Source organism: Aythya ferina, assembly GCF_964211825.1.
Source record: "Aythya ferina genome assembly, chromosome: 1".
Lineage (NCBI taxonomy): Eukaryota > Metazoa > Chordata > Aves > Anseriformes > Anatidae > Aythya > Aythya ferina.
In genome coordinates this window covers 67,764,781-67,836,869 of record NC_140296.1, presented here as the reverse complement: position 1 = coordinate 67,836,869, position 72,089 = coordinate 67,764,781, and the positions used below count along the sequence as shown (strand labels likewise).

The window sequence follows — 72,089 nt, the reverse complement described above, 5'->3', positions numbered from 1 at the left end:
GAAGGTTGATAAACCTACCTGCTTCCTCAGCCTACTCATTCCTCCCCCTCCTTCATCCTCCTCAGCTTTCCTTCAGGAGAAACTTGATGCTGCTGTCACAGTGAGCTAGGACTCATCCTGGTCAGGGGACTTCAGCACCTTTAAACGTACAGTCTGGTCCAGTATAAGCTGGTTCCCAAAAACAAAGGAATTTAAACATTCTAAGGAGTGAGCAAAATTTTCTTCAAACATAGAGAGAGTCAATGAGATGTGGCATTGAAACAGTTGCATTAAGCATTTTTTTTATTTTTATTTTTTTAACTGTGAGGTGAAAGGCACTGTAGAAGTGCAAAGTGCTACTGTCACAGCTGTTCTCTGAGTTGGTAGGGGCACCTGACTCTTTCCTTCAAGGCAAAACACATAGCTAGGATTTTTTTGCTCCTGTGAAGACTGTTGCCATATCTTATTTTACATGTAGACCAGATCTGACGTTGTTTCTTTTTTAAATGTTTCTATAAATTGGTGATTTAATCAGATGACACTTTAATAACTAGCCATAACTTTGCCTACTCTATATTATTATTTCCATAAAAATGAAAATTAAGGAAATTACTGAATTACATTTGAGGAATATTTTTTTTCTTTTCCACTGGCGACTTTTCAGCACTACTAATTCATAAATCACTTGAGTTATCTGGTAGTTTGTCTAATACTTGTGAAAGCATAAGCCTTCTAAGAGATACTTTGGTGGAGAATTCCTTTTTTTAAAATTATTTTTATTTTTTAACTGTTTATTTCTTGCCTCTTTATCTCATCAAATCATCAAATTAAAATTCCCAAACTGATCTTCTGTTCATTTATAGCACATCATCTCTGAGGACAGGATCTGAGGACTTTTGAGAACATGGATTTTTAATAAGCCTCCATCCACTACATCAACAAAAAAATATTTACAAAAATAAGACACATGCAAGTGAAGTCTGAGGCCTTGCAAACAACTGCTAGCTGCTATCACAGTCTGCACAGAGACATGCAATTCCTAGAAAACATTTGAACAACTGATGCTGTAGGGCAAATGGATTACAAAGGACAACGCTGCAGTCAAAGGGAAAGCGATCACAAATAGGTATCTGTATGTCGTGCATGTGCATCAGTATGTACATATGTATTTAGGGGATATAGAAACACATTTATGTAAGTACATGCATATTAACCTTGCATGCAATCCTGTCATTTTTAGGAATTCAGTATGAAAATATTATAAGATAAAGGTAACATATTGTCATCAGAAATTCTTTGACATGCATAAAATTAGCATTTAAGAGATTTTAGGGTAGAAGTAAAATTTTCTGTTGTTGAAACCTGGTTTATGTAGAATTGATTAATATTGCTCAACTGGATTTTATAAAAATGCTTCTTTTGATTGCAACAGAATGAGACATTTGATATGATTTAACTGTGAATTTCTGACGGGGTATTACTGTCTGAGATAGAGTTGCCTATTCTTGAGCAAGCAAACTACTATACGATGTTATGTTTTGTGCTACTGTGTAATGAAATGCTGTAATTGATATAGGTTTTTACCACACTGACTATCATACAGTACAATATAAAATAAAGTACCAGAAAAGAACAGCATTTTTCTAATTCTAGATGCTTATATAAGCATTTGGGATTGTTGCATTTTAGGGAAGTGACAATTATTCTCTCCATATTCACTTGATTCATGAATAGTGCAATTTCCAAGCATTTGTATGTGGTTAACAGTGCTCAGAGAAAAAGCACCATAACAAACAGTCAAGTGGCTATAAACCAGATCCCTCCATGCTGACAGACTAATTAATCTGATCATTCTTCAACACCAGTGTTTGTTATGTGAGCGATGGCACCGAGTGGCTAGGCAGCAGCTAGCAGCAGCCAGCTACAGTGGTCACCTATAAACCAGTTGCCTGAGGGCATCGTGCTTCTCTCACAAAAGCCAAAGGCTAAATCTTTACAGATCCCATTTTTATGTTAGTATTATTTAGAATATTGAGTACCACTGACTCAGTAGCTGTCAATTTCCTACAAAAAAAATACAAAATTATAAGTGGAAAATTTGTTCCTCAAAAGCCGAATAACCAAATTCCCAAGGACACCTGCAAGTGGTGTTGTCTGGCAGAGCCTGCCAACCCAAGAGGCATTCAGGAGCTGAGGGAGGGACCTGATCTCCTCCTGTCTCTTTTGGCAGACACAAAATGAGCTCTACAGAGCCTTGTGGCCTCCTGTGGCAACACCTAGCACAGTTACACATGCAAATAGTTAGATGTGAACCAGACTAGTTTGGCATTGAGCAATCACGATTGAAAGGTCCTGCTGTAGCTTGGTAAATGCTCAGCTTTTTTTAAGGATACCTGTGAGAAAAGTATATGTAAAACAATAAACAAAACAAACACACAAAAAAATGCAACCAAAAATGCTGCTAATGAAACAGCAAATATTGTAAACATCATTGAGGTGTTTTGTTTTTTTTTTTAAGTCATTTTAAAATTTCTCAATTCATGGGCAATCGTTCTCAAAACTTGTGCTCCAGGTCACTGCAGCAGGCTGGTGATTTCTTTGTCATTTTAACAAAGCATCAGGTACTAAGACAAAAGAAGCTTGTATTAAATTCCTATCATCCTGAGAACACAGCAAATTTCTAGCAATATGCTGCCAGGAATAATGTGAAAAACATAAAATCGAGTTATAATTTTTGCATTTATTTATTTATTTTTACAAAATTCTCATTAAATTTCTCATCACATTATGAGCAGCAATTGCTGCTATAGAAAAGCAACAACCTAGAGCATCAGATATTCTCTGGTGGATCTTTCAGACCCAAACCTGCTTAGCTTTTAAGATTAGACAAGATCAAGCCTACTTAGACAAGGAAGGCCATCTGTTTTCAAGGATCCAGCTGCTATCCCTTCAAACACAACTCGCTGTGGACTCCTATAATTTATTAATCCCAGGATAAACCTGTAAGTCTGAAATATCATTATTTGACTTCTTTATATCATTAGCTTGAACATTTTATCAACTGCTGTGCAGGTAACAGTCAAAAAGCTAAGGAGATTTGTCAACCCTCATAATTAATATCTCCCGTCTTTTAAGTTACCAGGACTCCAGTTTAACACAGACTTAAGCTTATGCCTGACTTTCTGCATGTGGACAGTTCTGGTGAGCATATTAAAGATTTGCACGTGTTTGTGGTTACTTGCATACCTGGGACCCATGTTTGAGATTTTCTTGCCTGTCCAAATTTCTTTCTGAAATTGGTCCATACATGCATATGCATAAGTGCATGAGTTCACTATTTTGTTATTTCTAAATTTGCTCTTTCTTCTTCAGAAAGGGGGAAGCTAAAAAACCCACTTGACCCATGAGAAAATGGTATTTTTTATGAAACAAAGCAAGTCATGAATTATCTCAGCCCCCAAAATTTATGTGATTGATTTAAAAGTGAAAATGTCTTTTTCTCAGTCAGACAACTCTGAATTGGCTAAATGACTGGATGGATGTTAATAAAACTTCCCTTTTGTCTGCAAAATGATCGTGTCTGGTCCCAGGTGGAGCATGATAAATCAATGCAAAAGCTACTTTTCTCAGAAAGTTAAAAGTGAATGAAAATAAGGGTTTAGAATGTAAGTGCCATGTTAGTTGCATTTCAGAGTGTAACTACCATGATGGCATAATCTTCCTGCTAAAAGCATATTTAACAAGATGAGATAAATATAGCTTTTTATATATGCACAAGTGTATACCTGGCAAATTCTAAGCTCTGCAATCCTTACAGTGCACTTTCCAGGGAGAGTATGAGGTAGCCTCTCATTGAGGTTAATTATATCTTTACCAAGACCATCACAAGAAGTGGCACAGAGCTATTCAACCTTGCTGCCTGAGCAGTGATCATGCTGTGCCACCCTCTGTGCCTAAAAAGCAGCAGGAGGAAAGGATAGGTTGGATGTTCCCATTTTCAGGCTTTTTGTTTCTGGGACTTCCCAGATGGTTTTTGTTTTGTTTTGTTTGAAGAAGTGGAAAGGAAGCATTTAAAACATCTTTTGTCTTAAATAACTTCTGTTTAATTCCTTCATTCTCCCTGACCTGTTTGTAGGTGAAGAACTCAGGTAGATGCTTTCACTGTCACACTCTTTCCTATCTTTCTCTTCTAGCTCACACCCCTCTCCCACACTATTTTGTTTTAATACAATCAGGATTTTCCAGCTCACTGAGGATCCTCAGGCTGAGGATGCCAGGACATTCTCTGTGTCTACAAATGTGGTGATATGGCTGTAGTAGTGGCAGGTAGCTCCACCTTTGCAGGAGGCTGAACAAAATGCTTTTAGAATTTCTTTTCCTTCCTTTCTCCTTTTTTTTTTTTTTTTTTTTTTTTTTCTCATTCTCTGTCTTTGACTGGAATATGGGATTTTACAAGAGTACACAATCATGGGAGCTAATGTTTTGGGTGAACTCAAAACACTGAAAAGCTGTCTTTAAACAGGTGAAAAACTATATTAATCACTAAGAATCCACCCTAACTAATCCTTTCCAACATCCTGATATCAAAATTATTTGATTTGTGGTTAGGTCCCATTGCTTCATATCCAGTGTGATACAAGGCAACATGGAGGACTTGCCATTGGTTATGTTGTTAATTTCTGTTTGCAGAAGGCAAGCAGCCTCCTCACTTTTATACATCATTTCCTGACAGCAAATGAAAGGTTCTGAAAGGTTTACAAACTCGGCAAGACTCAACAGAGGTACTTTCACTGTCAAAGCACAGTTTAAAAACCATTTTATATAATCCTTATTTTATAAAATAATCCATCCAGTAATTGTGGGCACTTGATGTTTTTTTGTTTGTTTGTTTGTTTGTTTAATTGGTAATAAAAATTACCTCTCCTTCTGAATATGTAGTGCCTCCAACTGTTTTGGCATCAAACTCATAGCTTGAAAAATAACTAGGAAAGCCTAGGACTTGAATGTACTAGATCAGGGTTGCACTGCCTTGTTCATATGCCATGAGAAGTTACTCACATTGTTACTGATGGTTACTCAGTGCCTGCATACAAAACCCTAGTGCTGACACTTCCTGGCTTTTCACTGCTTGATTTCACCGCCTTCCCATTCATTTAATACCACAACTTCCCTTTAAAACCATCTGAAAAGCAAACAATGTCAGATGGGGGAGGAAAGCTTGTCTCTGTAAGGAACATCTTCCAGAGATGACCTCCAGATCCTCAGCATAACAGATAGACTTTGCAGATACAAATGAGCCTTGCTATAAGGGGACTAACCACACTTTCCCATGTCCTTTTCTAAAAACTGCTGAATGATGCCACTGTGAGAAGATAGATCACAATCCATCAACAATTGCATCTAAACTTTTCCTCCAAATGGGTGCAGACTTCTAGAGATGATCTCCAATGGGTGCAAAACAAGATTTCTTTCTGTTGCCCAGGGCATCTTAATAATACCGTTATACTTATAAATCCAGTACCTTACACGTATACCTCAGTAGGTGTAGGTCGACATAGCTCCACTGGCTTGTCAAAGTGGTATTGATTTACTCCAAATAAGCATCTGACTTGGAAGTCAAAGGAGCAGATGTACAATCAAGCAATCTTGTTCCCTGCTAGGTGATTTTTGCTACCACTTAATAAAAGTGATAAAACATCACTAAGAAAGCGTATTTGTTTTATCTTTCAGTGATTATTTTACCTGGTAATTGCAAACATCCCGTGTTAAGTCTAACAAGAATTAACTTATGCTTTGGCAAATACTGGTGGTTCCCTTCATGTTCCTCCCTGATAAAGGTAGTCTGACTTTGATATTGCTTAAAGCAGTCATAGCCTTTGTTCTTCAGAAATGATAAAGCATTTCTAATTCTGAGTTTTATAATACTACAATACTGAGAGACAGATTTTATCTTAATAACATCTATATTATGATAAAGAACCAGCTACATGACAGGAAAACGAACATTTCAGTTCATCCACAATTCTCCATCACATCAAAAGACACTACATGTGAGAATGATATGCTAAAACTTCCCATTATGCAGTTTGGAAACACATATATTTATTCTAAAGGAATTGGTATTGTTAACAGTAACCTCAGTGGCTGATCTAGATAATGTTTCCCAGCCAAAATTGATATTTTAATTACAGTGTAATAAGATACTGATCTTATTTCTGTAAAATCTTCCAAGATATTTCTGTGAGCAAGATGCTCATTACAAAGAGCTGTTCCTGATACAATAATTGCAAATAATAACACAAACACTATCCCTCCCAGCTATGTTGTGACACCTGAAGTGCTGGTATTTAATGCAACCAGTGATGAAATAGGATAAACTCAACAAGAATTCTATTTTCAGAAAAAGGTAATAATTTCTGCAAAGGAACAGAGAATAGGGCTGAACCACTCCTGACTCCAAAGAGAGAATTAGTCATTTATCCTATATAGAAAAAAATAATAACCCAAGTCCGCTGTATATTCCAGGAATAGAATATCTGAAAATACAGAGTAAACCATATGCATGTGTGCTTCCACTTAATATGCACACTGGTAAATGCATGCTTATATTTTAAAAGCCCTCTCTCCCACATACACACGTTCATTCATATAGGTGAACTCTGTACTCATACGTATTTATGATGGGCCCAATTCTTCCTACCTTGGTCATATTGAGAGGCAGCTTACCCTGCAGTAGCTCCACTGAAATCAAGCAGAGATAATGCTCTTCAATCTGAGTATGGTGGCAGATTCCACCTATATATAGCATGTCTATATTTATCTCCATCTTAAGTGGTTAATTTAGCTCTGTATCACTGAATTAAATATAAATTATCTGCCAGCACAAAAACAGCTTGGGAGCAATTACCGTCCCCTATCTCCCCCCACCCCAAATACGCTAAATATCAATGTGTAATATGCAAATCCTAGGGTTTTTTTACACTAACCAAGTTGAATTCTTAATACCAGACAAGAAGAAAATCATAGCTTAACATACACCAGTAGATGTAATAAATAATGAACAGCACTAACAGCTTAACATCATAAGGAAACAGATGGAAAACTTCCCTCCAGAGATCATTGCATCTAGTATTAGAGAATGAGTTTCTGGACGTGCACAGGGTGAACAGTTCAAGTCTGAATTACAATGAGGTTTGTAACACTTTTTTATTATAAATGTAGGAATTTCATGTCTTCCTTTTAGAAACTACTGCTATTATAGCATTCATCTGTTTCACTGAAGACATGAAAAGCAAAAGACGAAATCTTAAGCTGCTAAAGCGTGCATAGCACAATCAAATCAAGATCTCGCTCTGGGAGTACCTTCACTGGGTTTGCAGAATACAGCAGGGTTACAATGCCATCATCTGTCCAGGAGAAGAAACAGAACCCAGCTTGGGAGCTAAATCTTTACTGGCAGTGTTCATCCACGCTACTGGAAAACCCTAGCGAGTCGATAGCTATCAGATTAGGAGGTGAATGACTATTATATGTTTAGAGAATTATAACGAATCAGACTCCAATCTGCTTCTCTGATACCATTCCCTTTTTCTCATCAAGCAGCTTTATTGCGTGTTCAAAGTGCCTTTACAAACTGTGAACGCACAAAACAGAGATTTCTCCGGAAAGTGAAGCACAGTTGTTTAGTTTGAATAAACCAAGCTGGAAAAGTGAAACAATTGTCACATTTTGCATACATTTATTTGCTTTAAAAAAAAAAATAATAAAATGTGGACATAGCCCAGCTATAGCAAGATGTCATGCTGCCCATCAAAAGCCCATTGCAGCAGAGCATGCCCAAGCCAGCTGAGCTCCTGTCTGCTCTGTCAGCTGTTCAATAACGTTGCCTCCAACATCAGACGGATGTGCAGACCACTTTTGCTATTATTGCTTAAGATATATAAGCATAACTGAAACTCGTATTGATTTTGAAGCCAAAACTTCTAGATGACTAAAACTCTGGGGCAACTGTAGGGTCAGCCAGAACACCTTTGGTAATAGGGTGAGGAGCGGAAGCTGATATTCTCCTGACAAACCCGCTAAGCTTATAAACGTCTAGCACTCATTACGTTATAGACAATGCTGGCCAATAATTTCAGGTTGCAGTTCCAAGACACAAATTACTTCCAAATGCAGGACTACGCAGAAATTAATGGAAGAGGTCCAATATCAGAATGTAAGAGACACCAAAGACTTATTTCAAAAATAAGACTACTCAATAATTTTATATTGCACAGTTTGATACTGAATCAAATAACTCTCCATTACAGCACCTTAATGCAGAGACGCACAGTTACAGCCCACTGCAAGCCAAGAGTTAGCGATGTACTCACAGAGACACTGAACATAAAAAGAGATAAAAAATGAAAGAAGTGGAACAACTTTGAAAAACAAACAACAAAAGAAATTCAAAAACTCCATCCCACTCTTTTGGGATGCTGAGACAGCTAAAAACCTCTCCCTTTGTCTGCACACCTGAATGCCATCTGAAGAGATGGCATTCAGGTGTTGGATGCAAGATCACAGGGCTATGGGCCAAGCCAGACACTTGCCTTTGACCTTAACTAGGTGAAAACTAACATGTTTTCTCTGCTCATCACCTAAGGTCCTAGAGGTACTTCAGGTCACCATCTTCACAGCATGCCAGGGTTTCTGGAGTATGTTACCTTCAGAACATGTGAAATTTCTTTCTGATTTTCCCTGGTATAGCCATCTCTTCCAAGCAAATCCCATGTGGTGTTGCTGCAACATCTAGGACAGTACCCAAATGATCTAACATGAGGAAAAAACTTGGGGAATATGGTGAGTTGTAGCATGCTGGTCTGATGCTCAAAGCAAAGATTCCCTTCTTCCTTGCTCCTCCCCTGCATTTGCCTCTATTTGATGCTCTCTTCCCCCTCTTCTTGCCTTTACACAACACTGCCTAACTATCCCTTCACAGCTTTGAATAAGAATAAAAAGAGAGAGGCATTTTTCTTTGCCCTCATCTTTATGGTTCCCTTATTTTTGTTTCTCCTGTGGATTCAGAGACCGGTTAAAATTTTTAAGTGCAGATTTGGGGACTTTGCACCAGATCCAGAAGAAAGTGATTCTCAGGAGCTTGTCCAGAAACCCTGCTTGGCACAAGAAGAAAAATTTTCCCCATTACATTTGAGGCTTTTCAAGGAAACCACATATTTTGTGTCTGAGGTTTGCTCTTGACCTTTCTCTTTTCCTTAGGCTATGACACATTACCCCACAATGGCTGGATTTATCATTTATTAACTTAAAACCCGTTAAAAGTAAAGTACTTCTTATACAGTTTTGGGAAACCCGGGAAGATGAGGAACAGGGATGACCAGAAAGAACACCAGGGAAATCTTTGAAGGCTGAAACAAAATACCACATCTGTTAGGGGAGGGAGCTTGATCTTAAGCAGAGCCTTGCTTCACCTGACTAAGAAAGTGGTGTTTAAGTCATTAACCAGGTGGATTTACACCCTCCAGCATACGTTGCTGCAGCCAAACACGTGCATGCTGTTAGGCTATGGCTACAGGGACTGGAAAACCAGGAAAAGGGCAGAAGCCAGAGGTTTGTGCTTACATGAGCAGTTTCTCTGTGTACAAGCACCGCCACTGGATCCTTCATTCTTTTGCAAAGAGATGCCAAGAAATGTGAAAGGCTGAAGAAAAAGAAAAGAGAACCCATCAGCAGTAACATAGAGGAGGAAAAAGTTCATGCTTTTTTTTTCTTTAAAGAAGGCCAAACTCAAAGAAATTAAGTGAGATGCAAAGATGCTAGACTTCGGTAGAAAGGCAGGAAGGGGAAGAGTTGGGGTCATGCGGCATCACTGATTCATCTCTCCTTGGGCATAGTTGGGTATCTGCTACACACGGCAGGGATTTAACGTTAGCAGAAGTAACCCTCGCCCTTCCTGCTTTTCCCCATTAAAACAAATAAGGTCATGTTCCCGTTGACCTTGTGCTTCACTTATTTAAATGCTGACAAATTAAGTACATGTGAAAACAGTTTTGTACTAGTTCAGGTCCGAGCCATGCTGAGCGGTTGGACAAGGGCTGACCTACTTAACGCGGAGAGATGGGTATTTATCCAAGTACAGGATCTTGACCCACTTTCATGCTGGAACAGCATGGGTACAATTTATTGAATATGTGCTCATGTTGGCTTTGTAGTCTCAGATCAATTGAAAGTGTTTAGCAGCTATTAAGTCACAAATATTCCGTGCTCCTATTAATAAAAATACCAGTGTGAACCACTTATGGAGTTCTTTATTTTCAAAGCTCTTTAATATTATTATCATTATTATTAAATATTTATATTACCATCAGGCCCAGAGGGAATAGTCAGGATTAACTCCCTGTAGCACAAGGTTCTCAACAAACACACAAGATATAAATATTAGTTAATATATGTAGTTATGAGGCATGTTGCTTCCAAGCTACCTTCAGCATGCTGGAGTGGTGGATTGCTCTACGGAAAAATGCATAAAATTTGGTACTTAATTTTTCCAAATTGTCCTCTGAAGGCAAATACCTTTTCCTCACTCATCCCCAATGACTACACAAGGAGCTGGGGAGTCTATGCAATGCCCGTATGAGACCAGACTGAGGGAGGTGTGCAGGCATGGGAAGAGGCAGCAGCTCTCCCTATCCCATCTCAGGTATATCTACATCCAAAAAAAAAAAACTGGTGATGTGTGAGCCACAGGTGGCTTCACCACTGGCTGGATGAGAGGTGGGAAGGGGGCAGCCAGGAGGGAGGTGGGGGGCACCTCTACCTCCAGCACCACGGGTCTCCTTCCATCCTCTCCAGCATCTCTGCCCTGTGCACCCCGAATGTCACTGCTCCCCCATCACACATTACAATCTGCTGCATTACTTCAGCAACCCACCCTCCGTATGCTGCCAAGAGCTCTGAAACCATATGTCACGACAGGTTTATTAGTCCAAATTTCCCCAGGGAGCATCGCCTGCCCATATGATGTCCCTCCGTGCCATGCTTTGCAAGCACAGCTCTGAGTCACAGGTAGCAGGACAACGTGTGAGAAAAAAAATAACCTTCTGCAGGCAAAAAGCTTCCCAATGAGCATGCAGCGTAAGTTGCTCATGTGCACCACTTATCCCACTATGTCTAGAGAATAAATTATGCTCACGAAATTTGCTCTCAATGGCCTCTTTCAGATAGTAGCAATGAGCAAGATAAAACCTGCCACTTTATGTCAAGTCACACTCGTCGAGTGCAGATTTAGCAATAGTAATACTTATCTTTTATGTAGCACTTTACATTTTCCAGTTGCTGCACAGAGATTAATTAATCAGTTGGACATACATAAGCCGAGCCTAAAGCACATGTTGAAGGACTGGCAGATGCTTGTGCTGCCACGACTGCACAAAGGCGACCGACCCTCTGACCAGAAAATGCAAGGTATGGTGAAAAGGATTGAGACACGGGCAAGGTATTGAAATTAAGTGGGACCACAGGGACTCAGAGGCCTCACTCATCTGAAGAAAATACATGTAAGCAAGCATCCCTCATTCTGTGGTACATCTTTTAGATTCCCTCCTGTGACTGGAACAGTCACTCCCTGGTAGGCTAGGAATTAAGAAACAGAGGTAGGTGGGTTTGCTTCCAGCTTTGCAGCACCCCATTGAGAGGCCCCTTTGCAACAGCTCAAGTATTCTCCTGCCCATGCTGTCTCAGCCTGTTTTGGGCTTTTTCACAAAGCTGGAGGAGGGGAAGGTGCTGTTTCTACAGGCGGTGTGAGACCAGGCCCCCTGCCCTGCTGCAGTGTCAGATGAGAGCCTCGCGGCCGGCCTGGCTGCCCCGCTGCTGTCACGGCTGCTGTTTGAACATTTCAGACATGCCTTCTGAACTAAGCCAAGCCTGGATAACTGGGAGCTGGAACGAGCTCAAACATGAGCCAGCAGATGAGGGATCACATTGTTGGCTGAATCTGTCATGGACAGTGAAGAAAAGCACTTGCAGTGGAGCGCTTCTGCCCTCCAGACAGGGTCGTGGTAGCGAGCAGCTTGAAGTTTCACAAACATGTAGAGTTTCATCCCCAGCTGCTTCCCAAGCCTTTGAGTGTTTCTGCAGCTCTTCTTCCCCCAGACCATGCTTGAAGCTGCACAGAGGCAGCCTGGTGGCTTGTGCTGATGACATGCGCTGTGATACAACTCAGCCTGTCAAAAACTTAAAAAAAAAAAAAAAAAAGGAACAACCAACCTATACAAGAAAACACTGACATTTTTATACTTAGGGACTTTCTTTCTTTTGTCATCCACCTTCCTGATATCTTCAGAAAGTGCAGAAAGGCATTAATATGAGCATGTGTGATTGCTCCCACGCGTGTGCCTGTCATACATTTGCTATGTGGAGGAAAGCCTTACACTGAGCATGTGTAAGACGCTCAGATGTGCTAAAACTGAAGCTCAACACAGGCCTTGAAAGCCTCAGTTGAATTAAGTGTCAAAAGAGTTTTAAAATTAATACAAGCGAGGTTCCTTTTATTTGTCTCTCGGTTTCTGAGTCCTTAAGTCATAATTTCAGGATATTTAAGCTCAGACGAAGGACTAGCAGTCCAACCATTATTTGAAGTGGAAGATGAGATTCTCCTGCAATCAAAAGACTCCAGCAACTGAGATTTCTTTAATAGTGTCAATTAGCTTGAAACTCGTAAAAAAAAGAGCTGGCAAAAACTCTCAATGTGACATTAAATTTTCCATTTGTTGACACTATGCATGTTTACATTTGTATCCACATGAGCTTTCTTGCATTTAATTACCGAGGCTCTTCTGTCACCTGCAGGCGTTTTCCCATCTTCTTGCATTTACTGCCACTGAAAGCTTGTCTACAATAGGGGCCACAGAGCTGCCTGCAGCTCTTAGTGGTGCCCAGCTTGTGAAAATTGGTGATTTTGCACTGAAATCAATGTCCAGGCACTTGAAACCATGCTGTTAGGAGATGGAGGATTAAAATGTGCATGTAGGCCTGTGCTGTGACGTTTTTCCAGAGCCAGAGCTCTAAAGCAAAGCCCCTTAGGTAATATCCATCCTGCAACTGTTGTTTCAAATATGAAGAAAATAAAATCCACCAAAAAACAAAGGGTCGCTTTAAAAAACCTGCGAATCCCCTATGTCTGGCCAAAACAAATGTTCCTCCTCTCTTTTCTCCCTCATGTAGAATGCCCCCCGCCCCCCCCAAGGCTGTCAGTTAAATTTGGTAAAGTCCTTATTATCACACTTCACTACATCTCAGTATGAATGAGGAGAGCTGTGCAAACACTGCAGCTATCTTTTCTTTATTACAGCTGCAGCCACTCCCCAGAGACGTTATTAATGTCCACGGCTCTCGCACAGAGCCGGCGTACGCTGGCATCTGATTGCTATTCAGATCAGCAGCCCCGCGCAGCCTGTGTGTGAACCAACACATCAGTAGGTACATAAAGGGCTCTTGCTGCGGGCTGAACAAGTTCCTGGGGCCGCCGCTGTCAAAAGATAATGGCAGCATGATTGCCAAAATTTTGTGGAAATTGTGCTAAGCCAAAGCAAAACAAAACCCAAGGTAGGGGATGCATTTTTCCTGTGCAATTTATTATTTATCGCTGCTCAGCAAACGCCTTTGTTCTCGAGTGCAGTAGTTACTCTCCATTTATAGCCCACCTGGGTGTGTAATTTGAAAAGAAGATATATTGCTTTTTGGGGAACTTAGGGGTAAGCCTCATTCCCTGTGCCAGGCCACCCTTATGGCGAGGGGCAGCTGGGTGAGGAATTAAGGTGAAGAGCCTTGGGGTGAAGCCTTGGGGTCTCTGCAGGGAGAAAACTGGTGTGTGGAGTCACCTCTCAGCCATGTTTCATGGATCGGGGAAGACACCCAACCTGCCAAAAGTGGAGCTGCCCACCAGTGGCTTTGAATTACTCACTGGCTTGTGCCAGGAGCAAGTTAAGTGGCCACAAAAGTCAGAATCCATGGAGAGGACATGGGAAAGAGTCGTGGGCCTGCCCTGTCTGCAGTCACAGAGCCCCATGTCCTACTCCCAGGCCTGTACTTGGTTGTGGTGAAGCAGGCAGCATAGCCATTGTGTGTCTGTTCAACCTCTGTGTAAACCCATCCTCTAATGGGTTTCTTGGCACAGATATGCATGTGGCAGGTACCTGTGCCTCCAATTCTTGGCACAGGTATGCATGTAGCAGGTAAATATGGGAGAAGAAAGTAAAAAGATGGTTAGCAAAGAAAACCTGAGCAAGGAGATTCAGTTAAGGCAAGAAAGCCAGGGTTCATGTCAGGAAAAGACTGCTGCTTGAGGAAACATGAGAAGAATGTAAATGACCTCAAAGCCACCAGCCAGAACCTTCTCCACGACCTGCTATGCTGTTCCCAACAGCATCCCAGGGAGTCACAGGTGCCCTACAACAGCAAGCCACCACAACAAGCTATTTCCTTGGATAACAAAAGAGAAATGTAGCACACGGTTCTGTACATGCAACCCGTGGACACTCAGGAGCTGTTCTTGGGAACATAGAAAGTGAGCAGTGTCCCCAGCGAGGGACAGAGACCACAGGGAGCGACCCAGAGCTGTGGTTTCTCAGAGAACTCTGTCTCTAGACATGAGACGTGCTGAGCTGTGGTGTGTGTGAGTGTGCAACTGCGGTCCTCAGAGGATGCAGGAGAAGCCCACATCCATGCGAGAGTGCATTTCAGCATGAGGCGAGCTTGCCGCTTCATGAGCAGACAGGAGGAAATGTTCCTTCCTCTGCATTGACTGATGGAGTGCATTCATCACTGAGTGCTTCTTTATAACAGGCTCTCGGTCTGTATACAGGTCAGGAATGAGACAAGTAGTCGCATCTCCTCTTTTCTAGAGCCTCCATGATAAGCACGAACCGTGAGTCTCATGGACCCATTTTGCCTCATTAATGGACACATCCTGTTGGTGAGCACCAGGCATCTACCCCACTCAGCTGCTTTGGGGTGATGCTCTGGACTCATGAAGAAGATCCACAATAGATGCCCACTTTTTAGTAAAGGCATATTTTTTATTTTTATTTTATTTTATTTTATTTTATTTTATTTTATTTTATTTTATTTTATTTTATTTTATTTTATTTTATTTTATTTTATTTTATTTTATTTTATTTTTTCCACATGGATCAAGACCCTGCCCTGTTCTGCACCAATATTAAACTGCCTCTTCTCCCCCTTTCAGGAAATCTGAAAAACCTGTTTTATCTGCCTCATGACTAAGATATGCTGCATCTGGATGGTAAAAAAAAAAAAAAAAAAAAAAAAAAGTGACTGGAAGTATTGGACAGAGAATATTTTCATTTGCATATCCACATCATTAAACCATATTATGTTTGCTTTTAAAGGCCTTGTGAGTCTTCTGCCCGATAAGAAGCACAGACATATAAAAGTGACTTCAAACCTGAGGAAGAAAAGTTTTGACAGAATTCCTCTTGCTGTAAGTGAAGAGCTGTCCGTGTTTCCAGGCAGCAATAAGCAACATGCAGATTGAGCTGTTATTTATTCATAATATCAATTGCAAAAATCACCATGTCCTCCTTGTAGATGGTTTTGCTCAGAGAATAATGTATATTCTTGGAAAAGTTTTATTTGTTAGGCACTTTGGTACAATTACTTGACCATGTACAGTGTTGCTAAGTTGTGCATGAAAATTGATACTTTCCATAATGGTGTTTCATTGCTAGTGATTCATTGGAGAGGTGATGCTGTGATAATTAGTGTTTTATGGCCAAATGGGCCCCACATTCTTCAAGTAGTCCACTTCCCTAACAATGATTTATTTAAGTGGTTGGTTGTTGATAGCCATGTAAATAAATTCATGCTAATGGAGCACAGTGACATTGCTTCTGTTGAAAGGTTTCTGTGTCTTACCATAAAGCAGCTGAAGAACTAAATCTGCATATACAAATCCATAATGGTTAGGGGCTTTTATGTGTTTTTACGGGAGCAGTTTTGACTGAATGCACAGAAAGATGCAAATTTCTCTTCTCCTTCAATTTCTACCTCCCAGGCTGGCTTCAAAGCTTACTTTTTAACTTCCTTGGATATTTGGAGAGGATGATGTTGGATGAATGAGCACCATGATGCATCTGCTGATGGCCTACTGCTGTTGTGGAGGCTGGCTTCCCCCTCCCACTCCATTAGTGCACTTTGTCAGCTACGTGTGCTATATGCTTTGAGCAATGCCCTACCAAACCAATTCTGCATGGTCAATAAAAGCAGGGATTTTGCCACAGACTGCAGCGGGTGCTGGAGGATGCAGGACATCCTGTCCTTGCTGCTTCCACTGGCAAAGGTCATCATCCCCACGTACTTGTCACCACCGCTTTGCGAGAGGTTACTGCCCTCGCATTTACCAGCTGAGCTACTCTTGTGAAAATGAGCTAGAGAAGGTTGGTCCCTGCTAAATCAGATTTTGGGGCTTGGCAGGGGCTGAGGTGTGCACACGAGCTAAGAACTGGCAGATCCAAGGGGAGCAGAAGCTGGGCAGCTTCTTCAAGCAGACCTGTTGCTGGCAAAGAAAAAATATCAGCTATACCAGCAGCTTTACATGTTTTAATCCCCAGCCCTGGGACACCCTGATGGATCTGTGCAAGCCCTCCCAGAGGGCTTGTAGGATGGGGTGCAGTGCTGGGGCTGGCACAGTTCCTCCACTCTGCCATTCTCTCATCACTGTGAGACAGCCAAAATAAGGGCTCACAAGCACTCCTCGCTCAATCAGCTCAAGGGGAAACAAAATGCAAAGTAGCTCAAAAACAACAACAAACCCCCAGAATTTTTCTGTTGCAATTAAGGTGCCATATAAGCACAACTTCAGCTTCAGTCTCTTCAGTCTCTCTGCTCCTGGAAACTCCCGAGACATGTGTAATCTTATTGAGCAAAACCCTAGCCCCACAAAAGTAATTAGCAAAACTCCTACCCGTTTCTACAAGTAGAATTTTGCCCACCCTGAGCAGTTTTTGTTTAAATCCAGAATTAGAGCATGAATGTATAAAATATAGTATATAATTATAGCTATAATAAAAAATAAAAGTACATTCATATACTTAGGAAAAAAAAAAAAGAAAATAAAGGAAGGATATTTACTAATAGAACACATAACAGTTTACATCTGCTAGTATAGTTGCAAGGAATTAGAGCAGATGTTGAAAGTCTGTCATCTTTTATTTTGAAAGATATTCTTTCAGTACATGTAATCTGGCGTGTCAATTAAAATGTGTTCAAGAGTAAATTTCTTCTTCAGCATCATAAACTTACTGCGACATGGTGGCTGAGTCATGCTTGTCTGAATCAGTTCAGGGTTGTTTTTTTTTTTGCATTGCTTTAGTCAGCCTTCGTTCCCTGCGGCCACAAGGAAGACTGGTTGCTCAGTGATGCCCGCCTGGAGGGCACAATGTGACAGTCAAAAGCTGACAGGCAGAGTGGGATGTCCTTCCCCTTAGGTAGTCATTAACCTGTGCTGTCCCCAGGGCAGAAAGCTGCTTCTTCTCAAGGTGGAAATAGTAGCAAGTTCTTCTCATTGCTGTCTTTAAATGCTCAGTGTGTCTGGTGAATGTTCCCTCTAACCAGGTAGAGGAAGAGGCAGTAATGCAAAAAGTGGCGTATTTTCAGACAGGCTAGATGCGAAAGGCCCATACCTCAAGTCCCACCTACATACCTCTGTGGACTTGAAGGTAAGTAAATATCTTCCTGAATTTCAAGCTGCAGGACTTCATGCAGCCAACTACTCATCCCTTTCTCCCTTCCCAAGTTAATTCTTTGAACACTCAGTACTTTAATTGACCTCCAGAGGTCCTATCCAGTCCCAACCACTCTGTGGTTGTGGTTGAGGTTGAGGTTGGATTGTGTGTGTGATTCAGCCTGGAACAAAGGTGACTGCCCTGACCACCAGAAAAACCTTGTTTGCCTTAAAACCATACACAGGATTCAGAAGCCTCTGAATCTCCCCAGCAAACCCTGCTGCTGTCTTTGCAGTCTCCTACCATCTCCCTCACCTGCATCAAGGTCTGCTCCATCCGTGTTGCTCCCAGGAGATGCCTGTCTCAGCTCCTCAGACTCTGGTGCGAGGCCTGGCAGCTCCTCCTGACACCTCCTGCCAAGGTCAGTATTGTTTCTACATTGTCGGTCATATTGTTTCTAGATTTTTTTGATTTATAGTTTTATTTATTTGCAGAGCTAGTCCTCTGGCATTTGCTGTTTGGACTTTTCTCTGTTAAATGTATTTTTTTCCTTTTTTCTTTCTTCTTTTTAGGCCATATCTCAAAGGCATCGAGCAATTTGAAGCCCATCCCCAGCACCACAGACGATCCTCACCTCTTGCTGCTGTCTGTAACCGCATCCGGGATCATTCTTGAGTCCATCATCATCATCATTGCTCTCACTGCCAAAGACAGCAAGCAATCAAAGAGCCCAGGCAGCCTCCTGCCGAGCCCTTCTTGATCAAAACTTCCATTTTGATAATGAGCTAATCATCAGCACTCTCCGAGTAACGCTTTCCAAGCCGTTTTGTGCCCACCATGCCGTAGATCTGTCTCGACCACACACTTGCTGCGTTTGCCTGTGAGCGCTCTGCGCGAGACACCGTGACCAGACATGCATTTGCTTCTGTCAGCGAGATCTGTCACCCTGTCACACAAGGAAATAAGAGCGGTTTGACAAATCCATGTTGGCAGTTCCTCTTTCCACGCTCCCTTCCAGGTGTTTGATTATTCGCTTCAGCATTTTTACAGGAGCTGGGGTTGCACTGATTGGGGCACGCTTCCCCAGACACTCCTTCCCCCTGCCTCCAAGATCTCTCCTTTCCCCTTTCTCCTTCAGAAGATATGGAAGGAGCTCAGCATCTGCAAATCCTTACAGAAAATCCCCAATGTCTCTGAAATTACAGCCCCCCTCCCGGTTCTTTGAGTATCTTAACGTTTAGATCATGAGGTCTAGACAAATTTGAAAGCATCATATTTATTTAGAAAGTATGTGTTAACCTGGTGCTTTGAACTTGGTTGGAGGGCTTGTTTATTTTCAGTGTTATATTAGGTACATAAATCTCTTTTTTATGTTCCTGCATGAAAACTTAGCTGTCGACTAAGGCTGTATACAAAGACTGAGTCACTTCCTTTGAGACACACTATGTTAAAGCATGGGATGAGTGTCTGAGATCTCCATTTTGTTGTGAAGAGCTAAAATAAAGAAATCTTCCAAGAGCAGCTGGCAGAAAATATTTGTAATGAGAGCTGCCAACTACTAGAGGAAAGTGGCTTATTTATACAGGGGCACCACTGAGACAGACTGAAGAGACAGACTGCGTTGGATTTAGAAAATGAAAATCACCCAAGTGGACAAGGCTGTAAAAACTATATAATATAAAAAATGAATCCTGTAACCCAGCAGCACCTGCATCTGGCAATCTCATTCATGCCTTCTGCAGGAGATAAACCTTCTTGGTCTATCAAATAAACCCCATAATTACATTGCTTAAGTAGGATATTAAGTGGCATCATATTAAGTCATTACATGACCCTTGTCATCATCAGCCCTGCCAGGCAGTGAGGAGAGCTGTTGCTCCCTGCTGATTTCTCTGGGTATCTATTTAAACATACTGTGGTAATTAGAAACATCTAAATAAAGCCTTGCCCAGGATTACAAGGGCTGAATGGAATAAGCCTTTCTTTCTTGTGGCTACAATGCCCATACCTGCTGCTGCTGTGCGTGCACACATCTTTGCCAGTGTCCCTCGTCTGACACGATCCGAAGCTCTGTGGGGTAAGGAAGCAGAGAGGTTCAAAGGAGGTGTCCTTTTCCTGCTCCTATTGATAGTGCCTCCACCACTGGTGACAAGGATCTTTCTGCAGGGCTCAAAAGACAAATCTGCTAATTCCTCCTGCTTTACTCCTTTGTGCCTTTCTTTAGAGGGAAACCTGCAGGTTTCATAAACTAGCTTCTTTCTAGGCATCCTTCCTAATTAGCTGAACAGCCACCATGAAATGCAATACAGATATTGATCACTATCACGAATGTTGCTTTTCTAATATTCAGTGGCTGTGAATCAAACTGTGTCACAGATGTGAATTTCAATGGCAAGGTATATCTGAGTGCACCCCCACAGATTCGCCTGCCTTACAGTAGCTATAGCTGAACAAAATGAAAAGTCACTCAGGTTCCTGTCCTTCAGCCCCTATCTGAGCAGTTATTATTAGTGCAAGAGCACTACTGGACACCAAGGAAAACTTGGGAAAGGTTTCCTCTTCAGGGAGGAGAAACCCCTTGCTGACCAGGAAAGGTGACTGGGAACACACTGCCAGACTGGATTGCCTCCCAGATTTAGGAAACTAATGTCCCAGAAAGGTTTATGCTCATTTTTCAAAGCAGCACTTCCAGAGTTTGTTTTTCACAACTGTTTTTCAATAGATCACTTCCTCACTTCTCACAGGAAAACCACCACAACAGGGATGGTGTCTCTGCTCTCTGCTGCCATCCCTACTGCTCTCCCACTCCCAGTATTTACCCCTCTGACACCCCAGTTCAGGTTCTGCTGTTCTTTCCAGCTGTTGTAAAAAGCGTTCAAGAGCAAGCTCACAAAAACCTGTGGTTCACGCCACTGTCATATGTGTGTCCCCCACACACCATCCCTCCACACAGGAAAAGATCACAGGTGTCAAGGATCTTTGTGAAAAGGAAGGTTTCAAGATTTTAAGACTCCTAAGGATATGTCAGAGACGCACAGAGGATGCCTAAGTTTAAGGAGAACTACAAGATATGTCAATAGCAGAAGCAGCATTATACTTCATAGAGAAGGGCTAACCCCTAGTAGGCTGTAGCATGCAAGTAATATAAATGATTTTGCCTGAACTATTTGAGACAGTCATATGAAAAGGGCTTGTCTGAGAGAGATTCTGGTACTGATGCACTGCCTGTTAAGAACCTATTCCCTTGCTGCCCCTGTCACGACTGGTTTCTATTACAGGTTGGGGTGATCAAGTTCTGCTCATGAAGTGGTCCAAACCAGACTTGAGGCACTACAAAATTTGGCCAGTGCTTTACTCAGTGTTTTACAGATTGCATCTTTTGCTAGCAACAATGGGAGACACTCATAACCACTAGTGCTTCTCAGTGCAAGAGCTGGTCTGGAACTGCTCGCCAGGGGGCCTCACCTTCCTGAAGTTTATTTCTCCCGAATAATCATGATCCTCTGGAAATACAGCGGCTTTTCTTCAAACAGCGTGCCTTAGTAGGAGCAATTCCCAAGCAGCTATTGCGAGATGATTGGTAGCCTGCGTCAGTTATTATAGCCGGTGTGCTCGGATAGATAAGGTCTGTAGAGGTGTTGACTAGAAATGCTCTTGGACCAACTTACCTGGAGGTTAAGGAGCAATTTTCCTTGGTATGGAGTGGAAGATTTTACCTAAGCGCTTTCAGTACACGCACAATTGATGCTGAAAAAAAAGAGCAAAGTCTATTTTTGTCTCCATAGACGGCGCCTCAATCATGGTATAGAATTACTTTGGTCCAGCTATTGCCTGCCCAGAGAAGGACCTATATTCATTCCACCTCCAGGGTTTCCATTAACACAGCAGTTACACTGTTATTTGGGCAGAAAGCCCAAGTCAAAGCACTGCTTCATTTGATCTGCATCTGTCCTAAAGTAATATCCCTCTGCTTTTTCCACCCTGTTTCCCTCTGAGGAGGCCAGCTGCTGTTTTTGTGAGGAATGGCTGCCTCCATTTGACAGCAGAATACTTTGAAGCACTCGCGCTAAGCAGGTAGCGCTGCTGCTGCTACGAATTACTGTCTACAGTGCATTACAGTGACCTCCCTGCCTTTCTTCTCCATTTCATATGAGGACCTAAAAAGGAAAGAAGCCCTTGTGTGCATGGTAATCAGTCAAATATGCTGCCTTTCTGAGATTCTTTCAAGAGAAGGGAAAGCAATTTTGCTGAAAGAGGAGAATGCTCAAATAGCTCAGATCCTACTCTGCCTCAGCATGTGACGTGGAGGAATTTACAGTCAGCCCTTCTAGTTTGGGGTGACAGAAAATCAGACATTCCTGAGGTCCTGGTTAAAAACTTCCTTTTCTCCACCAGATTTCACTGTTGGGATATCATGCTAGTATTTTATATAACCTCTTCCTAGGGGAATTCATGGATCTGATATCTTAATGGATGCTTTTACTTCTGGCAACAATTTCACAAACTGTCCCCAGTCCATTCGTCTTTTAAGTTGAGAAAAGGCTACCTGCTAGGACAAAGAACCTGTAACATAGTGAGATTGTCATCCACTACCAACATAAGTAACAGAAAATTTCAATGCTAATTTATTTATGGGTTTTGCTGTGGTGTCCTGAGAAACTGTGAACAGAACCTTTAGCATGTTCTTGTAAGTCTTTCTAATTGAAATGTCTTCATTTGCAAAGCTCATTTTTTGGCAAGGACAGTGTGGGATAGTCTCTGCATCCTCAAAATACTGGATTCCTGTGGTGAATTTAGGAATGAAAAAAATGTTATCTCAGGAGATTCATTTTGAAAGGCATATGAGGGAGATATTATGTGGAGGAAATTTATTCCAAATGACCTTAGTTTTTCTTTAAGGGAGAAATTATGCCTGCCTCGCAAGTCCTAAAAAGAGATTTACCTATTGCTAATGATAACAGTGACCTCTTGTGGCAAAGATACAAAACTCAGCTTTGTACCAAAGCAGCTGAGTCTTACCAACACTTTGCTAAAGGAGCCGGTAGCCTTTGCAGAGATGGGGTCAATAAACACAGCAACAACATCTAATAGCCACTGGAAGGTTTCCCAGACCTCTATTGTCAAAAACTCTGTATCTTGCAAAAAGTATGCCAGTAGCTAGGAAGAGATTCTTTAACTTCATATATAAAATGAATAGAAGAAAAAGGAACCAGTGGCTAAAGGTGGTATAGAAATGCTCTAGGTAAGATTGCAAATATTGGTAAAGACATTAATGCTCACTGGAATTAAATGTGATATGGATAAGGAGACTGAAAATGTGGAGATAGAAACCAATGCAAAAAGAAAAAAAAAAAAAAAAAAAAAAAGCGTATGGCTTTTTATTCACTTAACAAAGAGTCAAAGCACTTTTTGTTTGTTTGTTTGTTTGTTTGTTTGTTTGTTTTATGGTGGACAGGCTTTTTTATGCTTCTGTCCAGTTAGAAATGTTACCTTCTGAAAGCAATGTAATACCAATATTTAAGAAGTATAATTGTTTAGGCACCTACAGAGCTATCAAGCTGGCCTTAACAGAATGTAAGACTTTAGACTAGCCTTAGGTTAAGGATAACTACTAAAGACCTGGAGTTAAAGGCAAAATGGGACAAAATCAACACAGACTAATCAGATTGCTGCATCTACTTGTTCTAAAAAATTAATTAATCTCAATTGTTCTTGACATTGTTCAACATGGGATCCTTCCAATGAACTTCAAAGAGATGGTGATGAATAGACAAATCACAAAGCCTTTGGGTTGCAGTCACGACAAGTTGGAAAGGAACTATGTGGCTGGAGATGGTGTCACACTACAAAGAAGGTACTTTGAGTACTGAATAACAAAATGATACATGAGGCAAAAACAGATTAACAGTGATTTATTGTAGAAACAAAAGACTAGTTGCCAGTAAAGCGCATATCTGAGTAACAAAGAGGAAAAGTAAAGCATTACGCTGTTGCTAAAGCTCAGGTTGGCTAGATCTCTTGCCACAAAGAAATCAAAAGTTGGGTCCATGCTGCACACTGGTCCCACATTTCCCTGTCATGATGTTGGATGTCTCCTTCCTTGGACAGCCCCTCTGGTTCAAGTGTCAAAAGACTACAATTAGTGGCATTACAAACTGTATCTTTATAATATACCGAGGCTGGGAGTCCTTTTCTCTTGTTGGAGAATTTTGTCACCTGATTATTTTTGGCTCTGAGAACTGGAAATGTTGCCTTTTGGAGCATGCCTTGTTTCAGGTTGTTGGGAATACGTATTTTTTCAGATCGTTGTTCCCAGTTTGAGTGGAACAGTGCAAGCCTATTCTACAAAAAGGAACTGGACAGCACATTTTCTGAGCAAGTGCACCTGCTAACCTGCATTCGTTTGTTCTGGATTGTGTAAGTCACTTAACTTTGCCAATATAGGTCAGCAAAGGGTCTCACCAAAGGTGGGAGAAGATATCTAGTGTTTTTTCTCAAATATCAGTCTTGGGAAAAGTCCTTCCTGTTTAATAACTTCTGAGGTTTACATCAGCAGTGGGAGCATTTCATAAAGCTGAACAACATCAGTACAAAGGAGGACAAGAATATTGTGCTTGAAGACCCATAGGGCTGAACTAAATGGACACGAAACTCAACAATATAATATATGTTTGGGAACTAGCAGTAAAATGTTGTCTAGAAGTTATGAACTGATGCTTCGAAATCATGAAAGCAGAGAAAGAAAAAAGAAGCTTATCATAACCCACCAACAGCATTGGGATCCATTAAGGGAAGATTCAGTCTTGAGGGAGACATGTCCAGTACAAGTGAGGAAATACGGGAGTATAATACAGTGTGTATTTCTAGGCATGTATATTAAAAACATAGGAACTCAAAACAGGATCAAGTGCAGAGCTGGACTACTTGGACCATGAGGGAAGAGGAGGGAGGTGGCTTACCCATCTCAGCAAACGGAGGGCTGAAGAGGGTTGTGGTTTGTCTGCACGATTACAGTTGAGCTGAAGGACACAGAAGGAAAAAAATCTGCAAAGCATGTGCTAGCCACTGAGCCTAGAAGCATTTCACAGTCTTTGCCTTGACCAGTCAGTGCCTGTGGTAGGTAAGGGACTGAAGTCCCATGATAATGTGAGTAGCCTGAAGTGACTGCAAACAGAATGCCATGAAGCAAAAGAAGGGCTAAACACCCCTTCCATATATCTCATGGAGTAGACATAAGCAATAATTTATATTTATGTAAAAAAGCAATCTGGTTCATGAACAGCAAATAAAACAATGCCCATGCTTGGCTGAAATGAGCAGTCATTTGAAATGTGAACCAGTGCTTGTTAATGGAGTTTTGGCACACGATGACAGTTTCAGTTATTAGCACTGGCTGAATGATGCCAATGCTATACAGTAATCCCATAATCGGAGGGTTTATAACAGAGGATGGGACACACAGCAAGCTTTGCAAAAGGATGCTGTGGTTACTTTCTTTATCCAGGGGATAGTTATTAACACTAATAACATCACCAAATAAAAGCAATGCGATAGGTTTGCTTTCTGATGTTGACCATCCTCTGTAGCTTTTTGCAGGACCCCATGAAATTTAATTGACTGGTAATGGATTTTTCCTTTGCTTTATTTTACAGTTACTTCACAGGGAAAATAGCACACATATACAAATATATATTCAGCAAAGCAGATATCTGATAAACAGCCTAACCACAACACACTCATATTTGTTTTTGTACACATTGTACTGAGCATTGTGAAACTGGGACACACAGTACTTAAAGCATTATACTACACCAGGAGACCATATTCTATTACCATTTTCACTTGGGGGAGGAAGGGAAAAAAACACTGTTCATTTTGCTTGTTTTTCTTTTTCTGTAATTACCTCTTAACATTCATCACTTAATATAATTTCAAAATCTCCACATGTCTCAAAACCTCTCTCTCAAGTTTCAGATACAGCAGCACAGCATCAAGGCAGCTTTCTGTGCTCCCTTAGCAGCCAGGGGATCAACATTTCATCCAGCTAGTGTCACCATCCCCACAGCTTTTGATTGGGCCCTCTTGTCATTAATCTCCGTCTCTGGCCTTCAGATGTTTAATTACCTCTCTTGAAAGTGAGGCATGGTCATTTACAGTCTTATCATTGTCCTCCTCAAGTCCCTGGTTCTCCCACAGCACAATGGTAGCCAAGGAAAATGAAACCCATGCTGCAACTCACACAGGTGTTCCCTGTGAAACTCTGACAAGGATGAGTTTGCTTCAGAAAAAGGGGTCTGCTCCCAAGGCAGGGGGTGTGAGTGAGAAATCCTAAATGGAGCAGTGTTTATTTGGCTGTTATTCTGTGTCCAAGACATGAATTTGTCCTGAAGAGGGAGGCTAAGACATGACGTCCCTGTGATTCCTGGGCAATGTTTCCTCACAGTGTGCAGCCAGCATCGAGGAGCCAAAACTCCAGGCAATGCTCGTTTGTCAGAGGAGCATCATCAAGTCCCACTGCTTGGCAAAAGGGCAAAGGGAAAACTGCCTTAGCCAGCGCAGGGAAGCAGGATGGACACAATGGCAGGACAACCAGGCTCCTGTCTGGGAGGATACGGAGATTAAAATAGTGCTGAGTCACTCACATGGCTGAAGGCTAAATTCACACCAACCCCTTCCCCCAAAAGCAACGTGTCTGAAGAAAGAAAACAGCAGAAAACAGCAGTACAACATGTAATTTCTGCTCTCATGTCTGGAACACCCGCTGGTGCTCAGGGAGCCAGTCCAGGCACATACGAGGTTGCCGTGGGAGCAAAAAAGAGGAAAATAACACAGAACTAGGGCATAGGAAGACAAGAAGGGTCTGTCGAACTGTAAGGGACATGAAGGGAAGGTTTGTTCATAGGTGCTGAGGCAAAAAAGGTCATGCTGCCTGGTCTGCATTGCTCTCATGTTTAGCCTTAACATGGAGATTTTTTAAATCCCAATGAGAGGCACCTTTCTGCCACTGCTGGCAAGCACAGTCAAAGCCCTTTAGAAGGAGGAGAGGGATTAGTTCATGGTTTATACACTCTGGGTATGCCTTAACCACAACAGTGGGCAGCAATTATGACACAGCCCAGCTCGAAGGCATAATGTTATGCACAGAAACAGCCGTGGTGAGACACAACGCCACGTGTGAGGGGCTGGCGCAGCGCTCTGTCAGCCACTTGCTAGGAGGGGCTGAAGGAGAGGTCCAGGGTTAGGCCTTGGTTTGGGTCAGCGCGGGGCAGATGGATGAATTTTTGGGGGTGCATGAGCTGAGAGAAGCAGGGCTGACAGTCCAAGTCTGGTGTTTGGGCTTTGGGCCCAATTTGGGCCTGCTACCAGGGCTTTGGGCCATGTTCAGCAAGGGGGAGGTGGGTCAGAGGCTTCAAGCCCTGTCTGTAAGGATAAAATCACACAGCTCAGTGGCCTCCTGTATTGTTTAGGAGGGTCTGCAGTGAGCTGAGGAGTGGGTAAAAGCTGTCCGACATGGTGAGATGGCTCAAGAAAACCATGCAAGCTCCTGCTTCTCTTCAGACTCCCTCTCCTCCCCCAGTGCCTTCCTTCCCCTACAGCTCCTTTGCCTGCTGGTACAGGGAAGAGAGAGACAGAAAAGCTGTTGGAGAAGGAGAAGAGCATACAAAGCACTCATAGATTAATAAGATTTCAGATGAAAAGTGTGCAACTCTTATCTTGAGAGCAGCTCGGAGGAGAAGGACTTGGGGTGTTGGTTGACAGAAGCTCAACATGAGCCAGCAATGTGCGCTTGCTGCCTGCAAAGCCAACCATATCCTGGGCTGTATCAAAAGAAGTATGACCAGCAGGGTGAGGGAGGTGATTCTCCCCCTCTGCTCTGCTCTTGTGAGACCCCACCTGAAGTGCTGCATTCGGCTCTGAGGACCCTAGCACAAAAAGGACACAGAAACATTAGAATGAGTCCAGAGAAGGGCCATGGAGATGATCAGAGGGCTGGAGGGGAAAACAGGCTGAGGGAGTTGGGGTTGTTCAGCCTGGAGAAGAGAAGGCTCTGGGGAGACCTCACTGCAGCCTGCCAGTACTGAAAGGGGGCCTACAGGAAAGCTGGGGAGAGACTCTTTTTCAGGGGTGTAGTGATGGGACAAGGGGTAATGGCTTTAATCTAAAAGATGTTGAAATCAAAGCATGCCAGGAAGTCCCTAGCATTTGTTCTATTTTCATTTTCTTGTGAATACCTCTTTCACCGATGTGCTTTCACTGGGGCAGCAGCTTCAGTGGAAGAGAGATGCCAACAGGAGTCTGCAGTTGGTGATGGAAAGGCAAGATCCAGAGGACAGGCAGAAGAAGCCAGCAGGCAGTCTGAGCCCAGATCTTGGCCAGAACAGGTCCAGGCTGTGTAGAGTGAGACTTGGTATCTCTGAATCTTCCCAAATACCAGATAGCAACTACTACAGCAGTGCCTGCCTGACAACCCTTCCACAGTCTGCTGTCACCTGATGCTCCTAGAGCTCAGAGGGGACCTCTACTGCCACCTTCCAGTGGTGGCTTAAAGGGGTTTTAGTCTTATTAGCATCTATGTTTTGTGCATCTGTACTTCCCTCACAGATAGCAGAAACATATTCTACTTAGTGAGGGTGCTGCAGGCAGATTTCTCTCTACCATCTGTTCTGCTTTGCTAGCTGCCTAGCTTTCTCGAAGCTGTGGGCAGAAGAAACAGCAAAATTGCCTGTTGAATAGAAAAAACAAAAAAAGGCTACAAATATGGTTCTATCACATAACACAAACTTTGCTGCCAGCAGAAACAGCCTCTGCCATCCCTCATTTATTTTGACGAAGACACAGAGGTAAGGCAAACAGTGGCATCTATCCAGCCACCTTTGGGTGGGTTACTTGGACCTCAGTAAGCCAGACACAGTCCTTGTGCACCTGTGATGGAGGTGTCTCTTTTTTCTTGATGGCAATAAGTCCTTCAGGCTTATATGGATGAAGGCTAATTATGGGAAATTGCGGGAGGAATCTAAGGGAGTGAATGACTGAGCCTGTACTCTGTGGTCTAATGAAGGTCTGTGAAATAAAAAAAAAAAAAAAAAAAAAAAAAAAAAAGAGAGAGAGAGAGAGAAAGGGCCTGGAGGAAGAATCCTTTCTTTTTGTTCCTCTTTGTTCAGCTCCTGATGCCTGCCTCCCTTTGGTGCCTCTTAGTTTCTGTATATGAAGAGGAAAAAAGCCAACTGTAAGGCCACTTCCACATGGCTTCTTCCAAAAATCTGCCTTTATTTTCCAGCATGCCTCTACCTGGGCCCTAAGGTACTAGAGTTAACCTTTAATACTGCAATACAAGGGCTGGGGGGCACAAAAGGAAGAAAGGAGCACCTCCCAGGGAAGTGGTCAAGTCCTTGGGGATGTTTAAGAAAAGGTTAGATGTGGTGCTTGGGGACGTGGCTTAGTAGGTGATATTGGTGGTAGAGAGATGGTTGGACCAGATGATTTTGGACATCATATCCAGCCTTAATGATTCTATGATTCTATGTAATATAAATGTAATGATGTCCATCAGCCAGCCTGTGGACATCCTTGTCAAACGTGGCTGTGGATGCTGAACCTTCCCATGGGTTGAAAAAAGATGGCATAAAATTTATGGAGGAGAGATCTATTGAGGGCTCCAAAATGCACAGACATTGGATCTGGCTCAGGAAGTCTTGTCAGTGCTGCAGGATGGGAGATGAAGTGTTCGTATTGCCCAGTTCCCCCTGTGTTTGTTTTTTGCTTGCTTGCTTGCTTGTTTGTTTTTGTTTTTGTTTTGTTGTTGTTTTCTTTTTTGTTGTTGTTGTTTGTTTGTTTGTTTGTTTTAGTTTTGGTTTGGTTTGTTTTTTGTTTTTTTTTGTCTGCTGCCAGGAGGAGGGCACTGGGCCTGACAGATATTTATTCCAGACCAGATTGGTGTTCTTCTGTTCCCTTTTTGTGCAGCGTACTGCAGGCTTTTTGGGTCATCACCAGCCCTGTATGCACAAGCCTGAGCTCATATCCTGTCTTCATGTAACATACACATACCTTAGAACATTTTCCTGTGATTTCAGCCAAAATTCATTGCTGCTTCTCCAGTCCTCGACTTTTTCCCCTTCCTGCACAGTTGGAGGACCAAGACCTTACACTCTGGTTAGGAACATCAAGCCAGAGCACTGTGAAGCCTTGCATATGTGCTCATCTAGGAGGTGCATGCTAGGATTTCCTACACCAGCATCACATCTGAAGCCAGACAGAGCTGGACTGCCTTCCTACCAGCCCTAATCCCAGCTGTGCTCATCCCCTCCTACACCGGGGGTCCCTTATCATGAAACTTCTTGTTACGTAAAAACAACCATCAAGGCTCAAAAACAACTATCTCTGCACAAGCAAACTGGGGAGGGCTGAGGAAGGCTTTGCAGATGCAGCTCAGGAGTTAGCACAGCCTGGGGACTGTTCCCAGCAGGCAGCTTATGTGCAGCCTCACATTTTGTCTGGGAAAGAGGGTTTAACACTATGGACACAGGCTGCTCTGTGCCAGGCAGCATCCGTGCCAGGGAACAATCTCACACACAGTTCAGGAGGAGGGGCACAGCCAAAAACTTCACGTCTTTCCCTGGATTCTTTCTCCCATCTAAAATGAATGGACTTGAAGCAACAACATGTCCTTAGCTAATCCTCCCTGAGTCCTTTGTGTCCTTTTCTCCTCTAGATATGTTTGCACGTGCAGGAGCTGTTCCCTGGTCTTTGCCCGAGCGGGTGCATGTCAGACGTGAGAGCTGCGCGCTCGTGTTCCAGGACTGACTCCAATCCCATACGTGCTTGCAAGCAAACTGACTCCCGAAGCAGGGACAGATGACTCAAGTGCAAACTCAGAAATATTTAACTCCTCAGTGCCAGCGGATTTTCCAGCCCTAAGCACAGCAGTAACCGAGCACTGAGCTAAAGGCAAGCTGGAATCAGCAGCTGGGTCTCTAAAGGGGGGTGGATTTCTCTGCTAAAAAAAAAAGAGGTACACCTAGGCTGCCTTGTAACTGGAAGAACACCAGCTCTTACTGATTCTTTAGTACATATTCTTGAGAAAGAATTGCCTGTTATTACCCGTAAAGATAAAATCAAGAAGCCTGTGCACTGCAGAATTAACATGTAATGGCAATATTTGAAAAGGTCGAGCCAAAGCTGACACTTACGCAGAGTCAATTGCTGCAAAGTAAACAGGAAAATTACTTGCTTGAAAGCACCATCTGGTAAGGAGGCACCTCTGCGAAACCAGGAGCCCAAAATTTAGGCACAAAGCTGCTGAATGCGGTCTTGCAGCTACCTACACAGCAAACAAAACAGCCAAACGTGTGAAGAGAGGGAGGTACAGGCTTTTTTATGATTTGTTTTAGAAAAGTGTGATCGATTTGTGCCTCTTCAGCGAGAAAAGATGACAAAAATAATAGAAATGCTGAAACGGGACAAAAAATAAAAAGAGAGAAAATAAAAAAACCTCCATGCACAATTAATTTGAGAAATTTGCTGGTATGCCATGGCACAGAGGTCACAATGTTGCAGGGTTGAAGAGAGAATGGGCAGTTTTTATGAACGCCACAACTGTCCAGCATTACTTGTTAAAGATTAGAGCCTCCCTCAAATTCTATATACCAGGAGAAAGAAAAGGCTATTTTGAGACATATATAAGCCTCTAATTGAGAAACTGGGGAGAAATATCTTGCCAAATTCTTTTCATTTTTCCCATTCAAGCATTTCTTGTACTTGTTGAGCGTCTGGTACTAGTAAGCATTGAGAAAGGACATCTGAATATCATCCAGTTCTCATGGAAGATTTACAGAGTCTCAGCTCTGCCTGTGGGACTGAATGTGCTTAATTCTGAGCCTCATGGTTACACCTGGTGTGGGAGCAGAGCACGAAGAGAGCTGATCCAGAACAACAGGGAGTAAGAGAGCATAAAAACTTACTCGAAAGTTACTTCATTTCTTCCATTGTGGATGAATGTTTCCACCATACAGTTAAGCTCTGGTGATGGTGTACCTTAAGCCTGGATGCTTCAGTATCAGCCATTCCCCTGGAACTGTTCTGGTGACACTACGAACATGGTGCTTGAGGTTAGGGTGCTCCCCGACGTGTTCTCCTGCCCTCCAGACAGAGCAGAGACAAAGAAACAAAGAACTGAGAGGAGAGGGGAGCAGTCTGGGATGCAGAGACATGGCACACACGCTCTGCGAATTCTAGCTTTGGGTAAGTAACTTGGATTTTCTTTTAATCACTTTATTTGAATGCCAGTCTCCACTGGAATAACCGAGCTGCAGAAACTAACTTCAGCTCGGCAGCCTTGTTACAGCCTTGTTGTTGCCTGTTCTCTGTAAGAAAGAACATCCCCGCTGGTTTAACCAGCATTGCTACATGCCCCACGTGTTGGTGGAGGCTCAATCCCCACACAGCCTCATGGCCTTCCCTGAACACTGCAAAACACTCACAGAGGGAATGGGGAAAACATAAGGGTGCTGGCTATGTGTCAATGTATGGCCTTGCCTCCTCCTGTCCAAGGAGAATGGTTTCAGATTAAAGAAATAAAGCTGGCGTGGAGCATTTAGACATTTTCTGACGCTGTGACTACATCGGCACAGCAAGTCCATCAGCTAGAAACTGTCTTTGGTTAGCCAAAGGCAGCCAGCCAATTCAGCGAGGTGCCTCAGACACCAGCAGAAAACACGGGGTATTTGCTCCAGAGCAGGGCAGAGCCTAGGCTCAAAGTTAATTTATCTTTCCTTTTACAACAAAGTACACCAGATTACATATTTCTCCCTCTTCCTCCTTTAAAAGCATCTTTCTTTCTCTGTCAGATCTGCTGTGGCAGGATACGAGGTGTCCTGCTTCCTGAACCTGCTCTCTTAGAGAGCAGCTTGGACCCAAACCCCAGTAACTGCTGAGCCAGCAAAATTTTCTGAGGGGCTTGGTTTATTTCTAACCTTTTACACCTTCTCTCCCTTGAAAAGAAAAAACAGGTAAGGAAAGAACAAGGGCTAGTGACAAGCAGGGGATGGGAGTCACAGAAAAGAGCATGACCGTGACGAGCGGTGGGTCTCCTACGTGGTCCATGGGTCAAACCAAGGGTGAGAGGCCTTCATGCCACAGTTGATGTGAATGAGCTGAAGAGGCTGTGCAGAGTTGTCTCCCTTTGCTGCTATGATTAAGGAAAAAAGTTACGCTCTTGGGCACTGGCAGTATGCCATCCTCGGGTCTGAGTGGAAACCAGGAGTATAATTTGAAAAGAATTTTTGACATAATGCTTCCAGCATGCTGCCTGCCCCTTTTAATTGCCCTTATCTTGAACTATCCACCCTTAGCTGAGACTATGGCATATTTTAACTGGGACTGACTGGTGACTGCAGTGACATGCCTACCCATAACTCTGCTGAGGATCTCTGCAGAGACAGGTCCGTGCTCAGTACCTGAATGCCTTAGAGGAATTTGTTGGAAGGCTGCTGCACTGTGCCTGCACACCGGTAACCTCCTTCCACTGGCTAATCATTAAAAGTGCAGGGCAGAAGTTTCAGCTCTGCCTCTGGAGTATACTGGAGAGTGGAAAGGGGACCAGAACCATTTCTCTGACTTTGTCCACAGTAAGTCTATGGCCCAGTTAAGTCTTGTTCATATATACTGGCCCAGCCCTCAGGAACAGCTTCTGGTCCAGCTTCCCTTCAAAATCCAGGTCCTTTCAGGAGCCAGGCTCCAACATTGATTTTGCCTCAAAAGAGAAGCAAATATGTATTAGAACAAACACTTAAGCATTATTTAAAAAGAAGAACATTTCTTCTGTGGACACATGACTTCCCAAACATAGCAGGTAAGGCCAAACCCCGCATACGGCAGCACAGTGCTACAGGAGCTGTCAGCAAGTGATACTCATCTCCATTTAGAAACAACACATCCCTACCCTGTAACGTAAATGTGATTAGAAACATGTCTGTCTTTCAGCTGTGTGTACTATACACATTCATGAAATGAACTCAGGAAAGTGCTAGCATGGATTCATACGTTTATTTTTTTTCTTCCCCCACAGACACACAGCCTTAAATTTTTTTTTTGGTCCAGATTACTCATTTTTTTAATTCTATGGCTGAATAGTAAACAGCTTCCAGCAAGTACTCAGCTTTCCAAACCTAAGTGCTGCTGGACAGAACCAAGTAGTTATTTTGGGTTTCTGCTTTGATGAAGCAGAAAAAAATGCAAACAGGGTAACACACCACTTAGGTTTACATGCCCCAGGAAGGGCATCACTCTAAGGCTCATGGAAATGGGCATAACTTGATACTGTACCTTTCTACATCATCTAGCTAAGGACATGCAGGACGAAATAAAAATCCTAGTAAGATTTACAATCTTTATGCCGTGATTTTACTTCCACTGATCTCAAATTGGGACACACTTTCCAGAAACTTGCTTTGCTTTCTCACAACTGCACTCTGGTGCTGCTGCCCAAGGAGCCGAGCCCACACGCCAGAGTCCTTTACTGGGTGCACCCAGCCACACCTACTGACCTGTGGTGGAACCTCACCTAAGCCCTGCAGTGCCATAGAGCCATTTTCTTCCACTGGATTTTGTCAGTAGAGCGTTTTGCATCCTTAATTATAACTGTATTTTTTAGGATTTATTCCATGGGACCAGACATGGTACATTTCATACATACCTAGCGGGTGGCTGCCCATGGCAGGGGTGCTGGAACTAGATGATCTTTAAGGTCCCTTCCAACACAAGCCATTCTATGACCCTGTGGTTCTCTGACTTGGGGCTAAAGAATACCCATTTCTCATCTGAGCAGCTACAAAACAAGAAGCCAAGTTTCTCCCTTCAGAAAGGCAGCGAACAAGCTTTCCCATAAACTCACAGGCTTATAAATTCAATCTGTTTTATTCCAAATATCACATAAATTAAATACATTTCCCATGAATATTGCAAATATACATGAAATGAACATTGCAATTTTTAAAAAAAGTTTTGGCTTTGCTTATGCAACAAGAAGTGCCAAATGTGGTTAGAACATGAACTCCTCCGGTATTTACTAGATACAAAAAGGTGCAGATTAATAATTTATATTTATACATATGTACACACTCCATTTCATAACTAGCTTTAAAACAGTAAAAAAATGGTTTCAAGTTTATCTACATTAAACATACTCATTTAAATCTGGTCAGAAGCCCCAGATAAGAGTTGATACAATCATTTCACAACTGCAAAATTAAGGCGCTACCAAAATACCAGTTCCACTAGTGTAAAATGTAATTGGAATAGAGAGTGTACAGCTTTCTATTTATCAATTTAAAAGTGGACTGGAGAACAAGGAAAAAGGAGCAGTAAGAAACATGACAAGATCTACAGGTTAGAAGTACAAAGAGATCTCGATGACTATCAAATGAACATATTAAAATACAGTAGATAAAAGGCCTCAGTGGCAAACAATTAGTATGCTTCTGAAAGACAAAAAAAGGTTAAAATATATATAATTTTGTAGCTTGAAGCTTTACAGGTGAACAACAGGTGTAGAGGTAGAGGGATTTTTTTTTGTTGTTGGCCTCTTTATGATGTATAAAGAAGGGCCACATTCACCACAGTGAAAAGACTCATCATATACCCCAGCATCCTTGCTTGGACAGCAAGCAAGAAAAGTGTAATGAGCTAGAAAGGCAACAAATCCTGTCTATCTCTTCCAGGAGCTCAGCTCCGTGCTTCCACATGTACCCTGGTGACAAGTTACACAAAAGCGCAGAACGGCCGTGACGCGGACACTTCCCCCTGCCAAGAGAGGAACGAGATAGCTAGCTGGTCCAGTGAGGTACTACTGGATGCTGTAGAGACTATATGGCAGAGATAATTTGGTAACAAAGAAACGGATACTCTCCCTTAGAAAGCGAGTACCACAGGGTAGTGGTGATTTTTTTTGTTTGTTTGTTTTCTTAAAGCTTTGCTATTTGATCAGCATTCAATGTTTTGGAAGAAATGTCAGCTTTGGGCTGCTAATATGATTATCTGCATCCACACACAGACAATTCCAAAGTTGTATCAGTTATCCAAAACATCAGCCACTGACATACTCAAAAACCGCTTTAAACCTCGACTAAAAAAAAATCCCTCTACAGTTCAGCTTTCTCACCGATAACTATCACTTCATTAATTATGCACGCCTTCATGAACACAGTAATGTCACTTTTCATGTAAAATGTCTTTACACGTTACAGAACAGCAGTAAACAACCTCTTTTGTTCTGTAGGGTTTCCTCTCAGAAGTACCTCAACAGTAGGTATCTTGAAAAACCACTTTCGCAAAGAAGAATATTCACATTAGTTACTGAGGCAAAGCCAAGAAGACACTAACTAGCACCTTGATTTTTTTTTTTTTCTTAAACGCACTCCTAAAAGCAAAATTAAGCACATGTAAGATCAGGGACCAGCAATATACAAATACCATCAGTGTCCCTTGCAGCCAAACTATTAACACTCAAAACTAGGCCACACACATGAAGGAACGAGATGAGTGAATCTAGAAGAAATACGCAGCATGGAAAGGGATGGGAAGAACAGGAAGTTGAACAGAAAGGATTGCAAGATCAGACAGTCCATCTTCTGGTCTGAGAATTAGTTTGTAAAATCACCCTTCGGTAGCTGAACTGACAGTGGGCTGAAGACCTACTGAATCCTGACATTTCCTCCCCCGTACACAGAGCAATTCTCTCAAAATTGCTTTGTATTTCAACCCTTTCTCTTCAGCATCTTCAAATCCTGGAGGAAATGCACTCAACTTGAGTTTTAGTATTTTGGTGATGGTAGCAGAACTTGCAGAAGGCTACTGTAGAGGTTATTACATCATTGGTTGTAAGTTATGCACTTCACAATTCAGAGAATATACTTACAAATTATTTAAATAGAAAAGGCGTGTTCAAGGTAGAGGCAGTTACAGTACATTCAGGGTATGTTACAGAAACCATTTGTGGTAGCCACTTGCTGAAAGGAAAAAAACTCTGTATTTTTGTTTCCCAGACCACACAGGTTATAACTACAATACCCAAAGAGAACAGGTAATTACTTAATTACTGCAGTTGAATGCAGTCTTCTTCCAGAACTCATGTGCAAATTGAAAAAAAAAAGTTTAAATACATCTTCATTGACAAATAAGGACAAAAGAACTAAAAAAAGAAACCAGGCACTTTGACCATTTAGGTAAACAGCCATTTCATCTTACCAGACTTCTGCACATGAACAAGTCTTTATATTGGTCTTGCTACACTTGCAGCACATTGAGATTCAAGTCAACTTCTTTCCTGTTGGTAGTAACAATTCTACTTATAGGAAACGATGCCAATTGAATTGGTAACACTGTTAGTTATTTCATTGGCAATTGAGCAAACGTTGATCATTTGACTGACAAGCAATCAATTCCATAGCTATGAAAATTAGATATTAACAAAACACTATATAAAAATCAAGAACACAAATGAAGGTTAACACCTGACTTGAGCTTGCATTGAAACTTGCCTTGATAGTGTTCGGTTTGCGCCTCCTTTCACGGTGTTATTGTGTACTGATTTCCATCACATACAGCAACTGGTGCTAAACTACAATACTTTTGGTTTGAAACACGTTCAACAGAGATCATTCCAACGTAACGTGAGGTTGGCATGACACCGCAGGCAAATGGGAGATTGTGTTTTATCCTCGTCAGTCCCACTTGCAGAACACATTTGAAGAAAACTGCAGTCTGCCTTCCTAGTACTTGGAGTGAAATCATTATTTCACAGCAGCGTTCACCATACTTTAGGGAGCCGGTTTGATTTGAATTTAGTGATAAGACCAGCTAGGATTACTTTGATTTTTTTTTCAAATAAACCAAAGTACACCTTTCCAGACATTTGTACATACTAAATCCGCTACAACACATAAATCACAACACAAGGGATTACCTAAGGCTACCGAATAGTGTACTTATTCAGTAGCTATTATTCTTTCAGATAAACATCCTCAGATGCCTTGACCACAAACGGCTTAGGTTTTTTTTCCTCACAGACTGCTATTTCCTGACAAAGAGAGATGTGGGTGTATGACAGACTGCCTACCAGTTCACTAACAGAGCACACTGCTCGTTATAGTCCTCATGCATACTTCCGCCGGGAAGCACAGCTCCTCTTCTGTTCACTACCTTCAGGGACGTCTAGGAAACACCTCTTCAATCCACTGTCGAGCTTCCTTTTCCTACTAAGTGGAAATCCAAAGCACACGTAGGCCGATGGTGCTACTCTAGTAATTAACTCTCTTACAGGCTAGAAATATTAACTCTACCATAGTACTTTGAAGCAATTATCCACATCTATCATCTACATTCTAACTGTAGCACAGCTTTGTAGAGGCTCAGATTTCACCAGGACAACAGGAGAGAGTGCAAGGTTTGGTGAATACCCAGGATAACAAACCCATGCAACTGATGGATGCCGGACACAGTCAGAAAGGGCTGTTCATTTTTTGAAAGAACCTTTGAAAAACCAAAAACAACCCCTCCCCTTTTGTCCCCCCCACCCCATACAACCTGTCATGAGATGCTTTCAGTGCCCACTCACAACTGAAGTCCACGTTATCTGGGTCTTTTGCGAGTCACAAATATCAACACGCGTCTGATGGCGATAAGGCGATCTTTAAGGGAAGTCATAGCCAGTATCGCCAGCTGAGCTCTGTTCTCCAGAGGCAGCACTGCCAAGAGCCACCAGTACCAGGCAGGACCACTGGGGTTGCTCTGTAAAAGAAGGGAAAGACATTCAATCATGCGTTCAGCAACACTGCCTGACGAAGGCCACCACCCTCCTTCCCACCTCTTATTTGTTCAAAGTCATTGTAAAAACAAAAACCAGAAACTAAGCACTTAATTTCAGGTGCTCTCCTTATCTATTTCCTCCTTTAAGGCTGATCTTTTTAATATATCAACTTACATTGACATATAATAATTGTTTTTCATACTTAATGCTAAGAGAACAAAATTGGGTAAATAAGAGTTTAGAACATACGAAAATACAGCAAAAATCTCTGTCAGAAAGTACCTTGGTGTAAAAACTCTATATATAGAATAAGAATGAATACGTAAGGATTTATTACCTGCGGCTCTGGTTCTTTTCCTGGCATGGACCCAAAATGATTGAGAATTTGCGCTTTCATATTGTCTTTAAGAGAAGTAAACCAGGCAACAGCTTGATCATAAACTGAATCATGAAGGCGGACAAGTTCTTCATATTCTGGTCCTTCAACCTTATCGTTGAGAGAAGGGAGATGGAACAAAACAGATGTGATACTACGGAGTTCATACGCTTTCCCAGAAGCAAGTGAAGCACAATAATGTAGTGACTACAGCAGTTCAAATGTCCTTATCTGAGCAAACTGTACCCAAGTCTCGTATTTCAAACCTGTGATGGTGAAGTCTTTTTTACCCTCCCCTACATGTTCTGAAATGACATTTCTTGGAGAAGTTACTGCCTCATTAATAACCCTGCTAAACATTGGCACTACAGAACAATCTGCCCTCTAATCCTGGGTCATCATATTAATCATCTCAAACCCATAACCTCAAGTCCCAGTCACAAAAGGACCTCTGAACATTGTTACATTGTCTGGTAAAATGAAAGAATTTCTACTGCCAGCTAGCAAAAGGACAGGGATTTTACAGCATTTAGAAATCTGCAATGCTTTCTAGAAGCGTTAAGGTCATGGTAGAACAGCTAAGGAGAAGGTGGAGGAGGGCAGACACGTGAGCAGGCAGGAAGCAGGGAAAGCAGATGATTTCCCAGTACAGAAATGGCCATAAAAAAAAAAAAAAAAAAAGACCCTTGTTGAGGCAAGGAGTGCTTTAGTTGTACAGGTCCGACTATTAGCCATTAGGTAAAAAGAAAAAAAGCATCAGCAAAAAAAACAACACTGCTATTTGTTTTTTTCTTTTAGATCTGTACTCACTAACGGTGTGATTCATCTCTGCTACTCTGAGCTATCTGCTGTGGATGCCCTTCTCAGGCAAGGAGAAACAGTTCTACAGGGCAATTAAGCTAATCTTACGGTAGGTATCTACCACAGAGCAAGTAAATAGGCAGCTTTGGACTGAGACTTCTCACCAAATGTAACAGGAACATAGGGTGCTGAACTCAGACATCAGCCTCTCAAGTGAGACGAGGTAAATCTCACTAATTATAAAGAGGTGGGTCTCTGGCACCATCTACAAAACAATGCCTTTACACCTATGTTCCACCACCCTTCTCTGGGGATCTATACACACAGCAGAGCCATCGGTGTGAATAAATTACATGCTTTGACCTTCTATGGGGGGAGGCACCTCCATGATCTCCTGCCCTGGCAAACAACTGCATCATCCTGTACAGGCTGGAAGAGCCCTACCAGGATTTTAGACTTGCACTTCAACTACGAAAGCGTGCTGAAGAGCTTCGTAGCTCTTCCACACCAGAATTGATTTCATCAGTTGGCACAAGATCACTACTAAACTCAGCGTTAAGAGATATCAAGGCTTTGCAGATGTGCTCTGAAGATGATCCAGGAAGCTATAATTAAGCAAGGCCAAAAATTCATACTTTGGCCAACACCCATCACAAGCACCTCACTTGATACAGGTGTCGTAAGAGGACTTGTTTTTAAAAACTACTCCCCTCCCTGCACTTCTCTGCTCTCAGCCAGCTTTGACGGATGCTTGCACAGGCACAGCAACCGTATGTCACTAAGAGCTCGTTTCAAGAACTGTCTCCCACACTTGGCTTGAGGTGGTGTTCTGCAAACCAGAGCTGGGAAAGTCACAGAAAGTCTGCCAAAGCTAGAAACAGATATCCTGTGCTCAGGGGAAGAAGAGAAAAAGCCATTTCTCCACTAACAGAGGCATGTGTTCTTAGAAGGGTGACGAGCCCCTGTCGATTTTAAAACATGACTCTGATGTCACCTACACATCATGACAGATCTCAGCACCCGGGTATCAGAAGCTACTTAGAGATTCACGAAGGCAATGCAACACTTCAAGCAGAGATAATTATAAGGATAGAAAGGAAGAAAGGGAAGTGTGTAAGAGACAGGCTAAGTTTGTTCCACGGTTGTCAAAATAGAGCTACAGTGTTTATAATGATACTGGTTTTAAAATAATGCACAGCTAACTTGAAATGCAACAAGAAAAGGCTATTTAAGTGAATCCAGCAATACATGGGTATGAATAACTTTGCACCATAGATCACCTTTTTATCTTCAAGATATTCGATGTTTGCTGTGTTATATCCATCTCGCTGGCCATGGCTTAAGACCCTAAAACGACGGACACCAACTGTATCAACAACTGAGCGCCCATCAGGAAAAAACTTTACGTCCCTGATCTCTAATATACAGCCATGATCTGCAAATCTGAAATGACAGAAGGGCATAAAAGTGGAAGTCATCAACAAGCGGTTATACACATCAGGACAAATACTGGGCCTAATGCACCACTTTTTATTTGAAAGAGGTCCTTGCCTAGGTGACAACACATTTCTGCTTATGCACATCAGCCACACAACCCCCACCCTTTCTGCCTTCCCTCAGAGGTCCGGGGCAGCAGCACCTTCAGAGCCTAAGTATTTAGGGGAGGTAGAGAAGGGACAGGAAAACTAAATGAAGCATGTTTCATGCTGTGAGTTGCCAGCTGCTAGGGGCAAATTTACCTGCTTTGCAGAGAAAACAAGATGGGTAAAGATACCATAAGGAAGTCAAGAAACTGAGAAACAAATGCAGGGCTGGGAGGGCAATCCCCCTACTCTGAGGTGTAAGCAGAGGATTACAGGCTTTAGAAGGAAAAGGTTTCTACACAGCAAGACTCTTCCTTGCACTTGTATCCTTTAAGTTAACAACAAAATAAAAAACCCACCCTCTTTATGAAAGCACAATTGTATCTGTTAGATTTAGACAGCACAGGCTTCCACTGCATCCTCAAAAACCTGTTGCATGTTTCTTTCACTTAATTTATCAGGCTTTTACCTACTCTGCGCCCATGCTTTAGTTATTTCATTAAAGAAGCTGATCCCACAGCCATTCGTCACCGTGACAGCTGATCTGCCAGCATTTGCAGCCTCATACCTCAGCTTACTGCTAACCAGGAGAACGCACCGTATCTAGCCTGATCTCAAGATAACAAATCCCTACGGGGTCCAATACATGTTTCATCAGGGAAATGCTTGTTATATCAGGGCTTGGCCATTTGTGACTCTGGAGCAATGAGGAGAAGTGACGTTTCTGGGAAAGGACTCCTGCTTCTACTCTGCTAGAACTCATGGTTTGGGGAGGAAAAAAGCTGACTGCTGTGAACAACCCCTCTCTCCTGGCCACTGCACTATGCAAACAAGAGGAGTACAGCTGCACACCACTAAGCCCCATGTACTTGACTGCTGAGATTACAAGAAGTGAATTTATTACAGCAAAATCAGCCTAAGCACTATTTAAAACAGCTCTATGGACTAAATGGGCTAAAAAACAGAGGAAGGTAATGAACTGAACATGCCCTGTTACCCTGTCTTTCAAGGGAGGCACAAATCTCAGCCTTCCATACCCGTGTCTTAGCAGATGAGGCAAAACAAGTTTCTCTACTTTTTTATTCCCATCTGATTTCGCAATTTTGAATAAACAAAATAATTTCTTTACTTGTGTAAGAAGCTACAACAGCCTGCCAGGTGACTATAGATGAAGGCTTCCCGAGCTTCAGTGTTTTTGATTTAACTGAAAGTTACCGTGCTTAAAGTGTTTAATTATTCCAATAGCTCAAAACAGACAGGGCATACTAAGCATATCCAACCATACCGGTTGCCTTTTAAAACACCCTTTGTGGCACTACCGAATAGATATGTTTGCATGTTTTTAGGATTGTAATGCCTCGGCCCTCTGCATTAGACCTGACTCCAAGTAAATCTGACATCACTGATGTCGTAGGGTCATTTTTTTTTTCCTCACAAGTATTTGCTTGTATTCAGCTGAAAGCTGAAGCATCTCCTGTGTTCTTACTGCCACCTTCATGCTCTGATCCAGGAGGAGAAAAGATAAAAGAAGCCAACAAACTTGACAAGGAAAGGCTGCCAAACCTGGATATGACTGCCCTTCCCTCTGCTCCTGCCTTGATCACCTACTAAAATGCTGCTCCTGAGGACACTTAATGTGTTTTTAAGGGTTCCCACACTGGCAGTTCTGCATTACTCTCTTGAAGTCAAGAACTACCTACTCTTATCCTGTAAAACAAATCTCTCTTAAGACCACCTTATTTTTTTTCCAGCTTATCCTCTTCCCCCCCAAAAAACCTATTACCTATAAAGGGCTTAAAAACTGAAGGTTTTCCTCTAGACTTTTACCTAATGATTAGTATTTAGCCTCTACATAAGGAGCTGGAAACATACCAGTAACAGAATTCACCAAAAAATGAATTAAAGGTAGGATCATATAGAAAGACAACGTAACCCACTCACTGCAGAGTTTACACATTGCAACACAGCAGTAAAGACAAACATCGAAAGGCAATGTTCAGCAGCAAAAAAGGCTTCTCAGCCAAGGGTATACTTTGTCTCATTCAAATGATTCTGCCTATGCAGGAAAGCTGTGCAAGGCTTGGATTTGTTTGGTGTTGTTTGTTTGTTTTTCACTGAGCAGACAGAGGAGCAACCTCATCCAGACTCAGCTTTCACTAAAACAGACAGGCTAGAAAGCTTTCCAAACACATACACAATTCAGTGCTATTTTTGGAGCCCGTAGTAGCAGGATGAGTCGTATTCTTGCTATCCATGCAACAGGGGAGCAATAAAAAAAATCACATTTTTGTGTCCAAAAGAATGTTTGATATGCTAAGCTAAAAAGCCACCAACGTCTGTATTGGTTCGTACAGGACTGGAAGGAACTACAGGGAGACAAGTATACTGTGCTGCAGTACCCCATCAGCGTGACAACACTGCAACAAAGGACATTCTAGCTCTTCTCCTTACCCTTTTAATTCGTCAGCTAAGCACATGCCAAACTGTTTGGTACCAGTCTCCATGCATCTTCTTATCATTAGGCGATAACGAGGTTCAAAGACATGAAGTGGGCAAGGGATGGTAGGGAAGGCCATGGTGCATACGAAGATGGGAACATCTTTATTCAAACTGTAAGATAATCGTTTTTAAAAGTTCAATTTTCTCCTGGGCACAGCTATATACAGCATAAAGCCTTAATACAACACTGGTTCCGGTGGTTTCCTTAGACTTATTCTTTGAAAACGCGTATCTGGTTGTGGTTTGTCATGTTCACCAAACAAACTTTCTGTTGATGCATTAAGGAAACAATCCATCTAATCTACTTTTATAGAGGAGAAGTCAGGAAATAATAACCAGTTTCCCAAAAGTGCACACACAGATGCATTAGCTCAAAGAACACATTTAAAGATTTTTGGTCGTGACCATGTATAGTAATACAGTATCTAAGAACTAATCACATTCAAAGCAAGGTACTGGAGAATTCCAAAGCTCAGTAAAGCCCTTTAAGTCTGAAGGCTGCTAATCCCCATATTATTTTTTTAAGGCTTAATTGCATGTTTTGTTTTTGTTTTTAGTTGAGTTGTAGGGTAAGACACTGCACGTCACTGACATAGCTATGAATCTTTGAACTTCTCCTGACCTGAAGCGTAACATATTTATAATTAGGCTTCTACTGCCAGCCAAGCCCCATTATAACTTGCAAAGCTGATATTATAATGATTCAGAGAAATAAAGCAATTATCTTTATTTTAAGAATGATGTTGTGCCTCTCTACCATGCAAGCTTGTTAGTTCTGTTTATCTGCAACAACCATGTCAAAAGTAAGAAATGTGGCAGGTTCGTTTTTACAAATTCATTAATCTTGTGCACTGTAATAAGCAAACAAAAAGTTTCCTCAGCAATTTAGATAAAAACACATTTTCATAACAGCAATCAGCAGTAAGAGAGCCTACTTTGATAATTCCTTCATTTCTTCCTCATAAACTTTCTTCCTTTCAGATAATTCCTCTGGCAAGTAACGGACTATCAGTTCTTCTGTAAGGACGGTCTTTTTGTAAGTTCTGCTCGCCAGAAACTGCAAAAAAGTCAACTCTTAAGTCTGATTACAAGAAGTCAGGTAACATCTCTTCCACCCAACTCACCCCCTTTCCTAAGGGGAAACAGCACATTAGCTCTTGATTGTACAGGCTATTCCACATATCCAGCTTTTGGGCATCAGAACTTCCAGTTTTGGGTACATGGCTCACCCTAGCACCCATTAATTTTACCCCCATGCCCTGCTTTTGGCAGAATTTGTACCACTACCAAGAGAAGGCAGTTCTTCCTTACTTCATCAGAAGATGCATATATTCCTTTTACACAAATCTGCCAGGCTACTGCTACCCAAGACATTACGAGACACATGTCTACTGGAGCACAAGTTTTGACCAAGGAGGGTTCAACTGTTAGCAGAGATACAGACTGGAGAGCTGGTAGGAGCAAGGCTACAGCTGGAATTCCTCAGGCAACAGCCTGAGGCAATGCAGGGTGTCTCTGTTTCCTTAAGCACCAGCAAATCCCACTTTTTTACCCCCAACAGGAACAACGAAATATATCCTGGAGCAAATGAGGTCCGTGCACAGCTTGGTGCTGTGGGTACTACTGCACTCTTCTGTAAGTAGGGCACAGAAAACCCCCACATGCATACTTTCTGAAGAACACGGTATTGTACTTCCTTCCTTAAGTGGGGCAAGGACGTACTTACTTCTGACAGCTTTTCTTTGCAGAGTGGGCAATGTGGATTATGGTCAAGGCAACGCTCAAGGCATTTGAGGCAAAAGGTGTGTCCACAGGGAGTGGTAACAGGTTCATAGAACAACCTGCACACGAAAACATGGAACAAAAATCTAAGCTGCCAACATAAACAATACAGATTCCGAACTGTGGAAACGAGTGACTAGACCTCGCCATCTCATCCTTTCCTGCTTTTGTATAAATCATAGGTGACATTTTTCTCCAATGACATAAAGAGGTTTTCATTTTTAGAAGAGGTAAACAAAGTTGGTGCCTAATGAAGATTGCGTCTGTAACAATTCATCAGATGCAAGTTTGATTTATGAAGCAATGATTTAGGTATTCTTTGGCTGGTTTCCCTTCTGACTGACACTGTGAAAACATTTTTCAGAAGCTAGAAAGGCTTTCAGGTCTTAATCACAGGTCAGCATAGCCATACCTCATGCAGAGGGAACACTCAAAGTCCGACGCATCAACAAGAGTCGTTGGTATCTCGCTTGAAGCGATGACAGTGTTTTCCGGTAAAACCTCTGCATCTAGAAGTTAAGATGATAATTACAGCGAATATTTCAGTATTACTGCAACTTCAAATACTAAGTTGTTTTTCCATAAACTAATTTCTCTCTTTATTTGAAACAAAGCTTCCAAAAAGAAAACATATTTTCCATTTAGGTTTTAGACTTTCTGGCAGGAAATTTTTTTGGAGAGCAGAGGATGATGTCTATGGCCAGAGAAAGCATTTTAGAGCTGAATACCCATGATTTGCTTCTCCAAAAATGGTTGTTTTTTCAAAGTCTAGTTTTTAAAATATTCTGCTATTGCTTTCCCACCACCACCACCACCACTCCCACATCAGCCTGGCCAGATGTTTTTAAGCATGTTAAGTCCAGAATTTAATTTGTTTACACACAGTTAAACTATTTCATCAGTGTTTATTATAGATGTCTCAGCAGGGGTAATTTTTCTTACCAGTATAAAGAGGCTTACACTCTGCTGGACTACCCTGCTGCGGAAATCCCACATTTCAGACAGCTTCAAATTTAAGGACTACTGGAGTTACCTGAGCTAATGCAGCACTGGCAAACAGAAAACACAAAAAATTCTGCCCGTCCTGTTTCTTGAAGTTGGTGTGTATCGCTGCAGTTAACACACCTGATGTACACAGGCCTCAAACTCCACAGCAGTATTTAAGCTCAAGAGGTATCAGCTTCAGCTTAGGTTTCTGATGACATGAATACAAGCAGTTTCTGCAACTTTTTACAGCCCACATCTTTGTTGCTTAGCAAGAGTTGCAACAGAGCTGCAAATACTACCTCCGTGTCCTTTTTATTAAGGAAACTCTTGACTGCGGAAAAAAAATGCTCAGCTTTTTGTGTTAAGTTAAAACACTGGGATGTTTTGTTAAAGGATAACTTATGCTCAGCATCTGGTTTATCTCGAGCACAGACAGGACAGGGGAGAGGGCACTAGCGTGGCCTACAAAGGAAAACAGCGTTATCTTTAACCTACATCTTCCACGTTGGCCTTTAGTAACAGCAAGAACCTGTGTCACTCTGCAAATAGTAGCACAGCATCAGGATCTAGCACAGACCAGAAATTAATGGCCATGGGTAAAATGCGATCTCTGGCCTTTGCTGTGAAGATAGAGGAGTGTCAGGTTTCACAATCTATTTACCGAGTCTGCAGTTCACAGAGAAGTACCGTATTTTTCCCTTCACACCACCATGATCAGAAACTGGCTGTAAATTGGTAATTTGCAGAGGTGGTAGGCAAACAGCAGCATTTGAAGACTTGAGATATTTCAAGGCATCTTGGTCAAGGAGGTATGTTTTTTTATTTCTTCTAAGGGGAAAAAACGCACACTAATGCGGTGGAATTTTGAAAGCCCCTTTAAACCAATTATTTCACTGCTCAGAGTAATATATTTCCTTCAGATTTTTTTTTTTTTTTTCCCAGAGTACTGAAAACACTTCAGAGGTCTTTGTTGGAAGCCTGAGAAGCATACCAACTGTAAGCACAGCTATCAAGTGACAGAAAACTGGGTGGGCTTCTTATCCTTCAAAGGGCTTCTTTGTTTGCTCGGAAAATTTCATGTAAAGTTGCATGTGACTCTTTCTGATGCCAATTAAAAGATTAATTTCTAGGCTTACTGTATCTTTCCTGCCTATAGAAAGACAATGAAATGCACCTATACCTCTGAGACCTAGAAAACTGAAATGCTGCCAGCAACACAAAGACTAAACTGTTAGTGGATTACATGTTAGAAATGCCCTTTTTGAGAAAGAAAAATGCATTGTTCACTGAATGAATTGAAACTGCTCTGGAATAATGTAAACAGTATTTGAACTTCAGTGCCTTTTACATCTTAAACTCTACATGTTCTAAAAAGACAGGAATGGCTGAGAAACACTGTTAGAGCAGAAAGGAACATACTAGAAAGTATTATTCCAATTCATGTAAGAAATGTTTCATTTACACCTACAAAATGGAGAGGAAAAAATAGTTCATCATTTTTAAGCATATGCAAAAGAAATCCCCTTTCTAAGCCACAGCACAAACCTTTTTTAGGGATCTTATTGGGGACATCCAAGCTTTGTAAATCCCTCACATCACCAGACAGCTTTCTTTTTAAGCCAGCCCCAGGTAAACTGGAGAGAATAGCTCCCAAAGACTTCTTGTTGTCTTCAAAATAGCGATCCAGTACGTTATGAGCAACGGGAGAATCAGTGCTTCTAAATACATCAGATTCTTGGGACGGGTTTTTTGTTAACCTGAACACAGTATCCTAAAAAAGAATTAAGAACAGTTATATACAGCATGAGACATGCTTAGTTTTATGATTATTGGGTTACATACATCAGTAAGAGATTAGTGTCACTCTACTGAGCATAGGAAGGGACGAAGGTCCATATCAAACAAGGCCACTCTCAAGTTGCATTAAATGAGGACACTTCTCTATGGCTCCCATCTCTACAAACTGTATTCCTATCATATTAAAATCCCAAGTGCATAAAAGACATAGAGGGAGAAAAAACAGAATTGATTTTTCATGGGAAGGTGTCACATTATTTTGTGAAGGAAGTGTTGCATTCTTTTATTTTTTCTGAGGAACTATGTCCCAACAAGAGGTACAACAGTAGCCAAAGAGAACAGGCTTACCATGAAATAAGTGCCTACAACGACAACGTCACACAGACCAGACAGATCCTTATGTTACTTTTGGTATTTACAGGTTGAATACTTTTTACTTTACCTTTGAGGACCCAGCAATAGAGCTATCTTCAGCAGCTGACTGCGTGTTTATGCTATTCAAAAACGCAGGTTTCAACCTCGTATGGGATGTTCGACTAGAGAAAGGTGCTGTTAGACTATCATGCACATTTTCAAAGGCTGGGAAAAACATCTCACACATTATCTAGTCAATTAGAGAGAAGAAAAAGAAGAACAATAAAAATAATTAATTTACGTTGTGTAAAAACAGGTAAACATGCTCTGGAGCTCCCGAACATCAAGAGGCTTGCAACAACTAGATCTTGCATTCTCTGATGACCACAGGAAACTCGTGTGGCAGTCCCCACCACAACCATAGACACATCCCAAGGTCCTCTCCTCCCCAGGAACTCTGTGTCCACCTCCCTCCTTGAAGGTCTCTGCTCCCCGTGAGCAATTAGGGTGGCAGCCAGTCGTGTCCTGCCCCTGCTACTGTCCCTCTCCACTCTGACCCTCAGACCCCTGCCTCCAGAAGCCTTCAGACCATGTTTTTCTATCAAACTCGGTTAATACAGATGTGTCTGAGTTCTCCTCATTCTCTGTATCCAGCACGTCACTGCTTTACCCTCAAGCAGCTTTCACCCTGAGCTAGAAGCTACGTAGAGCCTGCTCCCCCTCTCACTGGTCCCCACCAACCACTTTGTTGAACCCCCATTTCTTTTTTGAAAAAGCTGCCTGTATGAACTGTAACAGAGAACCTGACTGGGGTCAACGAGCAGCGTCCCCTTTATGGGGAGTTATACAAACTCCTACAGAGACCATAATTTATTTTTCTTTCCACCAGGACAGGAGCTGCCCTGCTCAACCCCCTGCCATTTCCCACATGAAGAGGTTTTCTGATGGGCACTAAAATTAGGAGCTTTGAGCCTACAAAATCCAGGTGTACTCAAATCCTGCTGAAATACTGTGAGCATCATCTATAAAGAAGAGTGGCCCAGCCTAGAAATTTGCAATAGAATCCTCAAACACACAATCCCTGTGATGGAGGCACCACCACAGAGCAGTGTGATAGCCAAGAAGCACATTTGATACCTTTTGGGCTTCTTTCTTCATTGAGCTCCATTCAGGATTTAAGGCAACGCAGTAGAGAAATTCCTTCAATGCTTCCTCAGTCCTTTCCAATCCAGAAAGAGCTTTTGCTTTCACATAATGGCCCTGTTCACACAAAGACAACATACAAACCCAAGATCATTTCCAAGGTGGCAGCAAGACACCAACACACAAACTTGGCCATTCACTCCATTCTGACGATGAAGAACCAGATGTTATCCTGGTACCAATCTCTTCAATCCGTGTGACTGAAGGAAAGCCATTCCCTTCTGCTGAAGGTGTCCCCAGGATCCCACAGCTGTGTCGCCCCCAGGCAAAGACACCGCTCCTTTCCTCAGCAAAGCATCTGATGCAGAGCGAGGAGCCGTGTCTGTCTCCCCAGGGACTGAGACTAGCACATATCCTACAGGGCTCCCAAACCCTGGAGAAGGGTTTCCACACACCAGAGCACTCTGAACAGTAACAAAGCTACATGAGAAAAGCAGTGGCATGCTGCAGGCTGGCCATGGCACTGGACAGAGCAAAACAATTTCAGGTGTAGGACACTCACTCCTTTCTGGGTGTCTTGCCAGGGGAAAAAGAATTGTTCTATTTTATTTGTGTGGAAAACACCAAAATATTATGAGCTTTGAGCAGCATGCCAGTGCTTAACCTGAAATCTTTTAGTCCATCCTACATCTTCAAGTCATAGAGTGACACACGTGTGGCCAACAGGTATGATAGTCAGCCTGGGGACAAGTCCTACTTTGCTTGTTACTGGCGAGAGAGCAATGTCTCAGCTCTGAATTTTTCCCTGTGGATATCAATTTGCAGTTCAAATCTGACTTATGGAAATCATTTCCTTCAAGACGGAGAGAAACTAAACATGTATGTAAACATCTGTGTCCAGGTTCCTAGACAGAAGCATATTCTGCAAACTCCAGCCCAGACAGTTGTGATTTACACAACTGTCTTTAGGCTGTGTCTCTTGGACTGGTCAGATAAGCAGATGTATTTTTTTGTTCTTCACCCTAATGCCAAAAGATCCAGTACCGTACAATCTCCCCCAGCAGGTACGCTTCCTTTCACCCTTCCAGTACAGCCCTTCAAGCTGAGGCCCGTTACAATCTTTACCTTTACACTGTCAGGAAGATACAAACGAAGCTTGTAGCAAAAGAAAGTAGCAGGCACTTTGTAGGCCAGGCTAATTACCATACATCATTTGGTGAACTGAACAAGCAGTCTCAGTATGCAGCAACTTCTCAAGACAAGGACTGAGTTTCCCAAAACACAGCAAAGCAGCAGCCTATTTATTCCAGCAACCAGAAAGCACATTTCCCAATAGGAGGCTGGGTCAAAGGAGCACTTGGAGCCTGACCTGATTCCCAAGAAATGCCCTTTGGCTTCTGGGGACTGGGATACAGTTAGCATGCTGGAGGCACGATCTGCAGATCTGCATTTTTTTCGGAACACAGTAAGAAGAGAGCTACTGCAGAGGCCTGACCCTGATTGTTTTGAGACTTGTACAGCCTCTGTAAGAACTTTCTGAGGAGCTCCTAACAATCCCAACATCTCAGACGAGTTTACTGAACTGCCCTAGAGAGGCTACAAGGCAGTTTGGTGTCTTTAGGGCTGCAAGAAGGATTTCCTTGTCCACGCTGCAAAATGAGGGCTAATCGGGGCTGTCTGTGGAAGAAATATCTCAAGATCCAACACCTGAAATTACACCGAGGAACAATAGACCTCTGCACTTACGAGGCTACCACTGCCACCTTTCCTCTCCTATTTTCACATTGTCATGGGAAGCACCAGATTTGTAGGGCAAGATCTGGCCAGGAAATCAGGCAGTCTCAGGAAGGGCTTCTGTTTCTATCTCCCGCTTGCAAAGCACAACTGGAAACTTCTCCCCCACAGAGCCCAAGACTTTCACATTAACTGAAAAGAAACAAACTGGTCTATTGCCCTACTTATTGCAATGGACCCAAGAGCTTCAGGAACTCAGTGAGCCATTAAATTTGAGTTAGCAATAAGCTAAAACGTTCTGGTGGTGAATGCTCACCTCCCAGGAGCTGCTCTCAGAATGGTTTTTATTTTATTGTGGATTTTTTTAATTTATTTTTTTGCTACACAACACATTTGAGCTACTTTCTGCCACTGGATGGTTGAAAAGTCACGAGATACAAAACAAAGCAGAATTCCCGGAGAATGTTAATTCTGGATCACCAAAGCTTCTGTGGGAATTCTGACACATGCATACGCAAGCAAAATGTATCTGTGGTACTGCTGGTATGCCATGATGACAAATTTCATTTTTGATTAGCATTCTTCGGAGAGGCGATTAACGAAATCTTTATCCGCCTACGACTGACACATATCAAATTTCCATGGATTCGAGGCAAACAGACAAGACGCTTCATGAAAACATTTGCATGTGCTTAATTCATCTCCCTCCACACAGAAACTCCATCAGCACTGCCTGAGATGGGATCCCTGACTTGATGAGAAGTGATCTGAGATAGAACGTCAAATTTTCAAGAGCAAAATTGGAGGTGGGGGGAAGATTGTGATCTGCCTTCAAATAGAAAACGCTTTAATAGGTGACAAAACAGATATCCTTGGAAGACAAGTGCCTAACTTGTCAGAAGCTAGATGCTTCGTATGGCACTTGTCTCACCCTGCATCCCACCCAGCTCGAACAGAGAGCTAGCTGCAGCTCCTCTGCTGAGGCTGGCCACCAAGAGGTTCATGCAACACCTTCTCGGTCTTTGTAAGGCCAAGGAGAAACCAAGGCCCACCTACGATCCTTCCCTACCTCCTCATGGCACACTCCCTCCAAGCCCAGTGGCTTTACCTGGCCAAACCTGTGCTGCAGTTCTGTCAGCGATGGGTGAGGGACTGGAGGCGTCAGCCTGGGTGGGGCGAGCTGTTGGACACCCAGCCTACCCTCAGGCGACAGGCGGTGACTACAGGCACCTCCGTTCCTCCCACAACACCGCTTCTGACACTTGCTTCACACTGTCTGCAACCATTGCTCCTTGCAGCACCTCATTCAGTATGAAAAAAAAATCCCACCCTACTAAGGTTCACTATGACACAAAGGTGGGAATCAGGTGTATGAATGCTTATTAATGAGGGGAAAAAAAAGGCACAGAAATCCTGAAATATGATCTAGGATACTCCCCAAAAAACACAGTGGCCAGGCGGCTTGCAAAGCCCGGGGCACACCACCCCAAAGGGATGGGTGATTCCCTGTCAGCGGTGACTTGTGGACCTGATTTCTGCTGCCAAGCCACAGCACAAGCTCAAACAGATCAATGAGCACCAGTACAAACAAATTCACGTCACTGGCTGCCCATCACAGAAACCCCACGCTAAGGACCTTCCACCGACTCGTCCTATGAAGGGCTTCACTTTCAGTACATTTCCAGCCCTGATAAGGCCACGATGCTCCGCCAACAACCTCAGCAGTGCCAACCCCACCACGAAGGGAAGCCCTGAGAACCAGCATCTTGTTCTCTGCAGCATGCAAGCGCCGTACCGCAGGCCAGTGGGGCTTGTTTCGGCAGAGGACGTCCGCGTCGTGGAGAGCTTGCTGGTAGTTTTTCATTGACGTACAGAGTTCGGCTCGCTGTGCTATCAGTGAACACTTGCAAGGAGCTGCAAGACAAAAAAAAAAAAAAAAAAAGGTTACAAGAAGGTTAAAAGAAGCACTAGCATGCGTTAAACGCAGTAACCTAATTTCAGCCAAAGTAACCTAAAAAGCACAACTGCACAATCATTTATACTCCCCTGTAATGAATGGAAAAAAGGTAATTCTTTCCTAAAATATATTCCTCTCAGCTTGGAGCAACCTCTGCATTTTATCTAGCAGAACAGATTTCATAATCGCACATAAGATGTCACCTGCTCCCTCCCTCACCTTGCTTATGTGATGTTTAAGCAAGGGGGGGAAAAAAAGCATCACGTTTTTCTCCCTCCAGTGTGGTTTTGGTGGAAAGAAAAAACTATGTGTAGAAATCACCACAGCAGAACTTTATCTACAACAAATCCCAGAAGCCATTCATTAAAAAAAATGAATGCAGCCAACACATTTCATATGTCTGCCACCAGTTCACCTTGCCATCTTTACAGCGGGCAAACCTCCTGGTGATCAGACATTCATGAACTCTTTTCAGCTTGCACAGATTAGAAGCGTCTCAGGTCCTTTCCTATGATCCCTATAACACATTTTAAGGTGGAAACCTAGTTCCAGCATAAAGTTTCAGAGAAGTACAGAGAAATTGAGGCTGATCCACGTTCAGCTTGTTCATGCAAACCTGCAGACAGCATGCTCTGCCTGCTCATCAAGGTCATCAACAGGGTATTAAACCACATCAGCCCCCTTGCCATCACCTCACATTGTCCACATGAAGCTTGGGCACACACAGAAGTGACTACAGACATAGAGTAAGCGTGTAACTGGTACTAGTGCCGCTGCTCACGAGGTTCAAGCGACTCTCCAGAAGGGTTAGCTCACCACCACCCTAAAATCCCCTCTCTTCCCCGGAGCTTGCACTAGCGCTCGTGCAGCAAACCAGGTCCGCGTGGTTGCGCAGTGAACCAGACCAAGGAATCAATTGACTGAAAGCTAATGCAATGAAAACAAATAAATAAAAAGGTTTAAGAGGATCACTTTCCCCTCAACTGGTTCACTGTGCAGCCACACAAATGCGAGCGCCAGGACACGGGATGAGAAAGAAAGCAAGCAAGCAGCAAGGACTGCTGCCTTTTCTGGCTGTCGCAGGGAGTGATGCCAGGTCTGCTAATTGCAGGGTGACAGACCAGGGCTGGTGCTGCCCCACAGACAGTGAAGGCTGCAGACTACAGCTAAAACAGATCTGTAAAAGCTCGTTCACATCGTGTTTTCTCAGCTGTTGGCTTCTTTTTCTTTTAATATTACGCATGCAGACTGCTGCAGCGATCCGCGCTTCTAGAGGATAATTCTGAAGACGACTGCAAATTGAATTAGATTGAAAACAATTAGCCTAATACCTTCAGAAGCCAGCTCTTTGCTTTCTGCCGCTCCATAGATGCTCAAATACACGATTATCCAATTTAGTTATCATTTAATAGTCTGTGCCTTCTGATTGTATTAAATCCAGATGCGTACCCCGCCTGTATTTCCATCACTGCATCTGCTGCGTGGCATTTGTGCCAAGTGCACTGCCGGGGGTAGATGGTAGGGCTCCATCAGCTAGCGTTGGGTGGGGTATTTTTTGGCACCACAGAGGGAGAGGAAGCTTTGCGAGATTATTGGGCAGGCAAACTAGTTTCCTGCTTCTGTTCGCTACTGCAGTGCTGACATTTCAGCCGTGCTGACATTTCCTCATGTTTTTCGGCGGACAATTCAGAGCATTTCATGCATTCGGCAGACTCGGAGAACAGCTTCATCAGTTCTTCCGTGGGATCTTGTCTCAATTGCCAAAGTTTGTGTTTTAAACAAAAAAAGCCACTGCAGAGCACATGGGTGTTGCAAAGGCTGCGAGTCTTGCTGAAAGCAAAGTTCACAGGCTCCCACAACACGAAGGGAAAATATCAAAAAAAAAAATCACTAAGCCAGACCAGAAAAAGCAACGTGTACCAGGGCTCGTTCCTGCACTGACAAAGCCTCCATCAGAAAGCGTAAGGTGCGGCCCGTTTTAATGAATAACTGGCCAGGAATGTTTAGCTAACTGAGCAGAAGAGAAAGGGAACGGGGGGAACAAGTTTCCAGCGTCGCTCAAGGAACAGGATTTATGAGAATACAGCATAACAGGTTTTCTAGAGGGAGGCTAGGCAGCCAGACGAGACTCAGCAGCTGGAGCGCTGCCCAGCCTCCTTCATTCAAGTTCACCCCACTCGGAGGCTGGGCCAGCCCACAGACAGCCGGCACCTGGCAAGGTCTGGGGGGGGTCTTCCAGCACCCATCCACTGGGGCAAGCAGGGTGGTGGCAGGGCTGGGCCACGCGCGGTCTGCAAACCACGAGCTAACAGCTATCAGAACTGTATGAGGTGATAAAAGGCACTGTGAGGCAGGAAAACTAAAACAAACAAAGAAACAACGCCACAAAAATCCTAACAAAACAACGCTGGGCTATGTGATTGGCCAAGGTTAGATGGATTGAGGCATCTTTTTCTCAATCAGCATAACCGGCACCAAGAAGAGCTGTCCCAGCTGGCTGATGCCAACTTAGCTGCAGGTAGGTGTGGAAGTGGAAAGAAAGAGCGAGGACCCGGGTATAGCTTAAATAATGACTTGGATTCTGCCAATCCTCTAAATTGAGTTGTTTCACTCTCTTATTTGTCGGGGGAAAAATATTAAGTCAGAGGAGGTAGATTGAGAAGGCTTGAGGGCGTGCAGAGTTTGTGAGCGCTGCTAGATGTTGGTATACTACAAAAAGCACCAAGTTTATTTAAAACAAAGCCACGAAGTCACACAACAACCAGTGGTTTGCCTTAAGATAACGTACCCATTCTTTCTGATGGAGGTTATGGAATATTAAGGAATAAAAGATTTCTCCTATGAAATGACTCCGTATCTCAGGCCAAATTAAAAAGGCCAAGCGCAGAAAACGTTACTGTTTCCGCAATACCAACAGATGGCATTTCCTGAATCAAAGTCTTCTGGGAGCCTGCAGCTGCACAGCAAAATTTATGTTCTTGTCAGCATCTTGTATCCACCGCTGAGGCTCCCAGGATCTGTGGCTCCGGGCAGCCAGGACACAGTTTCCTAGGAGCCACAGGTCCTGGGAACCTTCTCAAGTGGCATCCTCCTTCCCAGCCTTTATCCTACAGCATGAGATGATGCCTGAGCACCACCCAGCACCAAGGGGCTTGGTGGCTCTGCGCATCCTGGACCCGCTTTGGGACAGCCAAATATTACCAGCACAGAGCGTGCTTGCCAGCTTGTTCAAACACACGCAATAGCCAGCTCAGATTTTCCAAAACTGTTAGCTTTCTACCCCTCTTTGTGAATTCAGCCTCAGCTCCGCTCACACCACCTTTGCACTCATTTGCAGATGTCTGCTAGATTGCGCTTCTACTTACGCAGCAGCTAACACCCAAAATTACTTTTCCAGATATGCTCACGCCTTCGTGTTTTAAAAATACTACACTGGTTGAGTTCAGGAGTCTGGCAGAGAAGAACATTGCTCCCCAAAACCTCCGTGTGCTAAAAAGAAAGCGAGAGCAATTAGAGTTCTCCAAACAGGAGGTGGATGATAAGAGTTTTCCTGCAATAAACTACTCCTGAGATTTCGTCCTCATTTTGGGAATGCAGCACAGAAAAAAAAAAAAAATAGTTGAAAATTGCTAGAACTCCCTAATCCTTCTTATCTGACATTTCTTCCTAGAAGAGTGTTTCATTCAAATCTACTTCAGTCCTAAGCATGTTTCCTAAGCACATGAGCAAATCTGAAAAAGTGTCATTACACAAACCTCTGAGTTTCTCTAGCAAGAGTCAACCCGTACAGGACTTTATGGGAAAAGCTTTCCCACATTTTACTGTAACTCCAACCACTGGAGAGAGGAAGAAATTTGCCTTGCTCTCATGTTACGCATTCAGTTCAGAACAATTTGGTAGCGAAAGCTTTTTTATAAGCTTTAAAAATAATACAGAACATCTATTTTCATTTCAATTCCAAATTAGTAGTATATATTAATTAACTGAGTAACAATCTCGTTTTTCTCCTCCAGACTTCATGCAAGCATGAGTCTGCTCAAAAAACCCAAAACAGCGTGTAGGGGTGTGTTGTCTGGTTGGGGAACAAAGGCAGGAGCACACTTGATGAGATAATTAACAGAAGCAGCAAAGACACTTGGGGCATTCAAATAAAACTTCAGTCTACAACAAAGATGAAAAACAAGTTCAGCTCCCCAGAAATGAAGAGGGATGACGAGCATGATGCAATCAGCAAACCCACGGTTTCTCACTTATCAGCCCACATTAAATGGATTACATAAAGGCTTTCTGAACCTCATGGCTTTTCCTCCTTGCATTTATATCACTGTCAGTCTTCTAGCACGTGGAAGCAAACTCAGACCCTGGAGAAAGCACGCAAGAAGTTGTAACAGAGGGAGAACGCAGAGGTGGGAGCTCCCTTCTCCACCAGCCCTTTCTTGCAGCCAGGCACACTTCAGCTGGTTTGGAAGTGGGCCCTTGCTAACAGCGCCGTGCAGGCACACACTGCCTGGACAGGCATGGGGGCTTCAGCAGCGTCCCTTTATAAAGGGCACACATTAGCGTGTGCAGTTCGGGGTGACACAATACAAGATGGACATAAAACTACTCGAGAGTGTCCAAAGGAGGGCTATATAGATGGTGAAGGGTCTGGGGGGCAAGACATGAGGAGAGGCTGAGGTCCCTTGGTGTGCTCAGCCCCGAGCAGAGCAGGCTGAGGGGAGGCCTCATGGCGGCCTGCAGCTCCCTCACAAGGGGAGCGGAGGGGCAGGCGCTGAGCTCTGCTCTCTGGGGACAGCGACAGGACCCGAGGGGACGGCATGGAGCTGGGACAGGGGAGGGTCAGGATGGGGGTTAGGGAAAGGGTCTGCACCCAGAGGGGCGTCGGGCACTGGGACAGGCTGCCCAGGGCAGTGGTCACAGCACCGAGCCTGACAGAGTTCAAGGAGCATTTGGACAGCACTCTCAGGCACAGGGTCTGGTTTTTGGGTGGTCCTGTGTGGAGCCAGGAGTTGGGCTCAGTGGCCCTTGCAAGTCCCTTTTAACTTGGAATATCCTGTGATTAAAGAAAAAGCTGAGTCCAAATAGGACAGCTATCAGTAGTTCCTATGCAGCCAGAATACAACCCTGTATAGGATCAGATAAAGCGACCCCAGGCCCTCCCCAGCCCTAACTCAGATCTATCTCCAAGATTATACAACTCGGCAGACTAAGACCATTCCCTTCCATAAGCTTCCTGTCGTGCAGAAGCAGCACGCTACTTCACAGCACGATTGTGCCACAAACACCTATTCCCACCACACAAGCAATGCTGCCAGACGGTCAGCAAATGAGTTTACAAGCTGCAAGACTGCTGCGAGAAGCAGAGGCATGGGTACTATGCTCCTCCACTCACAGCAGGTGCCACACAGCTGCTCTAGCACTGGGTTTACCTGTCACAAGCAGCCTTCTTCCACATTCACACTGCCCAGAGCTTGCATAATAAAAATACATAACCTCTTCCTTTAGGTTCTGTCTGTCATACAGTTCTGTTTTTTAATCTTCATACACATATCAAGTTATTTGCCTTCATAGCTGTAAGGCATATGACTAACACTATTTGAGAAGGTAACTACCTGCAGTGAATGGAGGTGTGCATTACACATTTCCAAATGCCACCCCAAACCAAAATCTTCCCTCCTCACCTACACAGGGACTAGAAAACACGACATATGAGGAGGGGCTGAGAGAACTGTGGCTGTTTAGTCTGGAGAAAAGGCTGAATGGAGACCTCATTGCTCTCTACAGCTACCTGAACAGAGGTTGCAGTGAGGACAGTGTCACCTTCTGAAGGGACAAGTGACAGAATGCAAGGAAATGGTCTCAAGCTGCACCAGGGGGGTGTTCAGACTGGATATCAAGATAAATTTCTTCACAGAGAGGGTCATCAGGCACTGGAGCAGGCTGTCCTGGGAAGTGGTGGAGTCACCATCCCTGGAGGCGTTAAGAGGGGTACATGGCACTAAGGGACATGGTCCTGTGGTGGAACTCAAGAGGTCAGGCTGATGGTTGGACATGGTGATCTTGAAGGTCTTTTATAACCCGGATGATTTTATGATTCTGCTGTACACTTGGGAGTGCCTGAATTACAGCCACTACTTCACCAGCAGCATTGAAGCTACAACCCTGTCCCTTTCCTCACAAAAGTACAAGAGCATCCACACGCTTGCTTCCTTGTCCTGAAGCATGCTTACCTAGATAGCTTTTGGTTTGGGGGAACGGGAGACATGAAGACACTCCCTTGTATTATCACTTTGACTGAAGAGCATGGGTGACAGATCAGCTAGGCTATTCTGAAGAACATATAAATTTTAGACTGAATTAACTTTTCTCTGGACCTCGGTTCTTTGTCTTCTGCTGTTGAGAACACCCTCCAGAAAAAGAAAGGCCCAGACATAAGAACATAGATTTTTTTATATGCTTGACAAAATGCTTCGGATTCCCAGTGGTTTTATTTCGGGCTCAGTGAGTAAGTTCTCAACAAGGAAGCTCTGTATATTATTTAAAGCTGGACTGTCATCACCACTCAGCACAGCTAATCACTCCTCCCCTTATTACTCAAGAGAAACACTGTAAGAGAAGCTGTATGCTGCCTGGAAGAAGTGCTGCCATAAAGAAGGTACAGCTAACTTCATGCCCAGACTTTCAGATTGTCCCTCTAGCTTAATGAAGCAGAAGCATGTCAGACCAATTACATTAACCTACGGCTTCGTTTGCATTCCCACAAGCGTAAAGCCAAGGAGAACCTTGCGTACAAACCGACTGCAGTGGTGAATTTCATGGTACAGCACAAGTCCTCAATTCAAGACAGTCCCGGCATACAGCTAAATTAACAGATTACATTATCCACACCTCCTATCAAAATCCTAATCCTTCCACATTTTTTCTAGATGGGCTCCACTCTTTCCCACTTTTGACTGCTTGAATCAACACCTTCTCGCCGCAGTTTCCACTCTACCCTTTGGACATTTGAGCACTGTCTCAGGTGACGTGCCCCAACTCCATCTGCGGCTGCTAGGCATTAGTATAATAAAACTACTGAGCACACAAATGTGACTCATTTTCAATGTTTGCTAGCTCTCACAGCATTCAGTTTGGGGTTCAGGTAAGGTTTCCTAACAAAGCCCTTTCTTGGAGAGGATAGCAGCCTCAGAACTGAAGTACCCTCTCAAATAGCAGGTACAAAACAGGATGATAGCAGATTAAAGTAGAAATACAACAAGCAAACATAACACAACGCAAACCCAAGAGGTCAAACCCTTAACCGATCTTCAAAACACTCAAGTGAGTGGCCAAACACCCCATACAAATGGGCAGCTGCGCAAGGTGCACACGAGCCCGTGATTGCAAAGAGACTCCAGACACTCCTTGTGCCTCTCTGCCAAGCGAGGTCAGACAATTACGTCTGCCACGATCACAGAGAGCAAGATCGATTTACAGTGAGATATGCTGTCATAACAGGACCTCACAGGTGATTACCTAGTTGCCCTTTTAGCCACCATCAGTATAAAAACTGCATTTCTACCAGCTGCTTTTCGAGTCTCTGTAACCTTCTCTTTGTCCAGTTAAAGCTTATTTCAGCCTAGAATTGCTGATGCTCTGCAAGTTGCAAAAAGGACCTTCTTGTTTCTCAGTTACTATCCTGCTGCTTTTGTCCTCAGAGCAGATCATGTAACACACCTGTATAAGAGAAGAGGAGTGGTGAAGTATCCCACTCATTTTCAGATTAGGAAGCCCAAGTCAGTTCCATACCCGTCTTCTTCCAAAAGAAGACGACACCTTTATTTTGAACAGTAAAAGGAAAAGAGAATATGCTGCTTGAAGAGACTTGAGCAACCCTAGAGAGTGAACTACGTTTATATGTGAGAAAATTTCAAGAATTTCGGAGGCAGCTCAATTATGTATAAGAAATTACATCTAGGTAATATACACAGGGGACAGGAGGGGAAAAGCTATCCTGAGTAGTACAATAGGTTACACAAGCAACATTAACTACTTAAAAAATAAACCTCAAAAACTGTCTAGGGTACTGCACCATGCCTCCTTCCCTTGGTGACCACCGTGGACTTGCTCCTGTTCACCATGCCAGCTCTCACGTTGCCCCTGGTCCTGCAAAGCCCCTGCCTCCTGCAGGCCCTCTGCAAGCAGACAGCGCTGTCAGAGATCCAGCAAAGGGATCTAAGCTTTAAGCTGTGAGCTCTTTGCAAATCAAGGGTAACATGAGCTGCTGCTCCCAAGCACTTCACACGTTTCCAGCAGTGTCATGCATGAAGCATTCACTACTATTTTTCAAGCGCTACCTCAGTTTAAAAAAAAGAGGGGAGGGGAGCCTGCAAAATATTTTCAGCTTCAAAATAACATCCACCCTATTCAACAATTTCCAGGTAATCTCAGTGCCTACTTTTCCGCATTTTTGTGCCCAGGTAAGACAGAAAAAACAGGTTTGGGGGACATGCTTAATTTAAGCAAATTTTACAAAAGGATGGTAGAGTGGTTTTTTTTTTAGCACGGATCCTCCAAGAAGAAAGCATCTACTATCTTTTGCAGCATGTAATTTCAGAAAGACTACCTCTCATTCTTCATTTTGAAGTCATCCTTCCCTTCAGTAGCTATAAAATTAGATATTCTTTTGATAAATTATTAAAACGACTGAACTATTTGCCATTCCAAGAGTCATGACAGTCATCTTCCAGCTCCCCCACTTTGTGTTTGTTTCTTTTATGTAATGGCTGGTAGAAAGTCGAGAAGCTTATTTCTTTACCACTGGAAATCAGCAGTGTTCCCAAGACACTGTGAGGAAGGAAGATTTGGTCAACCTATTTTTTAACTACATCTGAGAGACAGCTGACCTTATCCTTGATAGCAGCCTTCTAGAAATAGTGCACCAACAAGAAAAGACTATTAAAGCACAGTAACACACAATTCAAATATATGGTCTGCGAATGATCTCTAGCTGTTTTCTTTGAACAATGAATGCTTCAGTGCAAGTACATCACTAAGGAGCACAGGTCTTAAGAAAGCAGTGACAGAATTAATAGGAACATGTCCTATCACATCGGTCATCTTTATAAAAGATTTTTAGTGTGGCCTTCTACAAACACTTCAGCAGCTTCCCCTGGCAGAGAGGGGACTCTGTAGTTTCTTTGCCTCTTCTCGCTCACAACTAAGACAAATCTAAGACAACTAAGCAAATCCTTCACCCACCCCTCCTGCAACGTGGCAGCACCAGGAAGCTGCCCCGGCCCACGGAAAGGAGGCTGCACCATCTCTTTTCCACCCCTATCTGAAAAAAAAAAAACAAAAAAAAAAAAACAAAAAAAAACAAGAACACTTCAGAAGCAGGCTTAGAAGGCAAACACCCCAGCAAATCATTTCTGGAACACGACAACACACTTGCCCAAAGCCTTCTTACTCATCGCTGTAATCACTCAGCCCAGCTCCAGGAATGCTCTGCTCTCGGCTCACCCACGCCGTGCTCCCCGGGAAGCAGTATTCCCCCACAACTCCGCTTTTATCCAGCAGGAAAACCCAAGGCAGCTGTTCTTGAACCAACTTGCACTGGAGCGTCGCTTAAAATAAGAGAGCCTGTAGCTGTAACAGGTTGAGAGCCAGTATAGGAGGTCAAGAGGCACAGCAAGACACGCTTATTTTTCAATTTACAGCACAGATGCTTTTACCTCCTCCCTCCCATTTAACAGTTACTGACGTAAAACCATTGCCAGCCTGATAAATCAGACCAAACCGGGGGCACAGATGTGAGCTCTGTTAACAGACCCTGCCCCTGGCTTGCAAAGGGGCAACCTGACATTGGCCCAGCACGCTGGAAGAGACACACTCTTCTACAGCGAGCAAAGTTTGGGCTCCAAAACCTGTGCTTTGTTAACCTATTTTAAGTCTCAAAGCCGGTAACAGTGAAAATGCATCCTCTGTACTGATGTGGAACTATAGGGAGGAGGGATGGAAAGCCAAAAACACCTCTGACTTGCCCATGTACCTACACCAGCAGCACAGCACAACTGATCTCGTATGCAAAGACATCGTTGTGAACAGCTCCACGTACAGACCACAGGAGATGTGATGGGACAAGGCCAGGTCGCTTTTTGGGTGCTCTACCTTGATGTCCCCATGGAGGTAAAGCACAGCAGGGTTGGGGAGTGGGCACTGGCGCTGAGCAGCTGTCCGAAAAGGCTGTATCTGCTGGAGAGCAGGCACGGTTTGGCTCGGGACGTTGTCCTCACATGCCTGGTTCTCCCTTTATGGCTCTCTTCTGCTGCCTCCCAGCCTGCCGTTCCCCCCCCGTAATTGAATTCTTACCAAGGGAGAATTCAGCAGGCGCTAGATAAATTTCCATGAATGGCTTTACCACAAAACAAATTAGTGCTGAGTGGCCACATGAAGTTTCCTTTTGGATCGGGCCAATTTCTGGTGAACCTCCACTGGGATGAGGAGAAGGGCGAAACGTCTCTCCGCTGAGGTTCAGCCCAGAGAGGCAGCGCCTCCTCCACCCACCGAAGCCCAGGAAAGCGCCCACATTTCGTTTCTCGCCGTGTCCTACAGCCTGGGGACAGCACACTGCCCTCCACCCCTGGAGATACTAAGGTGGACTCCCTGGGGGGATTAAAAACGAAAGTGCTGGGCAGTCTGAGAGGCTGTGTGCACTGGAGATCCCCCCCAGGAGAATCCCAGCTCTGCTGAAGCTGGTGAAGGAGGCTGCAGCCACCACAGGCTCCGAGCAGGCTTTTTCAGGCTTATTTACAGGAAAGGCATGGGATGCTAATAGGCTGCCTCAGTAGGAAGAAAGGCGCAGAGGATCGGCAGCTGAAGGAATGAGTCACCGCTACCCAAATCCCCTTACGGTCTCTCTGTTTGTTTGCTTACTAGCATGCTCTCACCCTGAGAAGAACGCGGCCTCCTTCAGATCTGTGCTGAGTCTAATTTTAAAGCCAGCAGACTAGCACAAAATGTGCAACGAGCTCCCGCCTGGCCTGCACGAGACGGCCCATTTCTTGGTAAATACCACTCCCCGAGATCGAGCCGCCTCGCCGCCTCCCTCCTCCAGCCACCCCTGTAAAGGTGCACCCGTTACCTGGGAAAAGCCCCGTTCCTTATCCCCCCATTAAGCAACAGCCACCTGCTACCTCAAACCAGGATTCGCTTCCTACAGGAACAACAACCACGCGCTCAGAAGTGCATCCTCAAAGTACCTGTTTGTTTGCCATCAAGATCTAGCCTCCCTCCACTTGAAGGGTCCGTAGGCTTGCATACCCACAAAACAGACATACTGCCCCCAGACACAGCCCTGTGTAAGCCCATAGGGTCAGAGGATGAGGGAGAAGAGGAGGGTGGCAGGGAGGAAACCCAGCTCTGGTACCCCTGCCTCATTCCCCTGGGGAGCAGCCAGCGCGCCAGGCACTGCCCAGGCTGCAGCGCTCACTACACGGCACGGAGCTTGGCACCAGGGCAATCCAGCTGGAAACCAATGCTTCCTTTCAAGTGGCCTGACACGTGCTTGCTTGAAGGAGCGGTAATTAGATACCTGGCAATAAGCAGAGATCTACTCCGAGGGCTGCAGCAGGGGAAAAGCCGGCGACTTTGTTTAAAGCGGTGGAAGTGACCAAGCTGTGGGCTCCTCAAGGGGAATGGAAGGATCAAATCCTAAAGCGATTTTTCTCAACAACAACAAAAAACCCACACCTAAACCCACAGCAAAATCCACCAGAACAAAGGCAGAAGCAATGGGGTCACCAAATCTGACAGTTCGGGACAGAAAATGAACACAAGCCACCTCCACCGGGAAAAGGCGACAGACAACCTGAAGGCCGCGGCCATCTTCTCAGACCTGCAACTAGGAGCAGATACTCCAGATGTGGACGGAAAGAAGCGAAGGCCACCCCAAACAGCCTTTTACAGCCCAGCCTGCTCACAGCAGGCTTGGGGGACCTCAAGAGTTGGTTTGCAGACCAGAAGGCACAAGGCCACAACCAGAACGACAGAGCCAACTGCGACGTGGAAAGCTCGCTTTGAGACGACAGCTGCTGTCACACCAAGCCCCGTGCAAGGGGCAGAGCAGGGAAACACGAGTAAAAATCCCTCTGAACCTCACATCAGGAGGCCTGGAGTCCTCCTAACTTTGTACGGCGATCATACAGCCCACAGAGCCGTGTGCCCTTCAGTCTCGGCTCCACTTTTGGAAAAGCAATGAAGACACCCACTGCCGGGACTCCCGGCAGCAATGCCTGCAGGTGGAGAAGGCCTGAAATAGATCTGGGCTCTGACGGCAGCTCGGGCTGTGAGGAACCACAGCGGGTACACCTGGGACATGAGGGAAGGTCATGGCCTGGAGGCACCTGCCCTTCGACTGTGGGGACTTGAATCTGCTCCTGGGAAGCCACCTCATGGCAGCCTCCAATTTTAGGGTTTCAAAAGCTAGCAAGACACCCACCATCATTCTCAATCATCATTTAACAACAAAAAAAAAACACACATGAAGCAGCTTCAGCCTCGCTTATGCAGCAGCCAGGGCTGAGGACACGTGCTGCAGGGACAGCACACACAGACCCTAGCCCCACGCTGCGTCCTCCCCGCACGTGCCCTCCAGCTGCACCTCCCTCTCCCCGTGCTGCTAACAACTCTCTGAAATCCACATCAGCCTCTCGCTTCACCCACAAGATGCAGTTTTCCCCAGCAGCAGGGCCAGAACCCAATTATTATTATTATTATTATTTTTTTTTTTTTTTAAGAGGCTGCCTTGGTGAAAACTCACTGCGTCCAACGGTGACCTACATCAAGCCTCTCCCCTCCCTCTGCTTCACCTTCCTCCCCGGGCTCTCCGTCCTGCCCTACTTTAACAGAGATTACTTCAGCTAAACCGTGTAATAGTTTTACGGAGAGCGGGCGAGGAGCGCGCGGCACTCGCCACATCTGACGGCAGAAGTGGAAAAAACAGCACAGCCACCGACCAGCTCCGGCGGCCAGCCCCAGCTGCGGGGTGGTGGCACGTCATGCTGCACGCAGCACTTGCCGTGGCAAAAATAAAAATGAAGCTGTGCCAAGGCATAACGGTGTGCTTCTCTCCACGGCGTGTTTGTTTCTCTCCGCAGCACGTTTCTCTCCACCCGCTGAACAATGGGGAAGATCCCGGCCCTTTGTCCCTGGGTGACAACACCAGGAGTGAGGGAAGCAGCTTTGCTGAAAGGAAGGAAGGAGCTCTCCCACCACCAGGGAGAAGCACCATTGCCTTCTCGTTTCATTCGTCTCCAGGTGAAGAGATCCGCCCGTGGGATTTCATCTCCACTAGCACGGCGGAGCCTCACTCTCCCCCTCCTCCCCAGCTGAAGCAGACAGATGCCCACTACGGGCAGCCTGGAAGATCCTGAGGGGTTTGCTGAGATCCCAGGGGGGCTTGCCAAGATCCCAGGCAGTTTTGTCAAGATCCCTTCTGCCCCCAGCCCCGTTCCTCCTCATGCATTTTACACACTGCTCACGCCGTGCCGCCCCCTGCCGCGTTCAAGGCGAGCAGGCAGGGCGCACGCACACACACCAGCACTACTACCAGGCTACAACCTGGTGAGCAGGGACCCAAAGCAACCCAGCTTGGGCAAACGGGGGCTGCCACACGTCTGGGTGGGTGCGATACAGCATTTTTCTCCGCACCCTGACTCTTTGGAGAGCGCCCTGCATGCAGAACCGTAGTGTGCCTGTTTTTCCGAGGAGGTTATGCTCAGGACACAAGAAGCTGGTGTCTATGGGTTGAAAGATGAATTTTTCTTGCCACAGCTTAAGATAGGGAGATTTATGTCCAAGCCTGGACACCTACTGATGTTTTACTGCTTCCGACAGACGCTGCTTGCTGAGAGCACGGCCGCGAGCGAGCGGCTGAGCGCTCGGGCACCAGCTCCTCGCACGAGGCCGTGGCGGAGCCCAGCACCCTGCACCCTCACCCAGGAGCCCCAATTTCCCCAGGACCACGGCGGGAGGGCTTTCTAGAAGCGCTGCACCATGAGTCATCAGCTGCGGGCGGCTGAGCGCGAGCGAGGCACCTTCCCCAGCGAGCACCGCCACCGAAATAACAGCAGCGGCACAGAAATAGCAGCACCCTGCCCGGCTGCTGGGGTGGGTGGGTGGGAAGAGGAGGGGGGCATTTTAATTCCCCAAAACTTATCGCCTAAACTTCTCCGCTTCCCCAGCCCTCCCCTACTTTTTGCTTTGTGGGGGGGGGGAGGAGGGATAAAAAGGATCCTCGCCGGCGGCTCACCCATCTCCAGCGCCTCGTTGTACTTCTCCAGGGCGGCCGGCAGCTCCTGGCGCTCCCGCAGCGCGTCGCCCTCGGCTCGCAGCCGCCGGGCCCGGCTCTCGGCGGCGAACCACTTCTGCAGGAGGTTGCCCAGCACCACGTTGACCCGCGGCCGGGCGGCTGGGGTCGGCGGGGAGGAGGAGGAGGTGGAAGAAGAAGAGGAGGAGGAGGAGGAGGAGGAGGAAGGCTCGGCGGGGCGGCGCGGGCGGTGGCAGCGGCCGCAGTCCCCGTGCTCGGCGCAGCGGCGGCAGTGGGTGTGCCCGCAGTGCAGGGTCACCGGCTCGCACAGCAGCCGCCGGCACAGCGGGCAGGCGAAGAGCTCGGGCGGCCGGCAGCAGGCAGGGTCGCGCAGCCCTTCTCCTTCACCGCCGTGACTTCCACCAGCGGCAGCTCCGGCCCAGGGCGGCAGGCGCAGCTCCTTGTCGCGGATGCTGAGCGCGAAGCTCTCGGCCAGCTCCCGCAGCTCGTCGGGCCGCAGCCGCGCCAGCCGCGCCGCCGCCCCGTAGGCGTCCAGCGCCTCGGCCATGCGGCCGGCCCGGGCCAGCGCATCGGCACGCCGCAGGCACAGCCCCCGCTCGGGCTGCGGCAGCTCGGCCAGCTCCGAGCCGTAGATCTCGGCCGCCAGCTCGAAGTTGCCGCCGCGGAAGGCCTCCTCGGCCACCTGCAGCATCTCCGAGCACGGCCCCGCCGCTGCTCCCGCTGCCGCTGCTGCTGCTGCCGCGGCCATCGCCCCGCTGCCGCTGCCGCTCCCGGCCGGGGGCAGCGCGCAGGGCCCCGGGCCCAGCTCCATGCCCCCCCCGGCCGCCCCTACTCCATGCCGGGCCCGCCGCCGCCGACTCCTCCGGCTCCTTCCTGGGAGGGGACGGCGACGGGAAGGGAAGGCGGAGCGGGCCGGGGGCGGGACGCGGCGCTGCAGCACGGGGGGGAAGGGGGGGCGGCGAGCCCCGCTCCGCCTCCCCCCCCCTGCACCGCCCCCGGCTTATGCAAGGGCCGCCCGGTTGTGTAAGGAGCCCCCGGGCCTGCCCGCGGCAGCACCGTGCCCGCCCCGGTTCCTCGTCCCCCACCGAGCTCCCTCAGCCCCGGGTTTGGGAGAGGGGGGCATTACTGAGGGGTGTCCCCCCCCCCAGCCCCCGTGCTTCCCAAGAAATCCGAGCACGTGTTCTCTTTTTAATTAAAAAAAAAAAAATCCTAAAAAAAGAATCCCCAACTCTCCGAAAAAATAAATAATAAATAGATAAATGAATTCATATATTTTTTTTCTTTTCTGTGAGCGGCAGCGCTGCCACAGCTCAGCTTGGTGTCTGCGCGCCGTGCTGAGCGCTGGCTCGCGCCCCGGCAGCGGCGGCAGCAGCAGCAGCGAGGGAAAGATAAATGCAGCTGGAAGTTAGTTAAATCAGGCGTGAGTCAGAAAGGAATCCGGCTTGCTCCGCAGGAATAACAGGAGTAAAAGAGAAAAAAAAAAAAAAAAAAAAGTAGGCAACGTTTATTTTAGATGCAGCTGTAAACAAAGCGTCTGGAGGAAGCGGGAGGCTGACAGCCCAGCGAGGTGGTGCCGGTCTCCAGTCATTTTTTGGGATGCAGCTGGGCAGGGCAGGCTCTGGTGGTCCTTGCCTCTGTCCTGCAAGGCCTTAAGGCCGCTGGTGAGGGCCTGTCAGCCCATCAGCATGCCTCACTGCAGGCGATGCCCACTGGTGGTTTTGGCCTGCCTGCAGCTCCGCTGCATCCCCAACGTGCCCGTTCTGCACTATGAATGCTTCTGACACCGGTTCTTTGAGCAACACTCACTGGTCCAACACTTGCATCACCTCTGGGGCTTGAGGTTTCCATCCAAAGTCACTCACTGTTCATCATTCCCTTTCTCGACATCTCCACTTGACGTCTTTGCCACTTGAGCCACCCACCAGTTCCCGGGACCCTGAGGAGGAGCAGCAGCATTTTTGCAGATGGCCCCACCCGTCTCTTACTGGGAGCCTCCCCACAGCCCTCCCGTGAAAGGAGGCACCAGGCCAGCACGTCCTGCCACGCTGCTTCTCCCCACGTGTCTCGGCACCGCTTCCCGACAGCCCTTCACCATCCCCCATGGTCGAACGGTGCGGGTCAGGCAGGCAATGTCCCACTGTGTGTCTGCCACCTCATGCCGGGGTGGTCGCGGCCCTTTCCTCATCAGCACTCCCAGCAGCACCTTCCACGCAGGGAGGCCGCGGCTTTATTTAGCGCCGCGATCGATGGCCTCGTGGCGTGCAGCCTCTGGGTTTTTTGAAGGCATCTGCTGGCGAGTGAACAAAATTACCTCGCTGGCTCAGCGTGGCAGCTTTCTCTCCTCACCCCTCCCCGCTACAGAACTGCTTGCCACGGGGCTGTGAGCACGCCTGCTTCTCTCTTGTCCTCGATGCCTGTTTCGGGGGCCACGCTCTCTTCTGTGGGTCCTTCTGCTCCAGAACATAACACGGCTCCAGGTGTTCATACTTTGCAGGTAGGAATGATTTCCTAAGAAACAGCGAGAAACGGAGGGCAAGAAACTAAAGCAAAATGATTGATGGTCTGTAATTTAAAAGCTCATGCTTCACACCGAGACTATTGGTCGTATGCCCAGGTTATTCAGCTGAGGTCAGGAAACGTGACGTGGGAAAATCCTGCCAAGAAGTTCCCTCAGAGCAGGTTCCCGGTGACACAGCCGTGTGGCTCACAGCTCCTTGCTGGGTCAGCAGAGAGTGACTGATTGCAACAGCCACAGAGCAGAGTGGGCTTTTCATAAACCACCTGAACGCCGATCAGAAGTTGTAATTTTTACTAGAAAAAAAAAGCTGTAGCTGTTGCGCAGGATCAAAACGATGCCTTCTGTGAGAGATGAAGGACCTCCTCTTGCACTCATGGCAAAAAGTCTGCTGGCTTCTTCCTCAGCACAAAAAAAAATGCAAAACCCTTCCCCCAAATTAGCCCCTGTGTGACCAGTTGTTAGAAGTGCTCCCCATTAGGTGCTCAGCAGTACTATTTCTTTCCTGTTAATAGCATGCTTCCACCCTGGATTAGCCCCGTAATGCTGTATCAAGCAAAACATAGTGGCAGAATTGCCTTCCAAGGGGAGGATTGCAGGTGCTTGCTCCTCTGAATCACTGTTCAACACTTCAAAGATGACACTGGCTTCCCCTTACGTTTGCAGCCTAACTTCTTTTCAACTTCTTCCTGAGGCCCAGCTTTCCCCAGATTTTCCTTCGGGGTAGAATTATCCCCAAAGGAGAAAGGAGGGGAGGAAGTGAGCTGGAAATTAGCACTGTTACATATTTGGAGGGCATTTTTAATTCCTCTAGCACATTTCTATTCCGAGATACTTTGAAGTGTTAAGCTCCGGTTTGTTTTGATGTTCTTGCGGAGGAAATCTGTCTTTTATTGTCTTGGAAAAGCTTAATTAAGGAAGAGTGATAGGGTATAATCAATGCACAGGCACACACACGCGTAACACCACACTAAAATGTTACTGAAGTTGTAAAGTCAAGCACATCAAAATTAGGATAGAGCATAATTAATGCCATGTGCGCTTATTTAATTTGCCTCCTCCGTGTCTCCCTTAACTGATACGTTGTTTAATTCATCTGTTCATCTGTTTTTAATCCACTGTTTTCTCTACAGGACACACACCTCTTGCAGTGCGTGGGGAGGATGATACGCAGTTGATGGGCGTCCCAGCGATATCTCATCGGTCACCGCACAGCCCCCCGTACTTTTCAATTTGTACCAGTCATATCTAGCTGCAGGAGCAGAATTACACATTTCCTCATGTGCTCTAGCACAAAATTGAGGGCCACGGCACTGGAATATGTCACAACTAATTTCATATTTACATTTTCCACAAAAGCATGAGTCAAAAGGGATGGATACTGCTGCCTCTAACAGAGGGGGAGTTGAGGTACACGTGAATTAAGTCCGGAGCCACTGCTAATTTGGGGCATTTGATTCTGGGTGTGTAGAGCATGACATTTCAGAACAGGATTTTTCAGACACGCAGACTCAGTCAGAAGCAGAGTTTCCCCTGGTTGAGCTGCAGTTGGACGCAAGTACTCAAAGTTCAGTCAGAGTTTGGTCCTCGGCCTGAGCTCTCTTAAAATGAGAGCCGTACAATTAGCAATCCCTCTCTGAAGGCATGATTTCAATGACTTACACTTTGGCAAACAGAGAGCCTGCAGCAGAGTGCAGAACCCTGCTCTCCCAGCCAGCACTTGACTGCTTTTC

The 72,089-nt window shown here is 44.6% G+C and overlaps 1 protein-coding gene across 2 annotated transcripts; it reads right to left on the bottom strand.

Moving 5' to 3' along the window:
* Positions 1-34,612: 34,612 nt before the first annotated feature.
* LONRF2 (LON peptidase N-terminal domain and ring finger 2) lies at positions 34,613-68,766 on the bottom strand. Of its 2 annotated transcripts, XM_084526967.1 has the most exons (12): positions 67,824-68,758; positions 53,372-53,490; positions 49,837-49,959; positions 48,788-48,949; positions 48,094-48,319; positions 45,974-46,070; positions 45,506-45,620; positions 44,715-44,836; positions 43,732-43,890; positions 40,978-41,140; positions 38,858-39,007; positions 34,613-38,501 (listed from the first exon to the last, which is right to left on the bottom strand). In XM_084526967.1, the coding sequence occupies exons 1-12, from the start codon at positions 68,650-68,652 to the stop codon at positions 38,343-38,345; spliced, it is 2,424 nt and encodes an 807-aa protein (XP_084383093.1). In that variant the 5' UTR covers positions 68,653-68,758; the 3' UTR covers positions 34,613-38,342. The 2 variants fall into 2 exon arrangements, 1 of the variants encoding a protein (XP_084383093.1); XR_014695312.1 differs by lacking the exon at positions 40,978-41,140 and having other exon boundaries at positions 38,364-38,501; positions 67,824-68,766.
* Between the last annotated feature and the right edge of the window lie 3,323 nt (positions 68,767-72,089).

Coding starts and splice junctions, on each gene's coding strand:
- LONRF2 (XM_084526967.1), bottom strand. CDS start 68,652: ATGGAGCTGGGCCCGGGGCCCTGCGCGCTGCCCCCGGCCGGGAGCGGC. Junction 46,071..48,093: donor CAATAAGATCCCTAAAAAAG/GTTTGTGCTGTG, acceptor CTTAACTTCTAG/ATGCAGAGGTTTTACCGGAA. Junction 41,141..43,731: donor TTAGCTGACGAATTAAAAGG/GTAAGGAGAAGA, acceptor CTGTCATTTCAG/ATTTGCAGATCATGGCTGTA.